General features: G+C 33.7%; 3 protein-coding genes across 3 annotated transcripts; all 3 read left to right on the top strand.

The window, feature by feature from the left end:
• The first annotated feature begins 9,751 nt into the window (after nt 1-9,751).
• Nucleotides 9,752-13,294, top strand: LOC132267528 (agamous-like MADS-box protein TM6). The gene is made up of 7 exons (XM_059768683.1): nt 9,752-10,118; nt 10,349-10,415; nt 10,558-10,619; nt 10,757-10,856; nt 12,442-12,483; nt 12,756-12,800; nt 12,948-13,294. Exons 1-7 carry the CDS (start codon nt 9,931-9,933, stop codon nt 13,038-13,040), a joined length of 597 nt encoding a protein of 198 aa, XP_059624666.1. The 5' UTR covers nt 9,752-9,930; the 3' UTR covers nt 13,041-13,294.
• Nucleotides 13,295-16,961: 3,667 nt separating this feature from the next.
• On the top strand, nt 16,962-36,308 carry LOC132266632 (uncharacterized). The gene is made up of 8 exons (XM_059767559.1): nt 16,962-17,230; nt 19,294-21,249; nt 21,353-21,514; nt 21,609-21,663; nt 22,153-22,301; nt 33,997-34,083; nt 35,120-35,248; nt 35,911-36,308. The coding sequence occupies exons 1-8, from the start codon at nt 17,162-17,164 to the stop codon at nt 36,028-36,030; spliced, it is 2,727 nt and encodes a 908-aa protein (XP_059623542.1). The 5' UTR covers nt 16,962-17,161; the 3' UTR covers nt 36,031-36,308.
• A 3,922-nt stretch (nt 36,309-40,230) lies between these two features.
• On the top strand, nt 40,231-42,091 carry LOC132266631 (receptor-like protein 53). The gene has a single exon (XM_059767558.1). The coding sequence runs from the start codon at nt 40,482-40,484 to the stop codon at nt 41,751-41,753; it is 1,272 nt and encodes a 423-aa protein (XP_059623541.1). The 5' UTR covers nt 40,231-40,481; the 3' UTR covers nt 41,754-42,091.
• Nucleotides 42,092-62,166: the final 20,075 nt, after the last annotated feature.

Raw genomic sequence — 62,166 nt, 5'->3', positions numbered from 1 at the left:
AGATGGGTTTTCTCTGGGTAGGTTTGAGCACAAACAAAAGTGTTAGAAGCTGTAACAGAGTGGGACGGAAGTAGTGCAGGCAAACTGAGACGAAACAAGCAGACAGAGGAGAGGGGGAAGTGGAGGCGGCTCCAAAAGACCATGGAGCCAGCTCTACATGGTTAAGAGCCGGCTCTACCATGGTTTGGAGCAAGCTCAAGCATAAGTGGAGGCGGCTCCACCTTGTGGGAGCCTGCTCTCCTCGTGTGTTTCCCAGTTTTGAGTTTTCTGCGGGTTCTGGGCTACTGCAGATGGATTTGTAAAGTTTCAGATTGGTTTATGGGTTGTTCTAGGGTGGTTCAATCTAGTCTAAACTCATATTAATGTCTTAAAAACTATGGTAGTATAGAACACATCATTGGAAGCAAGTATAGGACATAGTAGGAGACCTTTGAGAAAGTTAATGTTTTGGTGTAGAGGTGAATGATTCGAGTTGCTAATGATTAATTGAGCAAGTGTATTAGGGAATTGATGATTTAAATTGTGTCACAGTATTATGGAGAAATAAGCATGACAAGTATGATAACTTTTTGTTATGCTTAATGAGACATTTGTTGCTAATTTCACAGTAACGGATCATGTAAAGTTTCAGGAGGTTGTGGAATGGTTTTGAATGAACATATTAAATTTGATATTGTTAATTTTATGCTTATAGTGGAATATAGGATGGATTATATCTGTTCTCTGTAATTTAAAATTATTGGAGAACCATGTATCAGTAGGGCAGACTAGCATGTTATATATATTTTTATATACTTATAATGAATTCTGGTTGCCTGTGTTATGGACTGGTTGATAATTATTTTCATTGTTAATGTTATCAACTGCGGAATAGTTTGGAACAGTTGGTAATTACAATTATTACCTATGTTGTCAACTGTGGATGTTGGATTACATGCACCGGTATGGGACGGTGGCATGCCTAGGTTTGGATTAGTTTCAAAATACTAAATCCTACCTACACGGAATAAGGGAATGGATATTAACATAAATCCTATTTATAATTGAGTCAAAGAAGCTGCATAAGCTGAATGACTACTCGGATGACTCGTAAGTTATGTTAAGTCAAAGAAGCTGCACAAGCTGAATGACTAACTGGACTTTGTATGGATGGAACAGACTTTAAATATATATATTATGGTACTCCGATCTGAGCTTGAGTTTCAGAGTCGTCGGTTAGGGAGCGTATATGCAATAGGATGCGTAACTGGATATGAGAGGTTGAGGTATACCCTGTTAAGTCTAGGTACTCATGCTTACCTTTGGGTGAGTTTTCGCATGTTGCCTTCTATTCAGGTTGAGACCCCCTCCGTAGTCCAGTGAGAGTCCTGTAGTGTGAATATACTTATGTAAGGACTATTAGTTATTGTTGAACTGCTTAGGATGTATATGCGTATCGAGTTTCTACTTGGATTGTAGTAGGTTAGAACTTGTGCATGAGCCTGACCCACTTCTATTTTTCAGGTACGCGACAGTTCCAAACTTAGATCTGATCGTTCTGAGCAAAGACTACTACTCACTCTTCCGACGATGTAGGACTCTCTCCGTAGTTTATTTTGGATGATTCTTTCAGTTATCGTTATTTCATTTTGGATTATTATTAGGGGTCCATTAGAGATGGATTCCTGAGTTGTTTAAACTTATGGAGTTTTGGATTGTCAGATTTGAATAATTTTATTTTAAGGATTTTCAATTAACATGCCTTCAGTTTATTATTTTATTTCTTATTTCTTTTTGTATTCTGTGTTCACTTTAAAATATTAATTGTTTCATATTTCTCTCGGGTTTGGGTTTGGGTCTGATCAACCCGTGTCTCGGATCTGAGGGGTATCACAACATGCGCCGCTCCAGCGGGAGTAAGCTGATTTTTTTCTTGGTGGGGCAGCTCTGGGTGAACCCACACCGAGACATTTTCTTGTATGCAGCTCGCCAGAGGTAGTATGTAAGCTGCATACCCTTGTTCTTAGTTCTAACAAATCAAAATTTATTTACAATAAATCACACGTCACATGGTCACTGTCTTTTGGCTAAATTTGATGAAATTGAATGTGGGGTTAGTTTTAATTTAGATATTTTATTTGGGTGAGGTGCAAAATAAATAAAATTTTACTATATACGGAATAAGCAAATATCCTTTCATGTTTAGAAAATTCTTATATTTTTCAAATTGAGCAAATAAGGATAATTTTTTAATTTGAAAATTAGAATTCCTGTAAGGCTTTTAAGATCAAATAAAAATTAAAACATTAATTTCAAAATTTTGAAATTTTTATTAAAAAAAATTGGAGTTTATCTATAAAAATTACGATGTAGAGTATTTCGGGTTCTTATAAAAATTTTGAGTTTTTTTAGGGTTTTTATATAAAAATAATAATAGTGAAATGCGTAAAATGCCCTTGGTCAAAATTGACGATTAGGGAAAACTTGCTACAAATATTCAAATTATAGGGATTTATATGCATATATTAAATAACATTGTTGTTTTTTGCACATTTTTTATATAGAAGCGCGCGGTTTTTTTACACTTTACCCTCTCTTTATTTAATGTGATTCTTTTAATATGAATAAGGTTGTTCAATTGTGACCTAGATGTCATATGTTTCAAATCGAAAAATAACCTTTTCATGTAGAAGTAAAACTTAGGGATGGCAATTTTTTTTGACCTGACGGGTTTTCGCCTCGCCCTACCCCTAATCAAGTGGATTTGGTAGCCCCTTTGGACGGATAAGGTAAAATAATTAAAAATCTGAAACGGGAGTGGATTTAGTGATTGTCTTGCCCCAATTATATATGTACCTTATATATATATATATAATATTTAATATTTGAAAAAATGATTCTTGCATCGAATAACTGCAGTGAATTGCTAAACCTACTCTTTTAATTGGTCAATTGTGCAACAAATAAGGAAGTGAAGCCCTACACTTAATTGTATTTGGTATAAATAGCCCATTAAAAATTATTCGGTTAGGCAATTCAATGCAAGTTATCGATGTGAGTATCACTACTATAATATTTCTAAGACCTTGTTACTTTGCTGAAAGTGTAGTTAATATATTAATATTCACTACTTAGAAATTTAAAAGCTTATCAGTCCAATTTGAACACATTGGGTTAATTTTTTTTATTTTTACTACGTACATAATAAAAGTGATATAATTCATCCCGTTCTGTAATTAAATGAAGTACATAGAGTAGAGTTGCTACGACGAATTTTTTAACGGGGTGGAATAAGGTTTAAGCCAAATCTGCCCTTACTCCGACATGTTGCCATCCTATCCCTAAGTAGTAAAACTGCATAAGTTCTGACATGACAATTTAAAACTGCATTCACCAAGTACATTATTTTCTTCACGTTAACATCACAATTTAAATGAGAACTCAGGGCGTATAATAATCAATATTGACCTCTCACGTTAATATATAGACCCATAAAGAAGAGATGAGGATAAGAATTATGAATTGTGGGCATCAACTCAAGGTACGTAACCTAAGCTCTGGCCAACTCATAAATGTTTGAAGGCAACAAGTCGATGCCAATAATGACATGGTAATGGATGATGGTATACAAAATATGCTCATGATCCAGTCCAATGGGCCTTCTCAGTTCGCATGCAATGTTTAGTAGCAATTGGGGGTAGGAATTACACTACTAAAGCTTCTAATTTCAATTGGGACACGAATAACGTAATTAATTTTCTTTTTTCTCCGTGTTTGTTTACATAGGAAAATAATACCGTTGATATAATAGTACTTATGTAAAACCCTTAAATTTCGTATATTATATTTTATTATTTATTATTTATTATTTGAATGTTAAATTAAAGATATTAGAGTTTTTAAAATTTAAATTTCAAAAAGGAATCCTAAACTATCTCAACCACAGTTATAATTATCTTTTATAACTCATGCCGTATCAGTTCTATAGAGATATTATTTGTAAAACAAAAATAAAAAAAAAGGGAAAGGAAAGAAGAGGGAAGCGTGAGATATTGAGAGTGATATTTAAAGTTGACGTCTGTGGTAGCCAGAAGGTAGACGGTGACTGAGAAATTGCCTAGAGAAGAAGGAGAAATTATATTTCAATAGTCGAGTCTGAAAAGGAAGGTGAAACGATATTTGAGGCAAGTTAATCTTGTATTGTATTTTTATATATATTTGAAACTTGATTATGATAAATCTTAAAAAAATCTAATTTGTGTGTTTTAAATAAATTGTAGAAATATTATTCTTAAAGTTAGGATTATACTAGTACAACTGTGCACTTGTTTTCTTAAATTATTAGGTTCCAATAAAAGAAATTATTTGTTCTAAATAATTAAATTAAGTTTGATCGTAGAACTCAAAATCAAGGATTTAGTTAGGATGGTTTAGTCTAGGCATGTTATTATTGGTAAGTTGAATTTAAAGTTTTACATAATGCAATGTACAGTTTCCATTCAAAGGATTTCAATGATTATTATAGATGGGTTCCTGTTATGATCTATTGGTATATATGTGATATAATATATGTGGCATATATGGTTGAAGAACTAAGGAGATTTGTGGAAGCATATCATGGAATTTAGAAGCCTGAACCTGCTCTGTTAACTTTGTTGGAGTACTGTGAAGGTGCAAATATATATATATATATATATATATATATATATATATATATATATATATATATGAATATTTATGTACGTATATATGCATGTTAGACCTTTTATATAAGTAATTTTATTTAGAATGACTCCAGTAACTTCTTGTGGGCCTGCTAGTGGGTTAGATTAGATGTAACTATAGATTTCCATAATTAATTGCTAATAGCATATTGGGAATCATATTCGGATGATGGTGATGTAGTGGGTTTGTGTAACCACTCGCAGTCAAGGGACAAGTGAATGAGAGAGAGAGACCCATATGCGTTTTTAACTGGGTTTCCATGTCACTTTCTAAATATGTTATTTTGGGTTCACTGTTGTGTCCATAGAGATTCAATATTATTTTTAATTATTTTCTTTTAAGTGATCTTGATTTAATTAAATTAGGAAAGAAAAATAGTGATCATATTTCAAAATTACAGGAAATTCTATATTACTCTGTGTAAGCATATTGAAATCAATTGTGATGAAATCCTGTTTTTTAGATACTGTTTAGATAATTTAACCAAATTAAAACTTGGAAAAAAAAAACAATTAATGGAGAGTACGGAAAAATTATTAAAGGTTTGACTCAAAAATGTTACAAGGATTTATATATAATATTAGAGCGTGTCCAGAATTTCTGTACTCCCACTAGTTGGGTCTTTAGGGTTTTGTTTTAAATTAAAAGTGTGTTCGGGAGTATTGCTTATGAATTTAAATTATTAATTAATAATGTCTATCATAATTCACCATAGTTAATAATGATGAGTTTGGATTAGTCGGAGGGCAGTCAAGGACCGACCCTATGATGACTCGTGGGTATGGTCAGGGACCTACCTATTTGGGAGTGCACTACCCTTTTGTTATGGCCATGGGTCTAATGAGCCCTTATTGTGTGGACGTGATCAGGGATCATCTGGGAAGTAGACGTACAATCCAGCCACACGTGTGTTTTTGGTAGTCAGGGACTATACGATTCACACCATTTTATTGGACGGGAGCCCGGGGCTCATGTGAGATATGCCGATTTATTAAAAATAAAAGATGGTTATTTATTAAGTTTATAATTAACTGGGTTATACACATTTGAATAATGAACTTATTTGAGTTGCTTATATATACAGGAATATAAGGTAAGGTTAATTTGCTGAACGATGATTGTGTTTAGCATTTATTGCTGAGCTTGTGAGCTCACCCCATTATCACATTTCAGGTACACGTTGAGTAGGAACGTGATGGGATTACATGATGGTGATGGATTTTGGCTTGTTTGTCGCATTCTTTGGTTTAGTTCAATTTTCGCATTGTAATAAGAATGACGATATTTTTTTTGAGAGTTAGTTCATTTTGTCCAGTTATCATGGATTATTTTTGACAAGGTTGTTTGATATTATGGTTGTATCGATTTAATAAATTAGAGGGTGGTTTTCATCCACTTCTTTATTTAATTATTTTTATTGTAAAGTTGTGGTTGTGTAAGGAAAGTCATGTCAAATCTTAATACGAGATAAGAGTTCATGTATTTAGGATTTTGGGGCATGACAACTTATCCTTGTCACTAGTGGTTTATTCAACGTTGATTGAACTCCTTGAGTTTTTAACCGGTTGAATATTTCGTATCAAATACTAACAATAAAATATTTTTGATACTTATTTAGGCTCGATTGTTTCAACGTAATATATGTGCTTACTCAAAATATATTTTCCTTTTTTGAATAAAATAATTTTTTATTTTTATTTTTTAGTATTTGACAAATGTCAACGTTGAGGTTAAGGTCGAGGTTGAATTCATGGAGTTGGATGTGTAAAATAACTTCTAAAAACTTGATGAATAACTTATTCTTGTTAGATTTAATTTAATAAAAAAAATAAAAATAAATAGTTTATATCCAAACAAATGAATATAGTAAAACATATTTCATAATACCGCGTTAAGAATTTTTTCTTCCCAAATGTCATCTTACCACTTACACTAGCTATCAAGGTTTGCTGCCTAGCGCCCAAATTTTTTACTATACACATTAAACATGATTGAAATAGGTAGATCAGGTTTAATGTGTTGAAGACAAATTTAATTGTGTTGAAAATTTTTACAGCACGAGTTGTGCACAGTAGAGGAACCAGGCTCACGAAGTTGTGCAGAGTGGAGAATCGAGGCTTCCGTGACCTACTGGTGTGTATATATATATATATATATATATATATATCAGTCAGTCTCAGTATATATATACATATTATATTAGCATGGGTGCCTCTTTGAGGATGACACCAACTAATCCATTAAATATTGTTGAGCTGAGCTTAAAAATCCAGTGGGTAACTTGTAACTCCTTGGCCTGTGATCTGGGAAGAAACAGTACTATTTCACTGGCCAAAAAATGCTTAGCAGCAGACCCTATTGGAGTAAGTTCCCTATAAACCCTATTTCTTAAAACAGTCTCTCTATGGGAGTCCCAAATCCTATGATTTGAGAGCACAAAATCAGCTTATTGAGTGAGCTAGGTTACATTGGTCAGGATTGTGGATGGGACATAACCTATGTAGGACACTCAACAACAAACACAACAACGTTAGTATCTGCGAACTCTCACCGTCACTCTCCTCGATATTAGTTGTGAAATAACTAATTATGTGTGTGTGTGTGTGTGTGTGTATTAGCTACCCTAGCTTGAGCTTCAGCTAATTAAGCAGCAAAATGCTATAGTAACATTTTCAAGCCCTAAGCAGACTAATAAGTACCGTCACTTGGTTAGCTTTTATATCTCGGAGAAGATTACTTTGTTTTAGAGACAGTTTGTTTTCTGGAATTATATGAAATTACTTTTTCAAGCTGACAATTATTATTATTATTTAAAAAAAAAAAATTTGGTTCCTTTCTGGGTTTCATGTGTAATAAAGTTAAAGACATTAAACATTGTTAAATTAAAAATAATAAAAAAAAAGATTTGTTTTATTGATTTGGGCTTCCAAATATTGCATTTTTCATCATCTTGAGCCCTGGACCCTGTAACCTGGTATAATGTTTGTAAAGTTTTTAGAGAAAGAACTTATAATAATTATAATAAATAAAATGACTTACAGAAGAAAAAAAAAAAAACTTATACAATAATAAAATGTAAGTAGATCGACTAGATAAGAGTTTAATGTATGCATGCATATTATTTTCTGTACAAAATTTTTATGTTACAATAGTGAAATTTATTATATTGGTGTCAGGATCATGAGCTAAAAAAGTGTGCATGTATACATGCATGTTTAATTACTTTTAAGTACTTTTATTTAGATTTCATAATCTATTTTTAGTTCCAAGAAAGCTAACAAAAAAAAACGATGAAAAGATTTCAAGATTCAAATTCTCCATTTGGTTGGGAAATGTGAAAAATAAAATCAGTTGAATTCATTATAATTTTCATATGGTGAAAAAAAAAAATTATAGTTTTCATATTATTATTCATCATGAAAATTTCTTCATAGACTTCATATAAAGTTGTAGGTGTCACTTATTAGAAGTTGACATGGCACGTTGATAAGTCAATACGACCATAGCCAAATCCTCAGTGGTAATTTAAAAAGTCAAAAGTCACAAAGGACCAAGCTTCAAGCACTTTGAGCCCTGGCATCGCCTCAGGCCCATCAAGTCTCGAAAGATCGAACTTCGAGCACCCAAAGCCCTGGCATCGCTCCAGGCCCATCAAGCCTCGAAAGATCAAACTTCGAGCACTCCAAACCCTAGTATCGCTCCAGGTCCATCAAGTCTCGAAAGTTCAAACTTCGAGCACCCAAAGCCCTGGCATCGCTCCAGGCCCATCAAGCCTCGAAAGATCAAACTTCGAGCACCCTAAGTCCTGGTATCACTCCAGACCCATCAAGTCTCAAAGATCAAATTTCGAGCACTCTAAACCCTGGCATCGCTCCAGGTCCATCAAGCCTCGAGGAGCCGATCCTTGAGCACACTAAGCCCTGGCATTGCTCCAGGCCCATCAAGCCTCGAGCACCCTAAGCTCTGGCGCCGCTCCAGGCCCATCAAGCCTCGAGAGACCAACTCTCGAATACCTCGAGTCCTGGCGTTACACCAGACAATATCACTTTGAAGGACTGGAGCCCTAGGGGGCTTGTCATCAAGGGATTGCGTATAGCATGAAACGAAAGTAGGGTCTTCGCGGCTATAGGGAATCTACGTTTGGGAAACTTAGGAGAATCTTGGATTGGTGAATGAGAAGTCAAGAAGTGCCTTCGCTCTCAGCAAGGCTCGATTAACATGATGATAGGATTGTACATGTCATGACAGCAAACCTTAAAATCACATTTAATGCTGTGTCAAGCTTGACTAACCGACAGCCAAGCAACATTTAATGCCTTTGATTAAGGGAGAAGTGACATGGCAATGTAGGACAAAGCTCGAGGAAAGGATTGGATCCTTCAGACTCCTAAATCTCCAGGATTACTCACGTAATCCTGATCGAGAGTAATACATGAGAGGAACCATGCACAGAAGGGACCATTGGATAATAACCAATGGAATCCAGGTCTATAAATTGTACTGTCCTATGAAGGAATAAGCAACCCAGAAGAGAAAGCTGTCATAAGATACTGTATACTTGCCCTACCACCATCTTAATCTTGATAGTTAGTCTTCTTCTCCTCCTCCTACACTGAGCATCTACTCTGTTTTCCTTCATATTTGTATTTCTGATATCACCGTTACAGTATTGTTTACTATCTAATAAAAAAGAACCTCTACAATAGTTTCATTTTCTTTTTTCTTTTTCCATGCATGGTCTCATTAAAAAAAAGATAATAAAAGAAAGAAAAAGACCCTCATTGCTAATTTACTAATTTCTTCATTCTTTTGACATTTCCAACAATAAATATTCTTTAGTTATACCTCAAGTTTATATATATATATATATATTTCCTTTTCAAACCAAGAATGTAAATTTCAAGGTGAGAGTGAAAGGGTTGATCATGTGTAAACATAATATATATGTCCTGTCAAGGTCAACAGAGTCGGACATTACACGTTATCAGCATTAAGAAATCGAACCCATAGACATTTTCACCAATTTGGCGACCACTACTCTCACAAATCTAATCTAATCTAAGCTATCAAACAACTTCACTTTTGATGCCACTTTCCAAAAATAGTAACCACCCTTTCCTTTCTTCTTTCCTTCTTCCTCATTCCTTTCCTTTCATCACTCTGAGATCTAGGGTTTGTATTTGTGTTAATTAGTCTGTGGAGTTTCAACAAAAGAGAGAGAGAGACATGGGTCGTGGAAAGATTGAGATCAAGAAGATTGAGAACCCTACAAACAGACAGGTCACTTACTCCAAGCGAAGAAATGGCATTTTCAAGAAAGCTCAAGAACTCACTGTTCTCTGTGATGCCAAGGTCTCACTCATCATGTTCTCCAACACTGGCAAGTTGCATGAGTACACCAGTCCTGCCACTACGTATGTATATTATTTTCTCTTAGCTACATCCATCATAAATCTATCTGGATAAGTAAGACTCATAACTCTGTTAGGGACATGTTGTGCCTTGGACTCGAAATCTCAATTGAGTTCGAGATCTGTTAGGAATATGTAGTTGTGTTCTGTGTTGATTTTGTGGTTGAAAAAAAAAAAAAAGACCCTAACACACTTGCACTAATACTTAATTGCTGTTGTTGTTAATTAACCAGGACAAAAAAGATCTACGATCAATATCAGAGGACTGCAGGGATTGATCTATGGGTCACCCACTATGAGGTATATCTCTCTTTATATATATATATATAGACACACACGCACCCCATATTTGATTTGTGAGGTTATATATATATATATATATATAAATATATATTTATAACGAAATGTTAAGTGTACCTCTTGTACTAATCAACTTGTGCAGAGGATGCAAGAAAATTTGAAAAAACTGAAAGAGATCAACAATAAGCTGAGGAGAGAGATCAGGTAAAGCATAATATAACAAAAAGTGTTTTGTGTGTGTGTTTGTGTTTGTGTGTGAATCACTTGGTTTGATTAGCTAAAATTAGTGTTCGATCTACAAATGAAGCTATATATAGCTAAGGATGGTGTTGTGTTAACAGGCAGAGAATCGGCGAAGATCTGAATGATCTAAGCTATGATGAACTGAAAGGTCTCGAGCAAAGGATGTCTGTTTCTTTGGGAGTTGTGCGTGATCGGAAGGTTGTAGCTTCTATGATCTGACTTATTATTCCTCTTTATATAAGTGGTTAATTTAGTGTGGGGTGGTTAGATATATCAGTGAATGGCTAATCAGAGAATTTTGTGTGGTTTTAATTTTCCTTTTTCCTAGGATTTTATTATAGTTCTGAAATCATTGTAACTTGAATTCAGTATGCAAAACCATATCTTTTGGAGGAAATTATGAAAAAAAAAAAATCTTTTGAGAGGAAAAGGAAATTGATTAATATAAAAGAAGTTTTGAACTGCGCAACCAATTAAGTCTCCTTGTGTCTTATTGAGCATTAATATGCTATATATGTTACATATTTATGGGAAGCGTTCAAAGCTTGGGTAGTAGGGATGGCGATATATCCTGATCGTCTCGTTTGAAACGGTTATGAAAGTGGCTAAATGGTTATGTGGTGGGGATGGAGATTATGATGAAAGCCACATGATTATGGAGTGATAATAGGGAGTGGGCATCCCGTCCCGCCATGTTTATAGTAATAAATTACAATTTTATACTTATACTTTCTTTTATATTCAATAATATTAGATATATATTAACAAAATCTTAATTTATTTTATTCCAATCACTAAATGTTCTTTTCTATTATTTTTTATTTGAGAACTTCTATGTATTATTTTGATGTTTCTACAATAATATTAAGTCTAAAATTCCAATTGAAAAGTTGAATCTTATTTTTATTCGTATAAAAAAGAAGAATTATTACCATAGTTGAAAATTTATTTCATTATTTACTTTCGTTAGATTTGTAATTTAATTACAAAATTACTCTACAAAACCCTCCCTGTCCCGTTTAATAAACGATTTTAGAGCGGGAATGGGATAGCTATGATAAACGGGGATAAATTTAGACTTAAAAATGAGAAAGAAAGCGAGAAGAAGAACACAAAGAAAAATAGAATAATAGAAGAAAAAGTGGAGGCATGCATTCCCTAGAATGTATATGGTATTATTGAAAACTTGAGAGAAAATATTTATATTTTTCTTTTTGTATAACAATATATATATTTTTTGTCTTTATTTTTTTGAATGTAACATTGTCGCGTTCATATCTTATTCTTTTAAAATTTATCTTAAGGTCGTGTTTATATCACATTGCACTCATATCCAGGATAACCAGGTCCGCGTGTCCTAGACCTAACTTTATTTCATGTAATGAACTACTGCATAACCCAGCTAACCTAAGGCCTCTCTATACATCTCTCACAATTTAACCAACAATAATAATAAATAAATTTACGGTACCCAAAAAAGTAAAGTAATTAATAATAAGGTAATACATAAAACAATAATAATATTAAAAAATCTGTAGGCTCACTTTTTCCTGTCTAGCTTGTCTTTCATTTTTAGCACTCTATTGCTATCCTTGATGTCGTCAAAGTCAGTATTTTATGGCGATGGCGAAAAAAAGTAATTCTGCTTTTATAATGTCATTACTCGTAGAACTTATTAACTAATACTAATGCGAAAGTTGCATACTATTACTTGTTTAGGTTATTGAGTTTTCATATTGAATAATTTTGACTAACAGTCAAGAGCTTCATCACTTGTTTGCAGTTCCATGTGATCAAAACTCAGACTGATACCTGCAGGAAGAAGGTTAGTGAATTTACTTCAATTAATTAATTTAGTACTCGTCCCGTCCCAAAATAAGTAACTTTTTTTAATATTTAATATTTATTATATTAGCAATGAATGAATAACCAAATTTAAGCCAAAAAGGTTAAATTAGTAATATTATAAATAATAATACGTTGATGGATTAAAATGAAAAAGTGAACACTTATTTTGGAACTGAAGGAGTATGTCAATAATTTCAACACTCATTTTGTTTTTCATTTTGAATTATTTTTTGGACTATGTGATTGTAGGTAAAGAACTTGGAGGAACGATATGGAAGTCTCCTACTCGAATATGTAAGCATCAATCTTGAAGTTGTGCTTGATTTTTATTTATTTTTTATCGAAGAAACTATAATTTATGTCTTATATTCTACATGTTCATCAGTTGTTTAATTGCCTTTTCTTTTCTTTTCTTTTTTCTTTTAAAAAAAAAAAATCAAGGAAAGCAAATGGGAAGACATGCAGTATGGTTTAGTGGAAAATGAGGGAGGCAATGGAGGTGGATTTGGACTCAACGATCTTCGCCTTGGTTAAGAACTACTAATGCCAATTAATTACCCTAATTCAGATATGATGAACTTAATTTGCATTATGTTTCTTGTCAAGTTTAGACTGTTTTAAAGTTGGACATGTCCAAATCTATACTTTATTAATACGAAATGTGCTTGCTACTGTCACAATTTAGCACCAGAACAGCTTTTGGTGACTTCTTTCTTTGATGGTTAATTTCTGAAATGTTGTATTTTTTATTCTGTTATCTAAGAATCTCTTTTGATGTTTTGAATTTATATTTTGGTTATCTTTTCATGTTGTTAAAGTTTTCTCGAAAGAAACTGCAGTTACTTTTTATTAAATCATATTAATGTTACAGGTTGAATTTGTTTAACTAACCATGTTACACTTGTCGAGAGTTGACAACCGACTAGGGGACATGATGAGTGTGGGTGGAGCTCACCACGATAGCCCATACCTTACATCTCTAAGTTGGTTGTCAACTCTCAACAAATTTAGAGTTTTCCTTATTTCTTTGAGTCGGTTATTGGCTCTCAACAAGTTTAGAGTTTTTCTTATTTCTCTAAGTCGGTTGTCAACTCTCAACAAGTTTAGAGTTTTCCTTATTTCTCTAAGTCGGTTATTGACTCTCAACTAGTTTAGAGTTTTTCTTATTTCTTTAAGTCGGTTGTCGACTCTCAATAAATTTAGAGTTTTCCTTATTTCTCTAAATCGGTTGTTCACTCTCAACAAATTTAGAGTTTTTTTTATTTCACTGTAAGTTTGACGGTCTAGTTTTTTCTTTCTTATCCTAATTATATCATAATGGTTTTGTGGTCTCCACTTTTGTATAAATATTAAATAGCAAAAGAAACACATATATGCAACTGTAGCTGCTATAACCTGGAGAATAAGAGGCAATATGTTCATGCCCCCAATATTTTTCTTCAAGAATTTATTTATGATTACCTATCAAAGGATACTAATGGTAAGTTTGCAAGAGGAAAATTACATGTGGCCCCTTGGTCACCCAATTTTTTTTTTTTTTCAAAACCCTTATTTAGGATTTACATACTAATGGTTATTCACGGTGAGGTTGCCAAAAAAAAAAAAAATGATATGTAACTCATTCAAAGACCATTAAATCTTTTTAGTCTTTTTAAAATTGAAATTGAAAAAAAAAATAATAATTAAATGTCTCATTTATCAAATGTTAGTGGCTTTTATCTAGTCTTCATTTTCTAGTCTACTAATAATAGGAAAAAATAGGAAAAAAAATTCAGGAAAAAAAAAATACTACCTCCGTTCCTTATTAGTTTGTTCATCTTTGGTTTTATAACTTTTTAAGAGGACATGCAATTAATACATTATCCCCTTTTAAAATTATCAAATTGTCCTTTTTAATTTAAATATATACAGTTATAAAGTTTGAATTTTTTTAAAAAGATAAAGAATAATGATGGAAATATAAAGAAAAGATGCTTTGAATTTTCACAACTAATTTGGGACATGTAAAAAGAGAAAAATGGACTACCAATAAGAGATGGAGGGAGTAGAAAAAAACTATACTACCAATAAGAGACGGAGGGAGTAGAAAAAAACTATCATGGGTATGCCTTGGATAAGCTTGCTTCCTTGGATTGCAAGGCTGTGAGGTCAGTTTTGTAATCTATTTGTTTTAAGCATTCAAGCCCAGTGAGATTATATATATATATTCCTGAATTTCGGTAATATTATATTCAATATAAAATAAATGATGAACGATTTATCTGTCTTTAATTTGCCAGAGCCAACGAGACTATTCAAAATGTAGCCCAAAGACACCAAAAATACAGCGAAAAGGCCCAATCTAGCCACCCAAACACCCAAATCACTGGTTGATTGCAACTTAGAAGTGACCATACAAGGCATGCTTTGCTTTTTTGTACGTGGAGAGCATGAATCATTGAATCCTACATTTTATTAACTATGTTTAACTGCAAAAGAATAGGATAGTAATTAAATAATGAGTGAAATATATCCAGAGTTAGCTTTATTATATTTCCTATTTTTCTATTTTTTTTTTAAAGACAATTCATATTGGAGCTTAAAATTGAAGATGGCTGGCTATATGCTTCATATCATTTAAATTTATTTCATGTTTTCAAAGTAAATGAATAAAAGTAGAAAACATAAAATAGAGCTTCTTTACTGATTTTATGGCTATATTTGTTTCGACGTAAAATATTTTTTTTGGCTAAGAAGTTAACAACCGACTATTTACAATGTGAGGAGGGTCGACTTATGTTACCTATTTAAAAAAAAAAAAAAAAATTGATATTCATGCTTATTAATTAGGCCTATTTGTGAAGTTCCACTTCAATCATAATTATTTCATCTTTAATAAATAAACCTAACTAATAGACCTAAATATTATTTATTTATTTAAAAAAAAAAAAAATTAAGAAAGTACCAAAGCAACCAAAAATCCGGCGCAAAGCCGAACCAAATTACCTCCCAACACAAGAAGGCAATAAGGTGTAGACAAAGAAATAAAGGCCCTTGACGCCAATGGACCTCTAGTTCAATGGCATGATCTCTCTCCTCTGAGTCATATTGGGGACATACTGTGGATAATTAAGGTGCTCATTTTTTAAAAACAATACCAAATTAAAAAGAAAAAAAAGAAAAAAAAAAAGGAAGAGAATAGTGAGCACCTGAGTGTTCTTAACTACAAAATAAATAAAAATTAAAATATGTCATGTTTTGGAAAGATAAGGAGCATAGTTAAGTTTCCTTTTTAAAAAATAATAAACAAATGTAAAATAATAGGCTTAAAATTTAGTTGATTTGCCTTTTCTTTTTTGCTATTTTGTTGGGGAGTGGGGGTTTAGTGATTAGCCTTAAAATTATGGTGGAATATACGAATCCCCATTTTGTCACTTTCACTCAATATAGGTTATTAATCTCTCTTTTTCAAAGATAAAAAAAACTTCAATTATCTGCATGAACATGTTTTGTTAGATTAATTTACTCAAAAAAATAAGTTGAATGGCGAATTCTATCAAGTTAATCGCGGACTTGATAATTGTAAGTTTCACGAAATTTAATGTTAACTCAGTACACGATATTTAATATTTGCGAAATTTTAAAATAGTCCGTCGACTATCTCCTCAAATGTATAGCCCTCATACCATAACATAGCAATCTTACTCAGCCATTGCAGCAAATGTTTGAGAAAGCATAATTATATTCTAACCAAAATTAAACTTACTACAAACAAATTAGTTTTTTCAAAATTTTCTTTAACTTTCATTTTAAGAAAAATGATAATATAGCCCTGACACAAATTCCTGATCCGACTAATTATGTGAAGTAAGACGTGACGTCAACTATCATGATGATAAATAGCCCAATTTTGGGCTAATTTAACTCTTTTATGTGAAAATCTAATCTTTCGGAATACAATTTTCTAATTGATTTATGTGAGTGATACATATTTGAAAATTTTGAAAATTCAATTCTTAATTCTAAATGAATTAAACGTTTATTCAATTAAGTACGTTTGATAAGGCAATTTAAATATCAGTAAAAACCATAAGCGCAACTTAAAATGAAATAAATTTTTAAGTGATATAAATATCACTTATTACTGAATGCTAAATATAAAATTTTAAAAAAATTTTAAAAAATAATTATATTTTAATGACCACTTAGCATTTAAAATTTAACTCTAAAATTCTCAATTTTGACAAACCGTACAATATCAAAATGATAATGTCTAACTCAACTCTAATTGAATGGGTCGAACTTATGGAAAGAAAGAGTGAGAATATTAAAATATATATAATAAACAATAAGATATTAAATTATTAATCAATGTATATCTGTATAATCATTTACGCCTGTCAAGTTATAATTGGGCGAAATAAAGAGAGAGAGAGAGAATCTAAATAATTATAAGAAATAATAAAATATTAATCAAATGTATTTGTAGAATGTCTGGAAGACGTTACACTCGTTAGCGAGAGCTCCAATTTCAATCTCTCCGGTAATTTTCATGGAGATCACGGTGTTTTTGAACTCCAAACAGTAAATTATATTACTCAGAAGTACAAAATCATACATATATATCTATATACCTATATCTATATATATACAAATTAGGGTTTTAGGAGGAGCCCATGGCAGCAATTCCTCCCATCTCTACATGGATCCCTGAAGATGATCTCCTGTTGAAGAATGCTGTCGAGGTAACATATAATTCAATTTCATTTCTCATTCATTGCTACTTCATAATTCAGCTTTTACGATTCTTGATAATTGTTGTAGCGTTTAAATTTCTCCAAACGATGCTGTACTTTTTTGCTACAATCTTGTGTTTTCTGTGAAATTCGTTTTGTTTTTCGAACGATTGTTTCGGAATTGACTGCAATAGCTCAGTGTTAGCTACTTTCTAGTCTTTCAAACTCTCGAACTATTGATAAATGAATATTTAGTCCATTTGATCGCCATTTTCCTACAAGCTTTTGAACTACTAATTTCTCAAAATCCTAATTCCTTTTGATAATTGCCATAGATATGTGTTGTAAAATCGCCTCGGGATACACAGACACTTTGTGGATTGTGTTTCAGTGATAGGTTGATGAATGAATGAATGATCTGTAGACGGTAGAGCATGAGTAGATTTACCTACTGAAGAAAAAGAGTAGATTTGATTTTATTAATAATTTGAGAGACAAAAGCAATGAAATTGCTGCTTGGGAGATGAATGATCCTAATTATTCCATCATGAATTCATAAATGAAGTTATGTGATTTAAAATTTTTTTTTTTTTCTTCCTGAATCAAGTTATGTGAAATTTAGCAGCCTTATACTCTAAACTGCATGATTGCGTCTGAGCTTTCTGTTTGTGATGAAATTAAATGTTGTATACATATATGTATAGGAATGTGTATATGCATGTATTCTCAATTTACTTATCAAAAAAAAAAAAAAAGAAAAAAAAAATGTATGTATTCTCAATCATGGTGTATGTTATTAACTGTTGTAATGGAGGTAACTTTTGACACTAGGAAAGTTGTGGTTTACTAGGATTAAGCAGTGTTTCTCCGATTGACCTCGTCTCTTGTAAGTTAGATTTTGAGCTAAAGATAATAATTTCTACATTGTCGATTCATAAGAATAGATTCAGACTGTTGCTCTTCAAAACTATTAGGGTTCATTTAGATGAATGAATGGATTTGGGTTCACGTAGAAGATTGGCTATTACAATTGGATTGCGAAGTTTCAAGGTGATTTTAGATGAGAGTTATAGGAGAAAATGAGAAATATCTTACTGCAGTCAATGCGCAATTTGAATCTTTGTTGGCAAGATTTCAAATAAATTCTTACACCTTGTTATTTGAAATCCACACATATAATTCTCTCAAATCCATTCTTTTGAAATCCATCAAGCTATATTTCTTACATAATTGAACCTAAATCTATTCATTTGGAATCCTTCAACCCAAATGGAACCTTATGTGTGTAGGCAGCTGTATAATCCATTTCCTCCCTGTGATTTAGTAAATGATTTGTATGGCTGGTTTTTGTTAAGACTTTGATATAAACATAGACTGCTACGATTTTATGGGAGAACCTTCATTTCTGGTGGGAGCCATGACTTGGACATGCATATCATACTATATTAATAGAGCTACACACTTGTTGATAATACTTAATGCATAGTAAGCCTGGAAACTTACAGAGACAATGTCCATGACAAAAATATCGACCATGGACTTAAGATTGTAGGACTCAGAAACATTGCATTACAGCATCATGATGCTCAGTTGTATTGTTGTTTACTTGTCAGAGGTGAGATTGTTGTATGAATGCCAAAGTTTTTAGTTTGTTGAATTTACAAAAGCAGCAGAGGGTCAAGTTGCTAAAAGTTCAAATTTCATCCTCTTAACATTCTCATTTTCTTTGAATTCTGTACTTGACATTTTTTGTTCTTCTCTTTTTCATGTTTTGATTGTAATTTATGTTCTTCTCAATTTCATTTTCTTTCATTCATTCAATTTTTTTTTTGGTTGGGCTTCGTTGGTGGATCGTGGAAATGATGGGTATCCATGTGGATTAGGGGAAGAAAGGAAAAAGAAAGAAAGCACAAATCCTTTATATTTGCAAATTGTTTAAGCATTTTGTTTCACATATTATTATTAGATTTAAAATAGAAAATAGATTTTCTCTTTCTGCATCCCTTGTATGCTTTATGTTACCTGAATTCTTACTTTTAGTGGTTCCTCTATCTGTTGTTCCCTTTTGGCAGGCTGGGGCTTCCTTGGAAGCACTTGCTAAGGGGGCAGTGCAATTTTCTCGCAGATTTACCCTACAAGAACTGCGAGATCGGTGGCACTCTCTTCTCTACGATCCTGATATATCGGCTGAAGCTTCTGCTCGCATGGTTGAGCTTGAACGTTCTGCTTCCAATCTTTCATCAAAGCTTAATAGATTGGACAATTCTAAAGAGAATAAATATGTTCCTGAAAAGAGGAAAGTTAGCAGCATTCACAGACAATATTATGCCATGCGAAAGAGAATCCGAAGTGACTTTTTAGCCTCTACTGATATAGGTCTTCTTTCTGAGTCCAATCCTCATGACTGCGGTGGAAATGTAGGTGATTTTCAAGAGCATGTAAAACTTGGTAATGATCCTCTAATTGGAAATTGTATGCTTGGAGATTGTATTTCCAACCATTTTGGGGATCAAAAAACAGATTTTGATATCCCACGTGATGGTTTCCCACAAACAATGAGGGATATTGCTGCTGTCAATGCTGTTGGTAATAATGGTGATGCATTTCATACTGGAAACCCATACTCGCTTGAAGATAACAGAATTACGAGGAATGATTCTCTATTTAGATTTCCCAAAGGCGTTTCCTCCCTATCAATCAAAGTATCAGTTGCAAGTGATGGAAGGGAATCTATTCGGCACAATGATGCATACAATGATATTACGCATACCACTGAAAATGTTTTAGTTGACGTTGAAAAATGCTCAGGTGTTGAGGAAACCGGGCCATCACAAGGGCTGTCGGATGGAAAGCTACTTGAGGCTGATGTTTCAGGGACAAAACTCTTGTGTACTTTTAATTCGATAAATGATAGTCTCCAAAATGTTTGCTCTGAATTTGGAGAAAGACCGCAATTCAACTCCCCTGATTCAGATTACAATGCTTCATTGCACACAATGGGATATTCTTCTCCACTGCCTAGAGAGCCTCTCTGGAAAACAATGGTGGACATCTCAACTCCTGCTATGCCAGTTGATATGAACCTTGGAGATAAAAGTCAGTGTGTGCAACATATGTCAACACTTCCTGATAATGATGACAGTGAAAAGAAGAGCTATGATGTTGTGCATTCTGGGCCTTTACTGGGAGACAGACACAATGGTGATATATGTACTAATCCAGCTGCTATCTCAGATGGTGAAAATGTAGATATCTCTGATTCCCTTTTGAACTTCTCGATTGAGGATGGGATTCCTTTTGTGGATGCAGATGGGAAAGACATGATGGATAAATCTTGTTATGATAATTATAATTCACTGCCGTTAAATTCACCTAATGATATTTATGAGAATAATGTACCCGTTGTAAAACCTGAGGCATTGACAGTTTCAAGTACCTGCCTTGCAACTCCTGGTGGTGCATGTCCTGCAAAATCAGAAGTTATCTCTTCCCCATTACATTCTTTTCATGGTTATCAGCAAAGTGCTTGTCGTTCAGAAGTTAATGTGCCATCTACATCAGTGTTGTGCTCCAAGTCTCTTGAACTTAATGACATGGCTACGTACTGCACATTGAACACCGAAGACCCAGATATCCCATACAATGATGATATTTTCCTGCTTATACATCCATCTGCATCATTTACCTCTTCTGCAACAGCACCAATTACTGCAAATGCTTTTGACTTCACATCCTCGTTTGGAAGAGATAGAGAACGACCAAACTTGACAAAGAAAGGAGATGATCCTGCAACATCTTTTACATCATTAAAGATAATAGCACCAAACATGTTGCCAGAAACCGGTCCAGGCCACGCACTTACTGGTTGCGAGGTCAAATCTGAGTTGTCTGATCCTAACTATCTGGTTATGGTTCCCAGAAAAGCTAACAAAGCCCTCAATTCAATTCAGTGCAAATCAGCACAAGCAACTCCACGCTCTGCAAAGGATGGAACATTGGACAAAGAAGTTCTAAAAGTTGAATTGGGGGTACTCTGATTCTGAAAGGATATATACTTCAATTCCTAAAGCAGATTGTTCATTGTTGTGGTTATATTAAAATATTTCTGAGCTGCTTGTTTGTTGGAAACAGATGGTAGATGCCCCAGCTACTTTAAGGGAATTGCCGTTAAATGCAGAAGCAGCTTCCATGAAAATGACTCTTCCAGAATCAGTGGCGAAAATTTCAATATCAGAGCATGAAGAATATGAGAGTGATAATGATGTGCCTTATTTTTCTGATATTGAAGCAATGGTATATTATCAGAAATTTGTTGATTGGGTCTGAATCTCATCTGTGAACTATTTCTAGGTTTTGGTTTCTCTAATATCTTGATGCTTTCTTTCAGATTCTTGAAATGGACCTAGGCCCATACGACCAGGATTCGTATGTTAGCAGACAAGGTAATTCATTAGAGTTTAAGTTCAATATGTATTATACGACTTTGCTTCTGTGTATTAGATCATTCTGCATGCAATTGTTTCAAATGAGAAGATGAATCTTAAGGTGGAAGTTGTCTTACTTAAAAATTTTACCCTTTTAAACATTCATGCAGCTAATTTTTTCCTGCATATATGTTTTTCAGATGATATAGTTGGCTATGTATATAAATTTAATGACCTAAACATAAATTTCAAATCATTACTCATTGTGGACACCAATGGCTAAATTAGGATAACTACTTTATTGATTGAAAATATTAGTAGTTATATTAATGTTGGTGAAATTGTTATTAGACAATAGTCTCCTTATCATCTCAAGTTAAAAGAACTGATGTGTTAATTAAAGGAAGCAAGTCATTTCATTAAAGTGAAGAGCACATACATAACTGTTATACCATCTCAGTGGTTTAGTATACTAATTTGAGTTGGTTTTTTCACCAAATTTTCCAGTGCCTATGTATCAACACGAGGATTCGAGGAGGAAGATCATAAGGTTGGAACAATGTGCTCATGCTTCTTTGCATAGAGCCATGGCGTCTCGAGGTGCCCTTGCCATCTTTTATGGCCGCCAGTTGAAGCATTATATCAGGAAAACTGAGGTGATTTTCCAATTTGTGACCTTCTGATTGTTTTGCTTTCATCGGCAGATCCTTAAACACTGATAATACTCTTTTTTAGCTTTGGTTTGATGATACGTTATTTGTATTTCCTTTATATATATATATATATATATATATATATATATATATATTTGTTTTGCGCTTTTATACATTCCTGCTTATTTCTTGCCTATTGTATCATTTCATACTCTGTACCATTGTATCAGAAATGACTTCATTCCATGAGTTATGTTCCATCCAAAAGTTGTAGATTTTGAAAGGTTTTCTTTCTCCCAAATGTCTGGTTGAATCATGAATGGTGATAGTAGCTGGACAGTGATATGGGCGCAGGGTGTCCAAAAAGTCCATCTCATTCTGGAAAAGCTTTCATGTACACATCATTAATTGAAATTCTATCAAGTTTGTCGCGAATGGTGTACCAACCCTTCCTTTTGTTATTTCTGGTTAGCCAAAAGGCTCTAGCATTAATATAATTCAAAATTAGATCATTCAAGCGATCATTGAATTCAGTGGGTGCCTCAAGTTTTGTATCTCTTCCACTTTTTCTTTCTGCAGCACTTTCACCATATTGGAATCTCCCATTAGAAACCTTGTTTGATTATACAGCCCAAATGTTTTAAGGTGTTGCTATAGTTCTTTCTTTTTAGTATTTTCATTAGCCCCCTAAACAAAGCTTGCGATAGAAGACACCTTGCTAGTTTCTGCAGGAGAGGGCTTGTTCAGTGACAACAGGATCTTCAATTTATAGCACACTAAGATCCCAATTATGACCTACACCATTCGTGGATCAGTTTGTGCTAGACTCTTAGTCACTGGGGCATCCTCAAAAGCTACTATCTGCATTACATGGTCTGACCTTTGTTTCAAACTTTCAATCAAGCTCAACGTCGGAACTTTATTATCTCACAAGACCCTGCTTTTTATTTCAAGGGGTCTTTGAGGTCCTCTTAATATTCCAATGTGCAATGTTAATCTTGAATTAAGAGAAGGATTAGGAATTACCTCACTGCTGATCTCAGAATTCCCATTGGTAACACCCATGTTATCTGGACCTGGGTAAGTGTATCGGGTGCAGATATGTGTCCAAGTGTCAGACCTCCTTGAGTACCAAATCTTAGGATATGAGGATACGAGTCCAAAAGCTGGATACGGATACGTAGACATTTACTATGCATTTAAATACATGAATATACTAATTATTGTATAATGATTATTATACTATAATGTTTATGTTGTTATATATGAATGTACTAATTATTGCTCAAATTGAATGGGATGTCGTAAAAGAAAAGGATTTCCATCTATCTCATGGTTGGGTAACTTGTCTCTGCTATTAAATTTGAGTTTTTTCTTGTTCTACAATCATGCCATGCTATGGATCAGGGTGTCCCATTTGAGTTCGTGAGTTGGCAGTGGGCACATGTCGTGTACCCATACCCATATCGTGTTGTGTCAACATGGGTACGTGAAGGGAAATAGGAGAATCCATGTAACTGTGGGTAGTTACCATTTCTCTTCTTGTTCTGATGTAGGACAAGAGAGCAGCCTTAAATAGCTAAGAACTCAAAGAATTTAGAGTCTGAAAGTTCAAATGACTAGGGCTGAAATTTGGAGGTTTGATAGTAGAAATGTAGGAAATCAAGGAAAAGCTGCCTATTGGCATCACAACAACAGGGTCAGAGAAATTATGGTTCAAGAGAGATTATGGTTCAAGAGAGATAAAGGATTTGAAAATAAGAAAAAACCTATTGGCATCACACCAACAGAAAACAAAAACCTACTGGAATCACACCAACAGGTCCAGGTATCACACCTAGAGAAGGCCTCACACCCTCACAAATTGTGAATCACTCACAAAGAAATCTCAAAGATATTTTTATTCATTCCTTGACTGCCTCAGCAAGTTTACATCATACCCTTCTTATAGCAACTTATGACCCTCAGATTACCCGATGATTGAGGTAATCAAAAGTTGACTCTATAGCATAATAAAAGTAATCACCCCGTAATTGAGGTAATCAATATTTGACTCTAGCATAATAAAAGTAATTACTATGGACAGATGTAATTTGATCGAAATTGATGCAAGCTACCATAATTATGCAATTTGACCAAATTCCCCTAATTATGCAAGACTCCAAGTGGAAGCTAACCTAATTATGCAATTTGACCAAATCCCCCTAATTATGCAAGACTCCAAGTGGACCCATCGTCTAGCATGTGCCAAATTAAGGTTTGAGCCTTAGAACCCTCCTTGCCACGCCTTTTATATACCTTAAAAGGCTGCTGCCACTATTCTCTATCATGTTCTTCTTGCCACTACTGTTCCCACCTTGTTGATTAGTGCTAGAACTGTTTTCGGCCGCTTGAGAAGTACGATATGGGGGTTTACGCGTAGTGCATTAGCAACATCTGCTATACCAACAATTTGGTTTTTACTTCTTCCTACTCCCTTATCCATGTCTTGAATCTTTATCGTTTTAGTGAAGTTTTCTTCAGGAGTAGAGTTGGCTGCCAAAATAGTTGCTTGCAGCTTCTCAATACTCACATTCTAAATTTGTTTTAAAATTAATTGTCTACTGTTTTTCATATTAGAGATGGATTCTGCTTCTCCCATAGTTGTTAAAGGCTCAAGGCCCACTAACGCACCAAAGGTCTTTTGGAGCCTAATGCTTTGGTCGGTAGGAAGGAAGGAAGAGGGGTGGAGGGAAGATAGGAAGGAAGGAACAAACCTTATTCGTTCGGTAGAGAGGAGGCAAGTAGAGAAAGGATAATAGGATGGATGAGGCATCCTTCCTCCTTTACAAATTTTCATCCCTCCAAATATGGACTGAAAAACAATTTAAAACTCTCTCTCCCCTTTCCTCCTGACAAACACACTACTTTGTGAGTTTTTTCTCTTCTCTTCCATCCAACCGAACAAAAAGAGGGGAAGGACACAATTTCTTCTCTAGGGATGTCTCATTTACCCCTTCTTCTTTCCCTTCCATTCAAGATTTTTCATTCCTACTGAATGAAGCATAAGTGCAAAGCGCAATGTAAGGCACAAGCCTGATCGAAATAAGACGCGTGTGATCATAATGCATATTAAGTATAAGTATATAAAGAATAATTAAATTATGCAACACATACTTGTCAATATCAAAATAAGGAATATATATATTTTTTTGATAAGTAAAAATAATATTAAAAAATGGCGTTCAAAAAGAGAACGCGTCCCAATTACAAAAGTGGAACCGAAGCTAAGGCCCCAAAGAATCCAGAAAAGTAATTAAATCATATGAAGAAGAACAAAAGCTCCTCTTCACATAATTGAAGAGAGAACGAAGAATGTAAAGTTTGACCGTTTCCGTAGGCGAGTCTTTTCCTTCGAACATTCTGTTGTTTCTCTCCTTCCAAATGCACCACCATACGCAATGTGGTACAATTCTCCAGAAATCGCGAACGTCTCTTCTCACTCGACAACCTATCCAAATATGAATCAATTCCTTAGTAGATCGTGGCATAACCCAACACATGCCAAACAACCCAACAATAAGATTCCAACAGTCAATCGCCACAGGGCAATGCAAAAGGAGGTGATTAACGGACTCCTCATCATCCTTGCATAGACAACAGCGATTAACTATACAATTGCCCCTTTTTCTCAAATTATCAATTGTCAGAATCTTTCCCCACACAGCAGTCCAAACAAAGAAAGCCACCCTAGTTGGAGCCATAGACCGCCAAATAGTTTTCCACGGGCAGTCTCGATTAACAAAATTTGACAAACATAGGAACAAAGATCTAACTTCGAAACGACCATGAGAAGAGGGAACCCAACTTAAAACATCATTACCTCTGCCAACGCCCTCCTGTCGATACAGAAGATCCAAAAAAACGCATACCTCGTCCATCTCCCAATCCTGAAAAGAGCGCCGAAAATGCACATCCCATATAATCCCGCTGCTATCAAGCCGATAGCAGTCGACTATGTAGGCGTGTTTATTAACAGCAATACTATATAATCTTGGAAAAGTACGAGAAAGTGACTGATCCCCACACCAGAGATCTTCCCAAAACCGAATGAAAATAAGGAATATTTTCAACATATCAATTCAACAAATTAGCTAAATCAAGTAATCAACATACATAAATCTTTTCTATTTGCATGCGAATTCAATAAAATTAATGTACAATAAGAGCAATTCAAAGTATGCGATTAAAAAAGGGATTTTTGATATATCAGCTAAGAGGATCAGATAAATTAATACTCATAAATCATTTCATATGCTTTGGAAATGATTCAAAGTATGTGATTTAAAAAGGGATTTTCGCATCTCTCACAGAGGAAATCGCCCCTTTTCTTGAGCCGATCTCCAAGGTTAGAGCTGGATCTGATGTTCTCAATCCTTTGGAAATGACGGATAGGGGGCCTTGTTCACGCCGGTGATTCATAGTAAGGCTTTGCAAAGTCGCCGGAAGCAGGGTCAAGGACGAGTGCAATTCCACGCGCCGGAGGCGAGTGGAAAGGAACGCCTGGTCAGTGGGACACGTGGTTGGAGGACGGTTCCCTCCCGTTGTGGGTGGAATCCAGCTAAGGGTACACATGACTTGGCACGTGAGGCGGCATGGATTTTGAATTCCTCTTCTGACGAGCTTGCTTGGAAAGGGCCTAACCAACGTGGGCCTGTGAAGGTTGCTTTGAAGGTTGATGGCAGGGATATGGGCATTTTAGGCCCAATTCGTTTGGTTCTTCTGGATCTGGGCTTGAAGGTTCGTGGGCCATGAACAGGGCTGGACAGGTCAGGCCCATCGTTAAGCCCTTCTCTTTTTCTCGGTCTTCTCTTGCCAAGCCCAATCACTCTTTTTCTAGAGATGTTACCTGGGGCCAAATAGAAGTCTCTCTATTTCCATAAATGGGCTGCAGCCCAAGCCAACTTCTGGAATGGCTTCTAGGGGCGATTCTCACAAACCATTTGGTGCGATACAACCGAAGGATGTTGCGAGACACTGGTCTCAGGCGGAAAAGGAGAATTGGGTCTTTGTGAGTTTGAACACGAAAAAGGGATCTGGACCGAGATCGAAGACGTTCAGGCATGGTGCGTGTTGTCAGAATCTGCTCTTTGGTAACAGTTTTGGGTTACTCTAGTCAAGCTCTCTTTGTGAGGATGAGACTCGCAGCTGTGACTCTCTCAAGGAGGATGTTTCGAGTTGGTCAAATAAGTCTGGGAGAAGATGGTCCAGAAAGGACAAGCAAAAATGGGTAGCCCGCAACGTGACTCCTGAAACGAGTAAGTTTCCCCCTTCTTGTTCTCGTAACTCCCTCTTTTCTCAATCTTCTCTCTCTTCTCCTTTTTGTGGGTTGAGGAGGAACGAGGTGGGGAATGAGTTTGTTGGTAAGTCACAGAGGCTCTCACCAGTGGCTGAGGTGGGTAATGAGACTGTGGACTCGGCTGATTTGGGATGTGGGATTTTTGGACCGTTAAAAAGGGATGGGACGGTCGGTTTGTTTGTGGATGGGGGTTCGGATCGTGTCAGCGAAGGGCTGGAGGATTCTTGTTCGGATATTTCCTCTTCTTCTCATGAGATGGTTTCGTCTGGGTTTGACATTGGTGGACTGGTCAAGCCTCAGCTAGATTTGTGCCTTCATAAGGGGGATGAATTGGTGCCATCTCAGTCAGTTTGTGAGCCAGAATTGATGACTGTTTGCATGGGAAAGGATATTCGTATCATTCTCAATGAGGAATCAGCCTCTTTGTTGGTAAAGGAACTACAGAAGCATAGGCGCCTGTCTGATGTGCCTTCGTGTGATTTAGCATCCTTTTTTGAGGTTCATGATTGTGGGGTGGATAGTGGGAGGAGGAGCGCTTCTCGGATTTGGGGCTGGTTGATCCTCTGGCAATTGTTCACCTGAAGGGGATGGCCAGTACCCTTGTTAGGAAGGAGTGTGATGGCCTTGGCAAGGACTGGGTTTTGAACAACATTGGGCCCACGAGTGACTTGCTGGGTGTTTCTAGCAAAGGTAATCGGGAGCAGGCTTTTGCTATTCTTCAGGCTATGGAGGAGGGGAAAGAAAGGGAGATGATTCAGTTTTCTAGAAGGAGGTTTAGGAGGAAGAAGACTTAACCCTCTTGGAAAGGGGTAGAGGGAGCTACGTAATCTCTGTTGTGATGTGAACTTTGATGGGGCTCTTGCGGGAGAGAAGGTGAAGGGGGGTGTTAAGGAGGGAGGGAGGGAGGGAGGGAGGGGTAGGGGGGAGGAGGGCGCTGTTGTTTTTCCATGAAGCTACAACTTTTATCCTGGAATGTCTGTGGCCTCAATGACCCGGGCAAGAGGAAGGTGGTGAAGATAGCTGTGAGGAAATGGGGGGTTCAATTGGTGTGTCTCCAAGAAACGAAGATTGATTCTATGACTGATAGAGTTGTTAAGAGCCTTTGGGGTAGTAGGTTCGTTGAGTGGGAGGCACTTGATTCAGTTGGGACTTCTGGAGTTATTCTTCTGATGTGGGATAGAAGATGGATGGATAAGGTGGATGTGTGTAAGGGATTGTTCTCTTTGTCTTGTGTCTTTGTGTTGGAAGAGGATGGCTTCCCTTGCGCTTTTTCAGGTGTCTATGGGCCGGTGGATGATTGTGAGAGGCCTGCGCTATGGGAGGAGCTTTGTGCGGTGCAGGAGATGTGGTCTCTTCCTTAGTGTGTGGCTGGTGACTTTAATGTGATTAGATCCCCATTGGAGAGGTCTACAGGTGGGTCATGGAATCCGGCTATGAGGCTTTTCTCGGAGTTTATCAGTGATCATCAGCTTATTGATCTCCCTTTGGAGGGAGCTGCTTTCACTTGGTCTTGTGGTAGGGAGATGCCTATTTTTTCACGCCTGGATAGATTCTTGATTTCCGGAGAGTGGGATGAGCAGTTTCCAGATGCAGTTCAGGCTGCGTTGGTTAGGGTGACGTCGGATCACATTCCTTTGGTTTTGAATTGTGGAGGTTTGAGCCCTCATCGCACTCCGTTCAGATTTGAAAACATGTGGCTTAGAGCGGCAGATTTTCAGTGTTTGGTGCGGACTTGGTGGGAGGAGGACATGGTACTTCGAGTTTTATCCTTGCAGGAAAGCTTCGTATTCTGAAGGATAAACTTAAAAAATGGAATAAGGAGGTGTTCGATAACCTGGAGTGGAGGAAAAATAGGGCTCTCGTTGATATTACAGAGTTCGATAGATTGGATGCGGCGGGAGGCCTTGAGGAGTCTCAACGGTTTAGGAGAGCAGCTTGTCAGGCTAAATGTGCTGAGATTGCGATGATGGAGGAGATCTCGTGGCGGTAGAAATCTCGGGCCTTGCGGCTTAAAGAAGGTGACAGCAACACTAAGTTTTTTCACTGAACGGCTAATGCTCATAGGAGAGGCGATGACATTGGTTAGATTCGGGTGGATGGATCGCTGTTGGCTTCTGATGAGGAAGTGCGAATGGGGATTGTTTCTTTTTATCAGAGGTTATATATTGAGCCTCTTCGATGGAGGCCAAGACTTGATGGTCTTCATTTTAACTCTATTTCAGTGAAGGATAGGGATGTGTTGGAGAGACCTTTTACGGAGGAGGAGGTCTTGGAGGCTTTGAAGAGTTGTAATGGTGATAAAGCTCTAGGCCCGGATGGTTTCACTATAAGTTTCCTCCTGGAAAGCTGGTAGGCGATCAGACAGGAGATTATGGGCACTTTTCATAAGTTTCATTCCACTGGAAAGTTCAAAAAGTCTCTGAATGCCTCTTTTATTGCTTTGTTTCCTAAGAAGGGGGGAGCTTCTGATGTTAAGGACTTTCGACCTGTTTGTTTGATTGGGCGTTTGTACAAGCTCATCGCCAAAGTCCTGGTCTCAAGATTGAGGGGTGTTTTGGACGGAGTCATTTCAGAGTCTCAAAATGCATTTATTGGGCAGACAGATTCTGGATTCCGCCCTAATTGCCAGTGAATGTGTGGATTTTAGGCTTCGTAGCGGTGCTCCCGGAGTTCTGTGTAAGCTGGACATCGAGAAAGCCTATGATCATATTTGTTGGAACTTCTTATTCTTTTTGCTTGAGAGGATGGGTTTCGGTGAGAGATGGAGGAAATGGATTGTTACTTGTGTTTCATCTATCAGATTTTCGGTGCTGGTTAATGGATCCCCTTCCGGGTTTTTTGGCAGCTCTTATGTTCATTATTATTATGGAGGCTTTTAGCAGGTTGATGAGGAGAGCTTTTACCCTGGGGCTTATTCGGGGTTTCAAGATTGGTCCTGAGGCAGTCCATCAGTTGGAGATTTCTCACTTACTGTTCGCGGATGATACGTTAGTTTTTTGTGCGGCAGAGGTGTCCCAATTGAGATACCTGAGATGTGTCCTGGTTTGTTTTCAGGCTGTTTCTGGTTTGAAAATTAATGTGGGCAAGAGTGTGCTTGTCCCTGTGGGGGAGGTTCAGGAGGTGTCTTCCCTGGCAGCTGTTCTTGGATGTAGGACTAGTTCCTTCCTTATTTCTTATCTGGGTTTGCCCTTGGGAGTCTCCTCAAGAAGGGTGGGTTGTTGGGACCCGATTATTGAGCGCTTCGAGAGAAGGTTGGCTGGATGGAAAAAACAATATCTTTCGAAAGTAGGAAAAGTTACGTTGGTGAAGAGTGTCCTGTCCAGCCTCCCAACTTATTTCCTTTCTCTGTTCCAGATTCCCTCTTCTGTTGCCAGGAGACTTAAGTTGATTCAACGTAACTTCCTTTGGGGCGGTAGGGGGGAGGAGTTTAAGTATCATCTTGTTCGGTGGGAGCAGGTTTGCAGGCCTCTTAAGTCAGGAGGCCTTGGGATTCGGAGGTTGGAACCCTTCAACAGGGCCCTTTTTGGCAAATGACTTTGGAGGTTTGGTAGTGAAAGACATTGACTTTGGAGGAAGATCGTTGCTTGTCGGTTTGGGGAGGATAGGGGGGGATGGTCTGCTAGACAGACTAGATCTGCTATCGGAGTGGGTGTGTGGCAGTCTATTGGGAAGGGATGGGATGAGTTTTCTAAGCATATTAGATTTAGAGTCCGGGAAGGTCGGAGTGTCCAGTTTTGGGAGGATCCTTGGTGTGAGGATCGTCCATTGTGTCGACGGTTTCTAAGGTGGTTCAAGATTGCTGTGGATTGCCATGCTTTGGTTGCCAACTGCTATCACCTTGATAGCGGTAGGTTTTCTTTGGATGTTCGGTTTCGGCGAGCTTTTCAGGATTGGGAGCTGGATGATGTCACTGCCTTTTTGGACCTTTTGTATCGACAGAAGGTGGATGGCACTGGGGCGGACCTTTTGACTTGGGTGCCTTCTTCGCAGGGGACTTTTTAGGTCTAGTTTTTCTTCTTCTGTCTTTTCGGTTTTCAAGCCCCCTCTTATCCATGAAAAACGGTTTGGCATTCGAAGGCTCCTCTTAGGGTGGCTTTTTTTGCTTGGACTGTTGCTTGGGGCAAGATCCTGACTCTGGACAATTTGAGGAAGAGGAGACATGTCATTGTCAATCGGTGTTGTCTGTGTATTACTGATGGAGAATCTGTGGACCACCTTCTCTTGCATTGCCCAGTGACCCATGACTGTTGGAGCCTTATGTTGGGTCTTTTGGCGTTCAGTGGGTTATGCCTCGGACCTCACGGGGTCTTATCAATATTTGGAGGGGGCAAAGGGTGGGGGTTCGAGTTCGCGAGGGCGACTCCCCTCTGCATTTGGTGGTGTCTCTGGAAAGAACGCAATAGAAGATCTTTTGTTGGGAAGGAGTTACCCATTGGGGCTCTTAAGTATTCTATTATTTGTTCTCTTTTTAGTTGGGGTATGGGGGGAGATTGTTCTTCTGTTGAGGAGTTTTTGGGGTCTTTGGATCCTTATGTTTTTTATTTTTTTTAATTTTTTTTTTTTTATCTTGGTTCTTGTACAGCTCTTGGGATGCGTTTTCCTCTTGAACGCTTTCTAGTACAATTTTACTTATTATAAAAATAAAAAAAAAAAAAAAAAAAATCATTTCATATGCATATGCATTAACCAAATTAAATGCAATTATAAATCTGAAATGATTAAAAACAATAATTATCCAAACTTTTAGACATATATTATCGTAAATATTCATATTCAAACACTAAATTCAATTAATGTAAATAGTGAACCATAAATTTGTGGATTTTGTCAAATATTTGATAACATTGAAAAATATGATCCATTAAATACGATCATTCTATGATAGAGAACATTATAATTTAGTAGTCATTTGATAAAAAAGAAAAATGATATGAACAAATCATTAAAAGGTAAAAGGCGCCCTTTTTTTTAGCCTGTAACCTACGAAAAAGTGTGAGCATGTGAGTTTTATGTGAGCCTTGACGAGCCTGGGGCTTTTGTGGAGACTAGGCACACCTTTAACAACTATAACCTACTCCTGTCTCTCTAGAGAAATCGATGCGTACCCCAGGGGTACCACATCATCGAACATACATGGTACCCCAGCCCAATAAATGTTTGCCAACTGTTATTATATCAGGTACAGTTCACATCATCAAAATCACCTACCAAACCAGTCAGCAGAGTAACAGAGTTTGACGCCGTGAAAGGCAAAGGTCACATCTCTTGCTTTTACTCCCAAATTTCAAAATTCATATTTACTCCTGGTTACACAATAATTTCTTGTCTTTCAGATCCATTTTCTCGGTCAAACTGTGCACTGATGTTCCTTGTTTCTCTTCTTCTTCAACTGATTCCTTAGCTGCCCATATTTGTTTAGTCTTTGAGCTCCACAAGCTTTTTCAGAACTTCTCTCTCTCTTTTTTTTTTTTTTTTTTAATATAACTTCTCATTACTATACCCAAATACCTTACAACTAAGACAACTGTTAGAAAATGTTAATATTCTAGAGGAGATTGTCGATTTTTTATACAATTTTTACTTATCAAAAAAATAAAAATGTTAATATTCAACTTCCTAGATGTTCTCCCAGCAGGGTCTTCAAGGGACACTTTGTTAGGGAAATTTATCCCTACTTCCACTTCAATGCAGAAATGAATATAGTATAGTCTGCTTCTTGTAGCTGTTAACTTCTCCATCAAGCGAGGATGACCAATCAGACTCATTGTGCAGCTGAGCAAACTGCTTGACCAGAGATGAAATTTTAAACTTGATATTCTTACCCACATAGCTAATTTATTACCTTCTATTTCTGAGTTAATTCTTGGAGACCTAGGTCACATAATCTTTGTACAAGGGATGCTGCTCTCATGCTCCGAGCTTGAATTGGTGCTTTGTGAGCAAATCCTTCCCCAATTTGCCAATTTTGTTTTGTCGATTAAACAAATTGCCTCTGATTAAGTGTACTTTTTTTCCCCACTCGCACTGGTTCTGGGTTTATATTTAAAAGAGCAAATTAAAATCCCTAGCATTTACATTCAGTGACATGTATTGCAATATAGGTTATGAAATTTTTAACTAGTTTGGTCGACTACTCTGCTTATTTGTAAAATTTATATTTATTTAGAAAACTTATTTGTGGCAATTGAGTTTTTGTGCAATTTCTTCTTCATTTATTCGTCGTCTTATCAATGTTCAATTTGGTGAGATAGTAAGTCGATGGACACCAAATTGGCCTCTATTATATCATGATCCTCCATCCATTTCTCTTGTGCTTGACTGTTTACTGTTCTTGATGGAACAATTATTTTGTCTTTGTAGGTCTTACTTGGAAGATCAACAGACGATATTAAAGTTGATATCGATTTGGGGAAAGAAGGACGTGCTAACAAAATATCTAGACGGCAGGTGACATTATTAGAAAGACCTTTTGGAGCTTGTATGTTGTGTTTACTAGTAATCAATGGAGAGATGTGTGAATCATGTTACTGACACAAATATGGTTTGTAAGCCATGCAATCTTTTGAAAATCCGTAGACAAAAATTAGGAAAAGTTGTCGGCTAAAACATAACTACTATTTAGTAGGTTCCAAGCATCATGCATATAATCAATTTTTAAAAAAAATACTATTATGGTTCTTCCAGGGGGCATAGTACGCATGTTATTTTACACGTTTCAGAAGCCCAAAAAAAAAATAAAAAAGACTTGAGCATCATCCATATATTCAATTTTCAAAAAAATACTGTTATGGTTCTTCAAGGTGGGGCATGTTATTTGACATGCTTCAGACAAAAACAAAAAAAAATGGCATGTTTTTTTACTGTTTGAATTAATGTCTGGCATGTGTAGTGTCAACTAGGTGCTGATACATTGACCATATGGTGGTAGTTTTCTTGCTAATGCTTCCTGCAGGGGAAAAAAATAAAGGTGTTCATTCTCTAACACCACCCCCTCCGACACACACACACGGGGAAAAAAAAAAAAAAAGGAGAAAGGAAAAAAAGGGTTTCAGCTAACTGCTTAATCAAGTGATTGCTTCTTTTATCTAAATGTTTATTTATTTTATCGTACCAGCAATATTATTCACTTTGATGATTTGGCAGAAAACAAGGCAATAAAGGGAAAATGTAACTATTCCAGAAGGCCAGGATATCTTAATCTAGTCGTTTACTGTTGTAGAGAAAACTTTAGTACTGACAGACTTTGTCAAGCAATATTATCTGCCATTTAGAATCAAATTTGAAATACTCCGTATTTATTTCTGTTTAATTTGGTTATTTTTACGGCGAGCACAAGGGCAATAAGTTGGCCAAATATATGAATTTTATGTCATTTGTTTTTATAGCATGATTTTGCTCTGTCAGACACACTAAAAGTTTCTTGGAATTCCTTACTGTCTTGAGTTATATGTCACCATAGCTATTGTTCGTTGTATCTGCTTAGGGAATTATCAAGATGGGAGGAGATGGATCTTTCTTTTATAAAAATCTTGGGAAGAGTTCAATCTCAGTTAATGGCAAAGAAATTGAAACTGGACAGTCAGTGTGTCTTAGTACAAGTTGCTTGATTGAGGTACATTACTTTCCAATCTTAATTCTGAATTTGATTGATATTCTCGCATGGTTAGTTCAATGCAATTTCCAATTATTCAGCTTCCTTTATCCTAGGATTTATGTTTCATGATTCACTTCTTGTTCTCTGAAGTAGCCGGCACACACACATATACTAAATAAGTTTTGGTGCCCAAAATGAGTTGATTTCTCATTTATGATTTTTTCTTAATTTAGTGTAGCTCATTGTTAATTACAGCTAAGCATTTCCATGCCAGTATGTTACAAAAGGATTTTTTGCAAGTAGTCTGCAATGGCACTGTTTTGCGTTTGCCTGTCTGCATTAGTATTTTCATCATATAATATCTAGACATTGCATGGGTGATGGTGTGGCTAATGTTGCAGTTTTGGTTACCCACCCATGTGACTTCCTTAAACCTGAGTGATATCCAAGAAAATATGTTGTAGAATTTGGCTATAGTGATAGCACCTCAGTATAAAACCATGACGACGGGCTCTGCTTGTGCTGACATGTATATGACAAAACTATGACATTTTTTATTAGTTGATCGATTGTCCTCATTTGGAGCTTCATCTTGTGTCACTGTTGCATTATAATACTTGCACTGATGCACATTCAATTTTGACAATGCGAAAAAATTGTGGCAAATGGTGAATATGCAGATAAGGGGAATGAGTTTTGTGTTTGAAACGAACCACAAATATGTGAGGCGGTACTTGGATAACATTGCCATAAAAAGCCATGGAAAGCATACCAATTTCGAATGGTCGGCTGAGGGGTAATTATGAGTGGAGTAATGCTGTCAGAAGGTGCGTCCTGTTTTCCAGTATTAAAGATAAATTAGTGTTTTGTTGTATTAGTTTACCCTTCTTACAGAAGCATCTATATACTGCCCAATATTAGAATGTACATTCTACCCAACAATAGTGTTATAGAATCTTTTCTTGATTTATGTATATGACCAATTGATCGGTCCCTTGCCACCACCTTGGAATTTGTATATGTTGTTCGGACACAGCTGGAATACTTTGTCTAATTTTGTTAAAGCCCATATCATCCATGAGTAGGTGCAGTGAATGTCAGGAATTCTGCTTTCATGTATGCTGTTGGTCGATATTTTGAGAGACCGACTGAAATAAGAGAGCCATCAAAGTTAACATTCCTGTGTTTGTTTAATTTCATTATTGCCGATGTGGTGATTTTTAACCATAGTTTAGAGCAGCAAGATGGTTAGCATTGATTCTTGTAGGTTTTATGGTGAAGTCACTCCAAAGGGGCACGACATGCCCAGTTCATGCTTTCCACCATTTTAGCTGTAAAACCCTAAACCTGAACTCGTGAATGCCGGGTCGTACCTGTTAAGATGCTTTACAACATCTTAGCTGTCTGGTATTGTTGGAAGGATGCTTTATAAGTTTTCAAATAGGCTGGTCTCTTTGTTTATTTGGAATGTGGTTGTTGGATTTGCTTAAAAAAGCCATTCTTCAACTTTTTTCTTTGGTGGTTAGGAAGATTTTCCACATTATGTTGCTTATCCATCTGTCTTTCCTTTGTTTTCCTTGCTTTCTAGTGGCTGCCTAACATACAATTCTTTGCCCTATAAATCATCATTACTGAAAATGAAGTATTAGTATTCGGTTACCTATGGACATTAGCTCAGATGGTACGATCTCTCCTCTCCAACAGGAGTTACGTTTTCGAGATCTGTTATTATGAGTGCGTGCTAGTTTTGGTGAATATATATATATATATATATATATATATATATATATATCCCAAGTTCCAACAGACTCACTCACTCCTAATTCTTAAACAGGCCTTTCCAATGAAGATGTTTGTTGTTGAATCAAGTTTTTGTTACTTCCCAGTAAAAGAGATAAAATATGAAAAGATAAAAAAACAAATTTAGGGCAGTGTACATGCCAAGAGGGCAAGACATTTCTTAAAAGCTTGGTTTTGTGTGTATTAGTACTAGTTTATTCTTTCTTTTTGATTCTCACTTTTTTCAGATTTGTCCCATGTTTAACATAATAACAAGTATTTGGCATGGCCTGAGCCATCATGAATCATGATGGTGGTTAGTGTTTAGTGTTCTACACCAATTGGTCAAGTTGGAAAGAAAACAAAAATTGGTGAGTGTAATTACACTTTAACCACAAGCCTGTCTTGCAGTTGGGTGACACCAAGGCATGGTTTTCATCACGCAATATAAATTTCAAACTTATGAGCCCTATTCTTTACCATTAATCTATATTTGGAACATAATTGTGTAGGGTCCAACAAATGGTGGTGCTAGCACTCAAACCCTACATAGATATCTTAAATGGACTCAAACACTACATAGATGTCTTAAATGGACTCAAACTATTGGGTCCTGTTCGCCAATGATGAAAATTCATGGATCATATTGAGAGGATTTGGAGAAATTATTAGCTCGTTCGGGAGTATGTGGTCCTAGCTATTTATAGGCTACATCATGATTAGTGTTGGGAGAGACACCTTACTTTCGATAATATTTGTACAAATTACGAAGGGATAATATTTCTGCATACTATAAAGAGATAAGGTTATCAGATTCTCTATTGTAACAACACCGTGAGTAATCATGATCGTTATTTGTAATACAAAACGGTCTTCTAGATTAATCTCCAAAGCACTGTTTAACCATAATACCTCAAATGATCATCCTTGTGAGTTGGGCTCACAATTGAATTATAAGATTTAAAAAAATAAAAAATAAAAAATAAAAAAGGTCCCACTTTTTAGTTTTAGTTGTGGAAATGTTATTTTCAATCACAATTTTTGCAATGTGGGCCTATGGCTCTTGATTATTGTGACATAACTATGTGTCAACAGAAGAAAGGACTCCCCCAAAAGATATGAATTGATTTTGCTGGCAATGATTCTTAAAGTTTGTATCATTATATATCTTCCTCACTTTGCTTAATATATAAGCTATGATGCAGCTCACCTAATACATGGATAACATGAATAATAATTCCATTATCTTCATGCTAATCAAAATTTAAAATATATATATATATTTTTTTACAAAAGTGAAATAGCTTGTAATAAAAAAAGAATGAAAAAATAAAATTCTTAAGACAAGAATAATGATTGTATGATGTTCATTCTGAACTTCAATTACTTCCTATAAATCTTGTTAAGCACAGGACATGATTATAAAGTTTAAAGGAGTAATCTCATAAAGAAATATTGAAAACATCACCTCATGCATGAGAATTTAAAAATCACAAAAATATATGTGTGTGTATATAATATATAGATACACACAACCATAAATAAAATAAAATAATATTCACCTAAAAACATACTCTCTTTTTTATTTTTGTTTAATAAAAAGTTCTTGGAGAGAATTTCATGGAAGTAACAACTAATGGGGACATATGTGATGGAAAGACCTGTAGAAAATTCAATGTTTGTTATCAGCAAAGCCAATAATAGATGGGTATAGTACAACCACCATTTTATAATTTTTTTTGTTTTTTCACATTATGGGGACCAAACCATTAAAAACAACCAACGGCTTAATTGGAAAGTCTTGTAACAACTATACAACACAGTGGATGCCACTATGTCTTGCGATTTGATTCCAAACCCTAACAACTCGTGTTTTATTATGCATAATGATCTCCTCAATGTAGTTATGAGGTACACAATTATCATATAGTCACACACACACACTGTGTGTGTTTGTGTGTTTTTTACACATTGAAGAGATGTACCTCTATTAATGTATTATGGGGTCAGTTTGGTATGCATTATGCCTAGTGGGACCGTGCTACAGTCAGATATGGTAACCCTAAACCAATTAGTTTGTCACTCAAGTAAGACATAATTTCTCAACAACTTGTCCATGTGCTTCAATGGCAACAACCACAATCAATAAGACAATACTAGATTACTAGGATTCAGAAATTGTGTGATCTGCTAATACATTTTCTCTCATTTAATTGCATAAAAGTTCTTTATATATATATATATATATATATATATATAAACATACACATAACTAAGATTAAAAACTAAAGAAAAAAAAATTGCAAACATAATTCCAACAACTAACATTGATATTCCTTAGGTGTGTAATGGTTGTTTTAGAGTTGTCTTTGGATATAATATGTTGTATAAGTGTTTATATTAGTGTTATATAAATGTTGCATTACCAATATAGTAGGTTGTATTCTGAATTTAAAACGTTGTCACATTATTAGATGGTGCACGGTATAAAATGATAAATTATTAGATGGTTTGAGATCTTGTGATTCAATTCAAACTGAAGATAACACACAACTAAATATGTCAACTTTATTCAAATATTTTTATTAAGTGTATTTTTTGATTGAGCAGAACTAAGTGATAGTAAACCATCTAATAAGATTCTGATTTAAGCATAAATTTAAAAACGCTGAAAAATCTAATTCTTTAACCACTATATTACTTATACGTGAATTAATGCCCAGTGGGGGCAAATGTCCCTTGCCTAGCCTAGTATAAAATATAGTAATATTTTAATTTATTTTTAAATTTATAAAAAAAATTCTATATGATGCCCCTAAAATTTTTAATTTCTAAAATTATCTTCTAAATTTTTCTTTCCTTTTTCTTTTTGCTCTAAATATTCTTTTGATTTCCTTAAAAAAAATGTTAAATTTTCCTTCTTTATTAAATGAGAACAGGTTCTCATTTTTCTTTCCTTTTCCTTTTTTTTTTCCCTTGCTTCTTAATATTTTTATTTTTGCACTTAAGAATGATATATATGATATGTAATTTTTTTTTTTAATGTTCTTTTTATTTAAATTATAATATATATATTTTTTTACACTCCGCCCTGCGCCCTCCTGATAGGTTGTATTAATTTTTTAATTGCATAAAAAATTACTCGGGTGGACAATAATGGACTGTTTATTTCGTCATATAAGCTGATGATCAATGTAACCAAGTCTTTCTCTCTCACACACACGCACGCACACATTCTCTCTCCTCAAATCCAGACATATACTAAAATGACAGCAGAAAAAGGACACTGACAATTTCCCGTGAAAGGAGTCACCAAAAGATCTCTGAATTCCGAACCAATTTAGCAAACACCCCAAACCCAAAAGCCCTCTCTCTCTCTCTCTCTCTCTCACACACTCAATCTAAAGAACATATTCACTTGTGCTCCTTCTATCTCATCATCTTCAACCTCTTGTTACTGAAACTATCAGAAATGGGTAATTCCCATTTTTCTCTGTCTTTTTTAATCCTGTTAATTATAACAGTTACTGATTTGTTCTTTGAAGCACATTCAACGACTTACTGGGAAGATATAGAGGCATTGAAAGAGTTCAAGAACGGACTCGACGCCAACTCAGTGAGTCAAGGCTCGTGTTTGAGTTCTTGGGACTTCACCGTCGATCCATGCGACAACCTCTTCAGCGAAAAATTCACTTGTGGGTTTCGCTGCGACGTCGTGTTCTTCAACACCAGCCGAGTCACCGAACTCGCTCTCGACCAGGCGGGTTACTCCGGCTCACTCACTTCCGCCTCCTGGAACCTTCCCTACCTACAAACTCTGGACCTCTCCAATAATTTCTTTTCTGGGTGGATTCCCAACTCGCTCTCGAACCTGACTCGGCTTCAGCGACTCAGTCTCTCGCGCAACTCGCTATCCGGGTCCATACCCGATTCAGTCGGGTCTTTCTATAATCTGGAAGAGCTTTACCTCGATAACAACCATTTACAAGGGACAATCCCCTGGAGTCTCAACGGTCTGAAGAATTTAAAAAGGCTCGAACTTCAAGGCAACGGACTCAGTGGTGAGTTTCCTGATCTGGGTCAACTCAGTAACCTCTATTTCTTGGACGCAAGTGACAATGCCATCTCCGGCGAGCTTCCGGCGACTCTCCCACCTTCCCTTGTTGAGCTCTCTATGCGAGGCAACCAATTGGCAGGGAATATTCCCGCGAATATCACGAGATTGGTTTATTTGCAAGTGATGGACCTGAGTCACAACCAACTCAGTGGGTCAGTCCCGTGGTCTCTCTTCACTCACCCGTCTCTCCAACAGGTCACACTCGCCTACAACCGATTCGGGTCGGTCCAATGGCCGGGAAACTCGGGTCAGGAAAGCGGGCTCATAGCCATGGACCTCAGCAACAATGAGATCCGCGGGTTGTTACCCGGGTTCATGGGTTCGATGCCGAAACTCTCGGCATTGTCATTGGAGAACAACAAGTTGTCGGGTATGATTCCGACCCAGTACGCCCTGAAGTTAGCCGTACCGGGTAACGGGGTCTCCCCGTTTCAGAGGCTGTTGTTGGGTGGGAACTACTTGTTCGGACCCATACCGCGTCCTCTAATGGAGCTGAAACCCGGGTCGGTTATGGTGCGGTTAGGGGACAACTGCTTGTACCGGTGTCCCTTAAGGTACTTCTTTTGTCAGGGTGGGGGACAGAAGTCCCTAATGGAGTGTAAGAGCTTTGGTCCTGTGATTCCTTGAATATTGTGACGTTGTCTATATCTCTCTCTCTCTATATATAGATATATATATATATATTTTTTTCTCTTCCTAGAATTTAGATTTTCGCTCTCTAGAGTTGAGATATTCATATCTTTGTGTATTGTGTATTCTCGTTTTATTATTATTATTTTTTTAGTTAAATTGTGAAATAAGATAGGTTGGTAAGATGACGATGTCTATTAAGGATGGTAGCAGTACTATTTTGTTTGCCAAACTATGTTATAAGAGAGACTGTTAAATCCACGCTCATTTCTTGCGCGTGGTGGACGCTCAGTAAGATAATAGATATGCGAGAAATTATTTCACCACCGAATAAATTCATTTGTGTGACATGTTGTGATTGAATTTCTCTCTATTAAACTATGGAGTAAGCTTGGTAACGAAGTGGTCACATACTTTGCAGTGAAAAAGTGAACCACAAACTACAACAATAACATGGGTTCTCTGGCACTCTTTTTGGTACATGATAAGGACATTACCACCAAGCCAATGCTGAAAGCTCTCTCTCCCTCACGCCTTACCTTTAGATCATTATCAATTTCTCTTTGGGACATGTGGGTGGGTGCGTCATTGATGGATGCAAGAGACATTAATAGACTATTACGTTGAACGAGCTACGTGTATATAATCTCATATTATTTAAATGTGAAAAGGAGAAGCATTAGGCATGTAGGGTTGTACATTGCAAATGATATGAGACCTTTTAAAAAATAAATTTAAATACAAAATCGTGCCGGTTCAGATTCAAAACAGACAATATCATATCATGTGATTGAGTGAACCATTACAAATGGTATCAAATCTAATTGGAAGTTTGGCCAATACAAATGGTATCAAATCTAATTGGAAGTTTGGCCAATCCGAACGCTAGACCCTTATTGTAGCGACCTTATGAGTGTACGGCGAATACAAGAGACACGGGAAAACAATTTGACGCGACAATTGAATACAAGTTTATCCCTTCACTTTCAGGATCAATCACGACATTTGAATACAAGTTTATCCTTTCACTTTCGAAGGATCAATCATTTCTCAATTATTATTAATCCTCCTGCTCATGAACCCAAGGGCAAGTTGTCAAGAGGAATTGTGGGTGGTGGACTCTTCTTATCAAGACTAGTAATTTAATGATATATTTTTTAATTTTTTAAAATAAAAGATTTAATATGGTATATTTGGAATATATATATATATATAAATCTACCCATTAAATTGGATTATTTCAGTAATTTTTTACTCAAGTTTGCATACTTTATATTTGCATTTTTTGTTAAATTAATTAAAGATATTGGAAGTTTATTGAATTTTCAAAAATAAATGAGAAGTGATAAAGGACAGTGTTCGAGTTCAACGGACATCATCAATTGGACAAGGAGGGAGTCAGTATGGGACCTGTCTAATCCATTCAACAGGCTCACTGTCCAAGTCACTTATCCAATTTGATACACACACACACACATGCATGGTTACTGTGATACAGTTCCTATGGTTTCAAATTGGGTTTAAGTCCAGCATCGGTAGCTTTCCTTTGGATTATTGTAACCCCATTGGGCGCTGTTGGATTGCTAAAGTAACATACCAATGGGCCATGAGCCCCATGGCACGAGGTGAGCATTCCGGTTTTATACTAGTTGATAAAAAATCCAGTTTTTGAACGGGTGTGTCCGTGTTTGAATTACATTTCTTTTAATTTACTATAATAAAAGAAAAAAAAAAAATTTGGGACTTGCAAAATTTTCCATTTTCTAGCTTCAGGATATTCTTTGAACAATTAAAATCTAACCTTTGAGAAACTTGAGCTTGAGCTATATTTTTAGTTATGAATTACCACGATTTAGGGTCGGGATTGAAGAGCTTCCCTTGAATGTGTTGAAGAAAAAATGCAGATATCAATGCTAGCATGAATCGAGTTTTGTTAGGAAGAATATTAGGATATGTGTGCGTTTATTTGAATTCCTCACCCTTCTTTCGAGGGAGGAAAGATTATAACATTGAGCTAGTGGCCCATTCGCACCTTCTGGATATAGAAACCAAGTTTTAGAGAACCTGATGAGCTCACCATCTTCTTAGCAAAAAATAGAAGTAACAATACCTTGATGCCAGTTAAGCTTGATGAAATAACAGAAGGAACATAAGAGTTAAATTAATTAACAAATAAATAAATATTTTTTTTATAGAAAAGAATTTGATTTATTGTGACATTCTTGCTCAAGATATAATCATTGATGCTTTACTTACATGGTAAGAATATTAATATAAAGGGGTCCATGAGAAAAGAGAGTTGAAAAGGAAATTAAAAAGAATTTGCTTTTGAACATGTGTTGTGTTTAAGAAAAATGATTAACGGGTCAGTAGTTTAGCGGTATTAAGTGTTTACTTTTCAAAAGAAAGTTAGAGATTTAGGTCTCGGTGGAGACAAATGTATAAATTTTCAAGGAACATATCTCAATAAATTATTACATGATCCCGAATCATTAATTCCGGATCAATTACGACACATAAATAAATGTATCAAATTTATGTCATTTTCAATTCAATTTTTTTATTTTTATGTTGTTTGTGTGATTTACCGGGACCATTAATCCGAGACCATATAAAAATCTGTGAAACCCCATCTCCACCATTCACTAAGATTCTGGGTGTTGGGATTTATATGCCCTGGCATAGCAAATTCCTATCTGGATTGTATTGACATATGTTCCTGACATATCTGAAATATTTATGATTTATATAATTGGTGAATTCAATGTATTATGTTTCAATTCACTATGAAATTGATAGTGTCCAGTTAATTACAAGAAATATTTATATATATGTATGTGATGACAATCAATGCATGATATATAAATAGTAATTATAAATTGTTCACAGTCGGTAATTATGGATGGACTCATAATTAATTAAGACTTGAACTGGATCCGCGTTAGGTTGAGATATATTGCGAGAGCCGTCGTATGCAATTACTCCCTATCACTGTCATGGCATTTGACTCTTAAGCATGAGAAAAGTATAGACTCTTTTATTAATTAATAATTACTTTGATTTGTTCGGGCGGATTCTTCGGGATCCTTAGACCGGCACTTTGGGTAGTTATGTAATTAATAGTTAGAGGGTTATATTTTCAATATTTGCATCATTGCTACTTGTATTTATTTTGTATTGATTATGGTTGATCACAAAGTAAATTCGAAGGCCTTCGTGTGTTTTTAGACAAAATGATTTATTATATATTTATTTATTTAAATTATTATTTTTGTCAAACAAATGTTTTATTGTGATCGAGCCAGAAATAATCAAAGGTACCAAAATAAATATATTAATTAAGTAGTCGGATTGATGGCTATATTTATCCGATAACTAATTATGCATAGAGGGGTCAAAGTGCAATATTGACTTAGAGGTTATTTATTATTTAATTGGAGTTCAATTAATTTCTTTTAGTGGAGTAGAAATTAATTTATGAATTAATTGAATTGGGTCCATGGACCGGGCCAATTATTAATTCATTGTAGCCAATAAAATAATAGGCCCAATGGATTCTCACTCATAGCCCAACTTGATATTTGAATCATATTAGATTTGAGACATATGAATTAGAGATGGAGAAGGATTTGTTGTTTCCTTTTATTTATTTTTATGTTGCCTATAAATATACATGGTCTATGTATATTTTAGGGGGTGATTTTTATGAGAAGGAAAAAGGAATAAATTTTCTCTCTCTAAAAAATTAGGGTTTATGTTCTCATCTAATGGAGGCTCCCACAAGCCTAGTTTTCCAAGGTCATTCAAGGAGGCTTATGAGTGATTCCTAAAGGCAAGACCATTACCAAGAAGATGGAGATCCATGGAAAAGATGTCTAGCAAAAGGGATCTACAATAAGTGAGAACATTCACTTTAGAGGAGAGATCTGAGGTTTACTCAAACCTTGATGTAGGTATTCAATTTTTTAGTTGAATAATACATCATATTTTATTTTATTTTTTGCATAAAACTTGTCTCTATGTGATGAATCAAGATCTATGAATTTAAATCCCTCGAAAAATTTTTAAAACTAGCACGTTTCCCAACAGTGGTATCAGAGCATGGTTTGATTCATTATTAGAGATCATGATTTTATGAAAATTATCATTCATGGATCCAAAATTATATTCATATATATTTTTATTGATGTATGTTGATGTATGCTTTAATATGTTGATATATATTGATACATGATGATGTATGAATAATTGTGAATGAATAATGATGTATGGTTGGGCCATGGATGAAGCTTATAGGAATATTACATGTAATTTTATCTTTGGATGAATGTAATTAAGGCTTTGATTTAGCCGTTTGAAAGTTCAATGATGTAATTTATTTTTCCCATTATATTTCAAGTTGTAAATATTTTTAAAGCCATGTAATATTCATCAAAGGATGCTATGAAGCTTCAAGAAGGTCCAAGAGGGTTAAATTAGGCTTCAGAAATTTTCTGGGATTTTTTAGCAATTTTTCGGAATTTTTCTGGAATTTTTTAAGGCCTAATTTAATTTCTGGAAATTTTTATTACTTTTTCTGGATTTTTCGGCGTTTTTCCGGTGGCCGGAGCATCACCGGCGGCGAGAAGAGACGTCGGAGGAGGCTAGAATCAGGTGTGGCAGCGGTGGGGTGAGCCTGGCGCGTGAGGAACACGCGCCAGGAGGTGACATATGCTGGCGCGTGCATTGCATACGCCAGCCAAATGTGTATGGCCTCCACGCGCGTGCAGGCGCGTGGAGGCGCGTCCCACGCGCGTGCCAGCGCGTGGGGACGCGTCCCACGCGCCCCAGGCGCGTGCCAGCGCGTGGGGGCGCGTGGCTTCACCTGCAGCATGCCCCAGGCGCGTGTGAGCACGTGTGGGGCCCTCCAGTCGCGTTCCAAGCAGTGTTTTGCTTCTCCTAGCGCGTATCAACCTCCTGCGGGTGTTTGCAAGCTGATGGAAGATCCTCGCGCAATACTTAGAGTAATTAAATGTTAAAAGCTGAATCCATTGGCCATTTAATTTGCTTTATCTGTCGTTTATTGTTGTATGTGAAACATGAAATAATTAATTGCTAATTATTATTGTTCATGCATTGGATCCATGATATTTATTTAAATGGCTTGATTTATATTAGTTAAATTATGAAAATTAATTGGATTTGATTACTAATTAATTAGAGGGCACTTATTGGGAAACGAAAAATTATTTTTATAAATTATTTTTGAAGTGTGCCTCAAGTTAAATATTAGTGAATCGTTTAAAGTCCAAATATTTTCTAAATTTAATTGGATTAAAATCAAGACGTTTTGCATGCATTATATCATGTAAATGAATAAAATGAAAACCCTGATTATGAATGATTAAAAATTGAGTGGGAGCGGAGATTTTTATACATTGCCCCATGGCCTTCGTTATTAAAACCATTGTAATTAGATCTTCAAAAATAAGGCCCCACGCATGATTTGAAGAGTCTTAATATTACAAGAATGGTTGTCTCATGAAAATAAAAAATATTAAATGTTCATTGTAATTAGATCTTTAAAAATAAGGCCCTACGCATGATTTAAAGAGTCTAGATTATAATGACAACATATTTAATGTTTTATTTTTCATTAGAGCATTAATAATGTTATACACTCAATCTAAAATCAATAGTGTTAGCTCCCCAACGGAGTGGTCTACACTAGGTGATTTTAGAAAGGCTAAACATAATCGGGAGTCATTTCATATAGATAGACAAGACATTGTCTTAAGAGATATGGAGATGATGGGATTTGCCCGCCAATAGCAATAATGAACTTCGCCAACCGAATAAGTTATTGGTGTATTGGTTATCCGATTTTTCATGCAGTGGTTAAGGGACCCACATACTATTTTAATGGAAGTGCTCACCTAATAGTAAATGAATCTCAACAATAGTAATAATGAACTCCTCCAACAGGATAAGTTATTGACATATTGATTGGTTGATTTATTATGCTACAGAGTTGAGGGACCCGCATTAATTAAAAGGGATTGTTCACCAATAATGATAATAATCTCTTGTTCGATCGAGATTTATTATATTATGTGGTTAACAAACTCATTTTAATTTTAAATATGCATGACAGAATTAATAATTCACCTTGCATATTGTATGAATGCATTTATATTCAGATTAATTATGTCTAATCCAGTTTATCTACTTGCTTACATATTCTATGATATTGGACCTTATTTATAATGACTGGAAAATGAACTTAGATATTTTATTCACAACGTAAGGGGACAAAATGTGTTTATTACTCCTATACCTATCTCTTTTACTTTGAGATACCAAATTTGACATTAATGCTTTTAATAAATTAGATAAGGCAAATGATATGACTTGGTGCAATATTCTAGAGTTTAGCTCGAATATACTCCAAAGCTAACATTTGTATTATTTTATTTTCTTTAAGCATCATATTAAATGTCAATGAGATATTTTGGTGAGATTAGATAGAGCATATGCCTAAGTACTGTGTCAAATTTAAATACCATCAAGATAGCCTGATGAACTCCAGTTTGAAATTGAATTTTGGAAAATGATGGTTTATTATTTAAAAATTAGCTGGAGATCAATAAGGCTGACTTGGGTGGTAAGTTTAAAGTTGACATGATTATTGCCTTGTTACCAAACTCATTCGACTCTGTTAGAGTGAACTAAATAAGGAATCAGTTTGAGTTCGCACTCGCTGATATTCTTATAGAATTGGTAACAGAAGAAGGGATAATCAAGAGTATGGGCGTTCCTATCAATCTAACCTAGTCTATACCATCTTCTTCTAGGCCCAAGTGGATGGGCGAAGCAAAGAAGAAGGATGATAATAGGACTAGGCTAGCACAAAACATAGGTATCTAAAAGGTTAAAGGGAATAAGGCAGTGTATGTTGAGGGCGAATGAAACTGTTTCTTTTGCCGTTAACTAAGACACTAAAGGACAAACTGTCTAAGCAATGACGTGGCATAGGAAAATATATATTTAATCATTGAGCCATGTTATGTGGTTGTATCTATTGATTCCTGATGGATAGATTCTGGAGCCACTAAACATGTTTGCAATTTATTGTAAGGATTTCAGGAATCCAGAAGCCTTGATGATATGGGTATATATTTATCTTTTGACCTGATGCCAAGGTTGTAACTAAGTCAGTGGGAGTATTACATCTGAAATTAGAGAGTATGAGGATATTAGTATTAGAGAACTATCTTTATGCACAGAAGTGAAACGCAATCTCATTCTTATTTCACTTTTGGCTTATAAAAAAAACTAGATCGTTATTTTGTAAAACTGGTTTTATAAAATTGAATAGATATGTGATTGTTTCTGGTGTATTGAAAGATGGTTAATATACTATAATCACAAGCTCTTAAGATTTGCAGGATGTAGAAACTAATGTTGCATCTTCTAGATTGAATGTTAAGAGAAAATTTGTTATTCCTGACTCATTGTATTTTTGGTGTCTATTTTTGGGTTGTAATCAATCAAAATGAGATTTAAAGATTGGTTAAAGAAGGTTTATTACCTAGTGAGGCAGAGGAGCCTAAACCAAACTTGTGAATCTTGTTTTGAAGGATAGATAACTCTAAGGGCTTAATCAGCCAAATGAAATAGACATAAAGAACAATTGGAGTCGGTACACACGTACACGTGTAGTCTTATGAACATCCAATCAAGATTACTCACGTTTTGGATAAATTTACCTGTTGCGACACAAGTCTTATACTTTTGGTATATTCCGAGAGGGTCAAGACTGATGTGGAGCTCAGATTAGGTAAACTTTTCAAGACACTTCGATCTGATCGAGTATTTGAGTATTTCTTGGGATAGTGCAAAGACTATATGGTCAATGAGGGTGTTGTGTACCAGTTTTCCGCAATTGACGCTAAATTAATTTAGGTGTCAAATAGGAATAACAGAATTCCACTTAACATGGTTAGATCTATGATCAGTAATGCCACATTATCTCTTTCATTTAAGAGTTTAGCGTTAATGACATCGATGCGCATTATGAACTGCATTCCATCTTAGTCTGTCTCAAGGATACCGTTGAGCTGTGTTTTTGACTAAATATTAGTTTGAATCATATGCACATATGGGGTAGTCTTGCACACGTGCGTTTGATATGGACAAGTAAGTTGGAATTAAATCATAGGCATGCTAGATTTGATAGCTACTCTAAATGTCACTAGGATGGATTATTTTATGATCTCAAAGATAAAAGTTGATTGTTTTCACTCACTGTTTATCTATAGGAGAATCATATTATGAATCACATACCTAGTAGCATAATGTTAGAGAATTTGGTATGAGTACCAGATGTACCACATGTGAACACACTTATTATAGAGATTGAGAATAATATATGAATTCCCTATTGATGCGTTAGCATCATCTACTACACAGATTCTTGCATCGGTACATTGATGTAGTGGGAGGATTATCATCCAATTCGACAGAATCATGTTTTTAGGTGAGACCATTATGGACATCCCTGTTAAACATGAGTTGGACCCAGATCGTTTTGGTGAGTTACTATGAAATCAGAGTTGGAATCTATGTATTCTAATAAATTCTGGGATCTTGTAGAACTTTCTAGTAGGGTGATTCCTATGGAAGGCAAGTTAATCTACAAAAAGATACCAGAAGATTTCTTAGTGAATAAATCATGAATGTACAAGGGAATGTCATTATTTTTCTTAATTCTATATATTGATGACATCCTACTCATTTATAATGACGTGGAAGTTTTGTCATCAATTATAAGGTAGTTGTTCAATTACTTTTAAATGAAGGATTTTCAAGATGTAAGCTATATTCCTAGGATCAAGCTTTTGCAAGATCAGGTTAAAAGGAAAATAGGCTTATCTTAATAATCCTACATTGATAAAGTTTTGACCAGGTTTGGTATGCATAACTCAAAGAATGAGTTCTTGCTTTATTGATATGGATCGCTCTCTCTAGTAAGTAGTTTTTCAAGACTAGCAGAGGAGATTGAGAAAATGAGACTGGAACAATATGTTTCGGCATATGAGAGTCTCATATATGCCATGGTCTATACCAAACAGGACATCCGCTACATGGTAGGGATAGTCAGTAGAGATCAGTCCAATACTGGACTTGACAACTGGTCTATTGTGAAAAATATCATTAAGTACCTAAGGAGAATCAATGATATCATACCCATTTATGGATGTGATGATATGGTCCTAGTCAGGTATGCTAGTTCTGATTTTCAATCAGAAGTAGATACTATGAGGTTCATGACTTAGTGTATGTTCACTTAATGGAAGGGAAATCAGTTGGTAGATTGTCAAGCAGATTTCAACTGTTGACTCAAACCTGCAGGTGGAACATATTGCAGCCTTAAAGGTGGCAATATAAGCCTATTGGTTTGATCTCACTGATTTAGAGGTTGTGGAGCATACTAGCCTGCCTATCGAGCTATATTGTGACAATAGTGCAGAAGTAGTCCAAACCAATGACCCAAGGTTCCATAGAGGAACAAGATACACTGAGAGGAAGTATCATGTTCGACATGATATTGTCCGGCAAGAAAATGCACTTGTAGTTAAAACATTGCATTGGAACACAACTTTGTTGATCCATTATCAAAGGTGTCATTGATCAATAATTTTAATCATCATCTGGATAACATTGGAGTTAGGTGCAATTTGAATTGGCTATGAGGGCAAGTGGGAGCTGTTGGGATTTATATGCCCTGGCATAGCAAATTCCTATCTGGATTGTATTGACATATGTTCCTGACATATCTGAAATATTTATGATTTATATAATTGGTGAATTCAATGTATTATGTTTCAATTCACTATGAAATTGATAGTGTCCAGTTAATTACAAGAAATATTTATATATATGTATGTGATGACAATCAATGCATGATATATAAATAGTAATTATAAATTGTTCATAGTCGGTAATTATGGATGGACTCATAATTAATTAAGACTTGAACTGGATCCGCGTTAGGTTGAGATATATTGCGAGAGCCGTCGTATGCAATTACTCCCTATCACTGTCATGGCATTTGACTCTTAAGCATGAGAAAAGTATAGACTCTTTTATTAATTAATAATTACTTTGATTTGTTCGGGCGGATTCTTCGGGATCCTTAGACCGGCACTTTGGGTAGTTATGTAATTAATAGTTAGAGGGTTATATTTTCAATATTTGCATCATTGCTACTTGTATTTATTTTGTATTGATTATGGTTGATCACAAAGTAAATTCGAAGGCCTTCGTGTGTTTTTAGACAAAATGATTTATTATATATTTATTTATTTAAATTATTATTTTTGTCAAACAAATGTTTTATTGTGATCGAGCCAGAAATAATCAAAGGTACCAAAATAAATATATTAATTAAGTAGTCGGATTGATGGCTATATTTATCCGATAACTAATTATGCATAGAGGGGTCAAAGTGCAATATTGACTTAGAGGTTATTTATTATTTAATTGGAGTTCAATTAATTTCTTTTAGTGGAGTAGAAATTAATTTATGAATTAATTGAATTGGGTCCATGGACCGGGCCAATTATTAATTCATTGTAGCCAATAAAATAATAGGCCCAATGGATTCTCACTCATAGCCCAACTTGATATTTGAATCATATTAGATTTGAGACATATGAATTAGAGATGGAGAATGATTTGTTGTTTCCTTTTCTTTATTTTTATGTTGCCTATAAATATACATGGTCTATGTATATTTTAGGGGGTGATTTTTATGAGAAGGAAAAAGGAATAAATTTTCTCTCTCTAGAAAATTAGGGTTTATGTTCTCATCTAATGGAGGCTCCCACAAGCCTAGTTTTCCAAGGTCATTCAAGGAGGCTTATGAGTGATTCCTAAAGGCAAGACCATTACCAAGAAGATGGAGATCCATGGAAAAGATGTCTAGCAAAAGGGATCTACAATAAGTGAGAACATTCACTTTAGAGGAGAGATCTGAGGTTTACTCAAACCTTGATGTAGGTATTCAATTTTTTAGTTGAATAATACATCATATTTTATTTTATTTTTTGCATAAAACTTGTCTCTATGTGATGAATCAAGATTTATGAATTTAAATCCCTTGAAAAAATTTTAAAACTAGCACGTTTCCCAACAGTGGGAACAGAGGAGTACTGGCCTATGACATAGAAAAGAAACTGAAAAGAGTCCAAGGGGACACAGGCTTTTTCTAGAGGAGTAACACTTTTAGAACAGAAGTAAGCATTGATGTAAAAAGACACAGCTGATGGGAAGTCTTGAAATCTGAGATGTACCTGAGAGAAAGGACAAGACCACACTAATAGCAGATTCCAGGAAATAAGGCCAGCAGAGGCCCATTTTGAAACAAGTAGGTGTGTGTAACTTCAACCGAACTCAACTCGATTTTTTTTTGTGAGTTTTTATTTTTATAATTAAGATTGGATTTGAGATAAAAAAAAAAATGCATCCCAAACTTAAATAGAGTTGGGCTGTGGATTGAGGTGTCACAAACTTGACTCCAACCAGAACTCGAATTATCATATTATAAATGTATTTTTATTTTATTTTAAATACTGTATGTATATAATATTCAAATTTTGATGACTTTTTTCTTTTCAATTTCTTTTGTTTAAATCTTTATTTATTGTATGTTAACACTATTTATACAGAAAACAAATTCTTAGGAGAATTAATTTATTAAGAATTTGTATGTAATTTTTCAGAAACTTGTATTAAGTTTTATTTATTTATTTATAAATTTGTGCTTAGGAGTAATTTAATATGAAACTAACTAAAGATCATTTTAAACTTTCAATGTAGAATTGTCCTAGGAATAACTGAACCAACCTAACTTTCTAATCTGAAATCTCAGCTTGAGTTTAAAAATTTAAGGATAGGTTGGGCTCAGTTGAGTAGTTAGAATTAAAGATTGAGTTACGATTGAACATTTCAAATATCGAATTGAGTCTAAATTGTACCTTAAACCTACTTGAATTGCTGCCCTATAAACAAGCAAATGTCTATTTTCCATTCCCTTTGCAACCATTCTAGTCAATGGTCCAATATGAGCTATCACATCGCGTAAGAGGCCGCACTTTAAGTCTAATAGTTCACATTGATAGTTCATATTGTTTTGTAACTTTTTCATCCAAACTAAAAAGCAGTTTTTCATTTTGTTCACTTCAATTTTTTTTTTTTCCTTTCACTTTGATTAAATCGAATTGAAAATTATCTTTTGAAGAAAGAAATAAATAAATAAAAAGAAATACCATCGCTTGCATTCAATCGTGAAATTAAAGCTAGTCTTATGGTCTTCATAAGTTGCTGAATCCCATGTCAACAAAAACTTATTTCATTGGCATATATATACACTATTTTATGAGTATATTGTATGACCCAACTACCACCTGGCTATATAATTTATTCAACGGAAGGCCCATGCCATCATCCATTTGGGAATACTATAGCACTTATGATAGCTTTGATGTAAGCAAAGATTAGGGCATGCTCTTCAACAGTGGCTTTGGCATGTGTTCCCATGCCCATCATCATCCACTTTTTAGTGGTGCTCAACCCCACCCATTTTTACCTATTTTAGTTTTACTTACTCCTTTATTTTAGGTTTTTTCAAGGTAAAATTAAAATAAGTAAAAATCATATAAAAGAATAAGTAAAATTTATTCACCCTTTTTTTATTTATTTTTTGATACAAATTTGCACATTCATTTTGAATTGTGCAACTCAGAGGAAGAGTTCATTATTGTCTTCTAACAACCGCCCGACTTTTGAGAGGCCGATTATTTGGTCGAGTCAATTTAGGAATATTTCGGCTATTCTCGATCATTTGGGTTGAATTAGACTTTGGCACACTCGCAAAATTTTGAACCAAACACAACCTAGGTCATTGAGAAAAAAGCCACCAAAATCAGAGTTGCATTTACTTGCTATTTTATGTATTATGTCTTAATTTTTAATGGAATTAGATTTCTATTTTAGAATTGTATTTTATTATGTATTTTTTTGTTCGAAAAGTTTTAGACTTCAACGAATTATAATTTTGCCTAACAAGGAAATGGGTTTAGAATTCTATAAATATACACCTATGATACCTAGGATATGGGTTAAGACTTATGAGTTATCCCAATTCTATGGCGAAAGTCAACCTTACGAAGAAATTGGTGGGTAGAAGTACTTTCTGGTTTGGTAGGGTGGACAATAATGGAGTAAATCAAAAATAACTCTAGGATAAGAGTTTGTGCACATGATTTATATTGAAAATTCTCTACTATTGTAATATCTTCAAATATTGACAATGAATCTCTTCTTATTTGTAATGTAGGTCGGATTTGGCCAAACCAAACTATATCTTGTATTTTGTGTATGATTTTGTAATTTCTTCTTGTTGGATCTTCATTTTTTTTCCATTTTGCTACACCAATACCATTAAGCTTCATTTAAAAAATGAAACAAAGAAGCAAAGTTCCCCGTTAACATGATTCAGCTTGAGCATTGCAAACAATGTTAGAAATCTACTAGGGTACCTCAGGAAGTATCAGGTATAATGTTTGACTCATCTTAGGTGTAAACAATTTCTTGGAAAGAGCAGTGTGTGTGCGCCAACTAGGAAAAAAATTGCACTAACCTCCAATAAGGTTTGGGTAAATTATATACAAATAAACTGTTCATCATTTATTATTTTAACCTCACCTAAACTCATTAGTCAGCAACTAGAAAGTGACTTTGAGTGTGAAAAGTTAGTATGCTCTTATATTATAATAATATATTATATTGCATTTTATATAAGGGAAGGAAAAAATTATCATATTATAGAATTTGGTCAATAGGTTAATGCTAGGAGTGCCATTGAGGACATGCCAAATGTCAGGGGATGTCAGTGTAATTTACCCAATCTACTATGTCTTTTTTTTTTTTCTTTTTTTTTTTTTTTTAAATTTTGTTTTTATAAGAAATGCTAAATTTCACCAATCGAGAAGAAAGGAGGAACAACGGAAGGAACTCACCACCGATGCAAAAGTTTCGTGTTAGAGAAGATTGGGAATTTGAAGGAAAATTTCATCAGGTAGATCTCCAAATAAAATTAATGCTATAAAAGTTTACAAAAAATTGGAGTATTTGGTTGGAATAATAATATATATTCAATTTATTTATTTATTTATTATTATTATTATTTTTTTTTGTCATTCACAAGAAACTCACACGCATTACTCACACGTCCACTTTATTACTTTGGAGGCTTGATTCATCACCATTCATTTTGAAAGGTAGAAGAGATAGGTAGATTCAAAAATTAATTTAGCCTTCCGATATAAAAATACATAAATACTACCTTAAAATTGAATATATATATATATATATATATATATATATATATATATATATATATATATATATATTAGCTCGAACTTTAAACTAATTAAAATGTCCAATCATGTACCTAAAAATGCAAAAGTTATTTAAGAAATGCTAATAAAATTCACAATAATCATCTATTTTTTTTTTTACTATTAATGACACGAAAAATTAAGTGGTGCAAGGCCCTATCACATAATGTCATATGGTGTGGTAGGGCTCATACCTAGCTGACATTCTCAATGTATCATTTTTCATTTATTTGCTATTAATGATGATTTTGTATATAAAATTTGAATTGGTCCTCAAATTTTTGAAAAAATAAATTATTTTATGGTTACCCATTTATGGTTACTAGTAAAACACACGTGCAATGCACTTCATCGATAAAAAGTTATTTTATAATCTTACATAAAAAAAAATTATATAAAAATTATCAAAATAAATTCACTTTTTCAAATAATTGATTAGTAACTTTTTTGAGTAATTAAAATTTCAAATATTTATAAAACGAATTTTGTTGTCAAGATTAAAATTTAAGAGTAAAACCTCAAGTTGAAGGGGTTGCAATTATTTGTATAATATGTATATAATTAGATAATGAAATATATTTAAAAACTTATAGAGAAGGAAATATATAATATTACAAAACTTATTTGTTTAGTTAATAAATGTTGACATGACATAATTAAATTAAAAAATAATAATAATAAAATAAAAATAAATCAACATGAATAATGCAATTCAAAGTATAATGTACCTATAATAAAATAAAGAATTTTAAACTATGCTGCGAAATAGATCAATCAAAATAAATTAAGATTTTTTTTCAAACATAAATGGAGTCATCCAAAAGAAAAAAATATATACAATTCAAAGAAATTATTACCAAATTTGAAGGAAAACATAATGTACCTGTAATAAAATACATAATTTTGAGCCATGCAGTGACAGAAATCAATCAAAATAACTTAAGATATTTTTTCAAAAATAAATGATGACATGACATAATTAAACAAACACAAAAAAATAAAAATTAAATTAAATTAACATGATTATGCAATTCAAAGAATAAAACATAATTAAACAAACACAAAAATAAATTAACATGATTAATGCAATTCAAAGAATAATGTACTTGTAATAAAACAAAGAATTTTGAACCATGTTGCGAAAAATCAGTTAAAATAAATTAAGAAATTTTTTTAAAAAATAAATGGAGTCATCCAAAGAAAAAATCTATACAATTTAAAGAAATTACTACCAAAATTGAAAGAAAACATAATGTACATTTAATAAAAAAAAAATAAAAACAATTTGAACCATGCTAAGATCAATCAAAATAAATTAAGATATTTTTTCAAAAATAAATGGTGACATGACATAATTAGAAAATAAAATAAAATAAAATAAAATGATTAAGGCAATTCAAAGGATAAAACATAATTAAACAAAAAACAAAAACTCAACATGATTAATGCAGTTCAAATAATAATGTATTCATAATAAAACAAAGAATTTGGAACCATGCTACCAAACAGATCAGTCATTATTGTAATCCTTGCTGATATGAGGTAAACAGTGAAACACTGAAATACTAAATTTTTTTTTTTTTTGTTTTATTCTTAAAATTTTTAGTCTAGTAAAAAACTTGTTAATTATTATTGTAATCCTTACACACTATTTATTATGAATTAAAGGACAACCTCGTTAATCTACTGTCAACTATTCCTCTCTCAATCGTTTCTTCTTACATCATTTATAAACTGCAATTAGAAGTATAAATAAAAAATACATTGAAAAATAAATTTTTATTACATTTATTTTATTTTAAATTTTAAATTTAATTTTATATCAGGTGACCTGCAACATCCCACGCCTGAACCCATAAAATTCCTCGAGATTCATGCATGGACTACAAGGAAATCAATGTACATCTAATGGAAGTATGGAAGGAACTATATTAATCCAAAGCCAACACTACTGATTTGAAACATTGAATTTCAAATAAACAATTACCTATTTAATTTTAATTTGTAATTTATTTTATTATTTGATAAATTATTTTATTGTTTTAAAAGTATTATAGAAACTCTTTTATTTTAATTCAGTTTATTTATAAAAACTCTTTTATTTTAATTCACTTTATATCAATTAATAAATATTTTTTTACATTATTAAATAAATATTGATTCATTTTTTGTTCCTTTTTTTTTTTTTTTTTTTTTTTTTTTTTTTTACATAGAAACTCTTTTATACATTATCATAAAACATAAGAATAATTTTATTATAAATTTATAATATTATAAAGGAAATATTTAGATCTATATTTATATTTAGGAAAGAGTTAGAAATATAATAAAATAGAGAAAGTAAAGTTATTTTAACCTTAAGAATTTCGAGTATAATATGATTTAATTTAATTGGTAGTTTTTAGGATTTTATTATCTGTTAAATTATTTTATTATTTTATCTATAAATGATTTGAAACAACTTGATTGAATTTCAATTAAACAATTACCTTGGAAAGATTTAGATCTATATTTATAGTTAGGAAGGAGTTAGAAATAGAATGATTTTTCATATATAAACGTAACTAATGTATCTCACCATAACATTATAATAAAACATAACAATAATTTTATTATAAAATTATAATATTATAATGGAAAGATTTAGATCTATATTTATATTTAGGAAAGAGTTAGAAATAGAATAAAATAGAGAAAGTAAGTTATTTTAACTTTGAAGAATTCAGAACATAGGATTTATTTTATTTGGTAACTTATAAGATTTATTTTATTTGGTAACTTATTTTATTATTTGGAAAATTATTTTATTTTTTTATCTATAAATGATTTGAAACATGTTGATTGAATTTCAATTAAACAATTACTTGAAAACATTTAGATCTATATTTATATTTAGGAAAGAGTTAGAAATAGAATGATTTTTCATGTATAAATGTAACCAATGTATCTCACCATAACATTGTAATAAAAAATAAAAATAATTACCAAAGGGCCCTTGGCCTAATGGTGTAACCTCCTCATCTTCAATAAAGAGAGGAGGGGTTCGAGCCCGTGCGTGGGCAAAAAAGTGTGTGTGTGTGTGTGTTTGCTTTACTATCCAAAAAAAAAAAAAATTATTACAAAATTATAATGGAAATATGGAAATATTTAGATCTGTATTTATGTTTAGGAAAGATTTAGAAATATAATAAAATAGAAAAAGTAAAGTTATTATAAAGTTAAACAAATTCCAAGTATAATAGGATTTATTTTAATTGGTAACTTATAAGATTTATTTTAATTGGTAACTTATAGGATTTATTTTAATTGGTAACTTTTTTATTATTTAGTAAATTATTTTATTATTTTATATATAAAAGATTTGAAACATTTTGATTGAATTTCAATTAAACAATTACCTTGAAAAGATTTAAATCTATATTTATATTTAGGAAAGAGTTAGAAATAGAATAAAATAGAAAAAGTAAAGTTGTTTTAACTTGAAAATTCCCTAGCATAATGTGATTTATTTTAATTGGTAACTCACATGATTTATTTTAATTGGTAACTTATTTTATTATTTGGTAAATTATTTTATTATTTTATCTATAAATGGTTTGAAACATCTCGGTTGAATTCCAATTAAAAAATTACCTAGGAATTTTTATATCAATATTTATGTTTAGGAAAGAGTTAGAAATAGAATAAAATAAAAAAAGTAAAATTATTTTAACTTGAATAATTCCGAGCATAGTAGGATTTACTTTAATTGGTTACTTATAGGATTAGTAAAGAGTTAGAAATATAATAAAATAGAAAAAAGTAAAGTTTTTTAACTTTGAAGAATTCCGAGCATAATAGGATTTATTTTAAATGGTAACTTATTTTATTATTTGGCAAATTATTTTACTATTTTATCTATAAATGATTTGAAACATCTTTATTGAATTTCAATTAAGCAATTTCCTATTTAATTTTAATTGGTAATTTATTTTATTATGTGGTAAATTATTTTATTAAATAGTTACCTATTTTATTTTATTGTTTTAGTTGTTTAATAGTTTTATAGAAACTCTTTTATTTTAACAAAGTAATTAATAAATTGTAAAGTTTAAAACATAAAATCAAAGATGATTGGTGCATTTTCAAACTCATGTGCAAAGAGGAATTCAATTATTGATAGGTGCATTTTCAAACTCCCAAAACAATATCAAAATCAAGACTATTTTTTTATTACAATCTACTAATATTTTATTTATTTATAACTTAAAAAATATTTAACTATTATTTATAAAATTATAAAAGGCGTGTAGATTAAATAGAGTAAATTATATATATATATATATATATATATATATATATATATAGTTCCTTTATATATTTCCTTGTCTAATTAGAAAGACTAAATTAATTATTTTCTATATATATTTCATTATCTAATTAGATTTCCTTTTATTAAAATAACTCCTAATAAATAGGTAATTTGAGTTTTATAAAACTCTTCTAAATAGGTAATTTGAGTTTTATTGAAACTTTCATAAACACCTTATATTAATTTTAAAATAAAACTCATAATAAATAGGTAATTTGAGTTATTTTAAAAGGAAAATTACATATGGGACATATAAATTTATTATTAAAAAATAATATACTATTGCATGTGAGTAAAATCTAATTTAAATAAATATTCAATAAACTAATTAAAAAATTATAAATTCTAAAATATCCATTAACATAAAATTGGCACAAGGTAAAAGAGATAGAAATATAATTTTTAATTGAACTTTACAATAGGAATTCAATTCTTGATAAATGTATTTTAAAACTCCTAAAATAATGTCAAAATCAAGACTATTTTTTATTACATTTTATTAATATTTTTTTATTTATATATTATTTATAAAATTAGAAACAATGTGGAGACTAAATAGAATATTTTTTATTTTTTATTTCTTATACATTTCCTTATCTAATTGGAGAGACTAAACTATTTATTTTCTTTATATATTTCCCTAACTTGTTAGATTACTTTTATTATAAAAAAAACTCATAATAAATAAGAAATTTGAATTTTATAAATTGACTAAATTATTTATATTATTTATATATTTTATTATCTAATTAGAAAGACTAAATTGTTATATATATATATATAATTAGATTTATTTTTATTAAAGAAACTCAAAATAAATAGGTAATATGATTTTTTTATAGAAACATTTCTAAACACCTTATATTAATTTTAAACTAAAAATGGATATTTATTCATTTATGTATTAAAAAATTATTTATATATTATTAATAAAATTAGAAAAGATGTGGAGACTAAATAGACTAAATTATATTTTGGATATATATATATATATATATATATATATATATTTCCTTATCTAAATAGAAAGACTAAATTATTTATTTTCTTTATATATTTCTTAAACTAATTAGATTTACTTTTATTTTTTTTATAAAAAACCTCATAATAAATAGGTAATTTATGTTTTATAAATATACTAAATTATTTATATTTTTTATATATATTCTTGTATAATTAGAAAGACTAAATTAATTATTTTCTATATATATATTTTTTTATTAAAAAAAATCGTAATAAATAGGTAATTTGAGTTGTATAGAAAACTCATCTTCTAAACACCTTATATTAATTTTAAAATAAAATGGATAATAGATAGTTAATTTGTGTTATTCTAAAAGGAAACATAAATTGGAACATATAAATTTATTATTAAAAAATAATGTACGAAAACACATTAATGTACTGAAACACTTTGTACTTAGCAGAATGATAAAAAAATATATATATTATAGAAGAATGATTTTTAAAAAATAATGTACTGAACCTGACACTATTTGTACTTTTAATAATAGTATATATATAGATATGAATATAGATATAGATATAGATATATTTTCTTATTTAATTAAATTTATTATTAAAAAATAATGCGCTGAAACTCTTTGTACTTTTA

This window comes from Cornus florida, unplaced genomic scaffold (assembly GCF_030987335.1).
Source record: "Cornus florida cultivar Cherokee Brave unplaced genomic scaffold, ASM3098733v1 CherokeeBrave_3.0.0_Hap2_Chr07, whole genome shotgun sequence".
NCBI lineage: Eukaryota > Viridiplantae > Streptophyta > Magnoliopsida > Cornales > Cornaceae > Cornus > Cornus florida.
This window is presented reverse-complemented; position numbering and strand designations above follow the sequence as displayed.

Excerpts from the sequence above, each read along its gene's own strand:
- LOC132266631 (XM_059767558.1), top strand. The coding sequence starts at position 40,482 with ATGGGTAATTCCCATTTTTCTCTGTCTTTTTTAATCCTGTTAATTATA.
- LOC132266632 (XM_059767559.1), top strand. The coding sequence starts at position 17,162 with ATGGCAGCAATTCCTCCCATCTCTACATGGATCCCTGAAGATGATCTC. Across the intron at positions 17,231-19,293 it reads TGTTGAAGAATGCTGTCGAG|GCTGGGGCTTCCTTGGAAGC; the intron begins GTAACATATAAT and ends CCCTTTTGGCAG. Across the intron at positions 22,302-33,996 it reads ATTATATCAGGAAAACTGAG|GTCTTACTTGGAAGATCAAC; the intron begins GTGATTTTCCAA and ends TTGTCTTTGTAG.
- LOC132267528 (XM_059768683.1), top strand. The coding sequence starts at position 9,931 with ATGGGTCGTGGAAAGATTGAGATCAAGAAGATTGAGAACCCTACAAAC. Across the intron at positions 10,416-10,557 it reads TATGGGTCACCCACTATGAG|AGGATGCAAGAAAATTTGAA; the intron begins GTATATCTCTCT and ends CAACTTGTGCAG. Across the intron at positions 12,484-12,755 it reads CTGATACCTGCAGGAAGAAG|GTAAAGAACTTGGAGGAACG; the intron begins GTTAGTGAATTT and ends ATGTGATTGTAG.